This window comes from Schistocerca serialis, chromosome 2 (assembly GCF_023864345.2).
Source record: "Schistocerca serialis cubense isolate TAMUIC-IGC-003099 chromosome 2, iqSchSeri2.2, whole genome shotgun sequence".
NCBI classification, from domain to species: Eukaryota; Metazoa; Arthropoda; class Insecta; order Orthoptera; family Acrididae; genus Schistocerca; species Schistocerca serialis.
The window spans coordinates 1,020,588,347-1,020,658,495 of NC_064639.1; the positions used below are offsets into that span (position 1 = coordinate 1,020,588,347).

At 42.2% G+C, this 70,149-nt stretch overlaps 1 protein-coding gene across 1 annotated transcript; it reads right to left on the reverse strand.

Annotated features, from left to right (window-relative positions):
- Positions 1–533: 533 nt before the first annotated feature.
- LOC126456601 (glutamate receptor ionotropic, kainate 2-like) lies at positions 534–50,474 on the reverse strand. Its single transcript, XM_050092346.1, has 6 exons — positions 50,083–50,474; positions 37,450–37,699; positions 31,212–31,554; positions 14,579–14,789; positions 8,346–8,557; positions 534–760 (listed from the first exon to the last, which is right to left on the reverse strand). Exons 1-6 carry the CDS (start codon positions 50,472–50,474, stop codon positions 534–536), a joined length of 1,635 nt encoding a protein of 544 aa, XP_049948303.1.
- Between the last annotated feature and the right edge of the window lie 19,675 nt (positions 50,475–70,149).

Here is a 70,149-nt window from a genome sequence, read left to right on the forward strand (position 1 = left end):
AAATCGTTTTTCAAGAAAAGTAGTTTGTTAACAATGAGTATAGATTTAAGTGTCAGGAAGTCTTTTCTGAAAATATTTGTATAGAATATAGCCACATATAGAAGTGAAATACGGACAATAAACATTTTAGACAAGAGGTGAGTAGAAGCTTTGAAATGTGGTGCTACAGAAGAATGTTGAAGATTAGATTGGTAGATCACGTAATTAATGAGGAGGTACTGAATAGTATTGGCGAGAAGAGAAATTTGTGGCACAATCTGATTAAAAGAAGGGGTAGGTTGGTAGGACACATTCTGAGAGATCAAGGGATTGTCAATTTAGTGATGGAGGGACACATGAAGAGTAATAGTGGTATAGGGAGACCAAGAAATGAATACAGTAAGCAGATTCAGAAAGACGTAGGTTACAGTAGTTACTCGGAGACGAAGAGGTTTGCACAAGTCAAATTAGCACGGAGAGCTGTATCAAACGAGTACTCGGACTGAAAATCACAACAACAACAAAAAGATGGATTCTGATCATGCTCCGTAATATTAACAGTAAGGTGTCAGCAAACGGATCAGAACACTGACCTGTCCTTCCCATGCGTGCATGATTCCTGCTTCGAACAATCTGTCGATGAGTTCATCTAGTTGCTGTATGTACGGCCAGCCCTTTGGCACTGCGAGAACCACGTATTCCCAGTAAATATCCTCGCGCATTGGGCGTAGGTATCTGCTTGCAGCCTCCTCGTCGATGTAGTCACCAATGGTAAAATAACCTGTTACGGTACATCAACCCAAGTGTTATTAATCTTGATGTTGATCTTGCGTAGTCAGTGGCCTTAGTCTAACACAGAAATACATGGAAATACAAATCAAACATTTTACAGGCGTAATTTTGTAGAGGCTGACAGCTACGTGTAGTCCATGGTGCGAGAAACGACCAGAAAGTAAGTGTACTAGATTTCTATATACTCGCAGACAAATTGTAATTGAGAGAAAATTACAGGATATTATTGATACACTGATTTTTTTCACATAATCGCCATTCCTTTCAATGCATGTGGTGAACCATGGCACAAGCTTCTTTATGCACTACTCGAAGAACTCTCCCGCTAGCTCATTTCCCGATTTCAGAACCGCTTTTGCACCTGCTCGTCAGTTAGAAATTTTATTCCACTCGTGTTTGCCTTCATGGAGGTCAAGAGATGGTAAGCAGTAGGCGCAGTGTCAGGGGAATACGTGTGACGAGGGCTGTTTGAAACATCTCACCCAAATGAGTCCAAGAACACCTTGGTGGCTAGGACTGTGTGAGGACGGACGTTTCGTGCCAAAAACACACTCCTCTCGTCAACATTCCCCTTCTTTTAGTTTGAATGCTTCCTCTGAGATTTTCACGGTCTCACAATATCATTGTTCATTGATGGAGTCCCCATAAGGCAGAACGTCACCAATATGATTTCTTTTCGGTCCAGAAACAATGTGGCCATTATTGTCCTACTAGGAAACATAGTTTTGACTTTTTCGGCAGGTGGAGAATTGGTGTGCCGCCACTGTGACGAAAGTGATTTTCTCTCAGGTGCGTAATGAGCTACCCACGTTTCGCCTCCAGTCGCAACTGAGCTCAGAAAATACTCGACTTCCAATTCAAGTCAGCCGACAGACTTGCGGGCGCTATTGACCCGACCTTTCTTGTGTCAAAAAGCTGTGTTTTGGGACTCATCTAGCACACAGTTTTCGATATCCCATGTTTCTGTGAGTGTCTCGAATAAGAGAGTTCTGGTTAGTCCTGGGAACATCTCACAAATTTCGTCCAGTGTCAGTCGGCGGTTTCCTCCATTTTTTGCGCCAACACACCATCACAATAGAAGGTCTTCCACTCATCTGTTCATTGTGAACATTTGTTCTTCCGCCACTAAACTTCCAACAACACCTAAATACGCTTGTTCTGTTCAGATCACCTTCACTGTAGACCGTTTTGATTCGCGAAAAATATCGGAAGCTGTTATTCGTTCCGTGAATAGGATTACAGCAGGTGGCTCGCAGTTGGCGGGATTCTTACCTGCGTCTTCCACGTGACTGGACAGTACGACGTGAGTTTACATTCTACCGTGTTCCTGCGACGATCGCACCGATCAAGATCCCTCCCTCTACCGCTCAGTGTTGCCAAACCTCGAAAAACATAACAAAAAGCAACAAAGAAATAAAGAAAGATAACACAGCCTGTCATATTCACAGCACACTTACGGTCTGAAAATGCCTCGTATTAACTTTCCTTACAGTTTCTTTCTTTTTTTCTTTCTTTTGTATATCTTTTTTACCATCTTTTAGTGTTTCTTGATGGCAGGTTCAAATTGCTGTTAAGCTGTAAATTTAAACAGCAGTGATTACATTTTGCATGATATATGAAGAAAGAGTCATCTGATTGCACTACAGCCGGCCGGAGTAGCCGAGCGGTTCTAGGCGCTATAGTCTGCGTTCGCAGGTTCGAATCCTGCCTCGGGCATGGTTGTGTGTGATGTTCAGTTAGGTTTAAGTAGTTCTAAGTTCTAGGGCACTGATGACCACAGCAGTTAAGTCCCATAGTGCTCAAAGCCATTTGAACCATTTGATTGCACTACAGTACAACTTTTACATGAAAGTAGATAGAAATTTTTGGACGAATTTAAACTTACGTATCGGAAGTAAACATCATATTGACACGAATTGTGATTAGCTGATTAATTTGGTTGCCGATGAACGTCTCCGTGGAGGAGCTTAGCCGATCACCCTCTTGCTTGCTCGTTTATTACCCACGAAAAGGCGTTTTGTTTTCACCGTTTCAACAGGTGCATCTCCATTCAATGAGGTTTCGGGATTGCGCCGCATCATGCTGACTTCTGGCGACAGTATTGTGGCAAGAAGTTAACATGGTCCGACTGCAATCCCGAAACCTCAGAATATTCAGTACGCCGGGAGAACGTCAAGAACCACAGGTGGTTATCTGCCGCTACACTGCGGCGTGATTTTTCGTCGAGACTACAGCACAGTGAGCTGCCTCAACGGCGGATCGGTCGGCCATAATGTGCGTACGATTCCCGCATTCTGCTTCTACCCTGATATTACAGCATGTCGCTTTTTTTGACGTTTTGTGAAAAACTTCACGTACTTCCACTTCCAACGACATTAACCGAAGTGCGGCGTCGTATAGCTGCAGCAGTAAATCTAACTCGAGACGTTACAGCGCATTATGTAATTAGTGCTGTTTGAAATCAAAGCTTAACAGCAGTTTGAATTTGCCATCATGAAACAGTAAAATATAGTAAAATAGATACACAAATGTAAAAAAACGAAAGAAATTTTAAGAAAATTTAATAAGAGGTATGTTCAGAAAGTAAGTGTGCTGTGACCATGATGGACTACACTTTTTTGTTTTCTTTCTGCTTTTTATTGTTTTTTTTTCTTTAAGGGTTGGCAACACTGAGTTTGACAACTGTTCAGGTGCCACGTGGCCGGTAAAGGACACACAACGTTTATGGATGGTACATCAAATTCTTAATCCAAGACGTGATTGTAAAATTGCCACAGGACACTATGTAGATGCATCCTTGTAAACACGGATCGTTCTTTTGAAAATAACCAAAACTTTATAGTCCTACGTGTAAGTTAATATCTATCTCAACTTCCAACCGTGATCTTGTTGACAATATACTCTTGTGAGACCGGCTAAATGTTTTCGAAACACCCCCTAAGGCATCATTTTCTTTTGATAGGACTTTTGTGTTTCCCAACAATTCTTCAGTTTTTGCAGATATAAAAGCGGATACTACTATATGAAACTGTTGATCACGTAGCATAAATGGTTTCTATGGTAATCTGTATTTCGTAAACAAGTAAGCTCATATTACGTCCATATATTGTAATTCCACCTGTTCCGGATATATTTCCGTATCATATAACGCAGTCACTCATATAATTCATGCCAGCTAGACTGCTACACTCGTCTAAATACAGTTTAAACTGAGCTTAATTCAATGACTATGACTACGTTTTCTGGTGGATCCTAACAAACTGTTCCTCACGCGGACCATGCAGCCATACTGCAAAGCGTTTGCAGTTGGCTGAACGTGACAGTATACCAAAACGCCAAAATTACTCGGTGCACATACGAAACCCTTCAATATATCGATATCTGTGTATGGCGTCCACGCATAGATAGTTTCCCTACAGTGAGATGACTGAATGCTAACTCAGGAGAAAATCTATTTGCTTACCGATCTCTAGACTGTGCCGGAATAATCGATCCAGCAGTCGCTTATATTGTTTGTTACCTTTAGTTCAAGTATTATCTCAGACTTTACTCGCCGTAGCCGGCCGGAGTGGCCGTGCTGTTCTAGGCGCTAGAGTCTGGAGCCATGCCTCGGGCATGGATGTGTGTGATGTCCTTAGGCTAGTTAGGTTTAAGTAGTTGTAAGTTCTAGGGGACTGATGACCACAGCAGTTAAGTCACATAGTGCTCAGAGCCATTTGAACCATTCTTTTACTCGCCGTTGTCGACTAGTTTGTTTTTGCTAATGAACGTGTATGTGTGTTGCACAAAATAAAAAGTAGCTTTGTTCACATCTGTCCAATGTACTTTGTTTTATGAGGTATGCAAGCTACCTTATTTTTTGAGGAATAAAAGCCTTACCCAGATAATTAGTGACGCTCACGACGAATATACATTTTATTTTTTGCGTGATTTGATATGGCATCATTGCAATGGAAGACACTCGCAATCAGACAAGATTAAAAAAATTCGCGATGATATCCCGGTTTGGGAGGTCTCCCTTTCAGCAAGAGATAAAGTAAGCACAGTGGGAAGAACCGAACACTAAAACAGTTCACAGTACCATGTCGGTTCAGCGAGTACATGCAACTATACCAACTACACTCCGCCGTTTATTTGATCTTTCTCCTATGTCAGGAGGTGATGGAAGGCCTGATTTGAAAATATTGTCTATTCTGTTGAATTCTATTGCGACACTACCGCGCTCAGGAGGAAATACGAGTACCAAGTTACTGACAGATCGTTTCACGTGGCCAATGCTTAAAAAGATGCCAGTACCTGAGCACGTTTATTTATTCAATGCTACCAATGCAAAGTGAGATGACCCGAGCAAGCCGAAATCGGGAAACTTGAAGCGTCTACAGCGAGATTCGTCCACCTCCACATCGATCTCGTAGGACCACTTTCACCTGCCATCGGGTATACGTACCTTCTCACAACGCGCCGCAGTGGTCTGATGGGTAAAATCTACACCCAAAACGCCAAACGTGGGCGGCACCCCGCACTATCATAGAATAAGCTACTAATCTGACCACAGTGGGATCGGACGCCAAAGACAGCTCTGATGTGCCACTGCTAGAGATGAATAGAGGCCTTTCCCTTGGGCACCGCACAGCGTAAAAGTAAGACATAGAAGTATTGGTAGCAGAAATGACATATGGGGAGCCATTACACATTCCTGCAGAATATCTCAATGCACTGCTACCGTCTCCAGCGGAATGGCCATAGCTGGAGCAACAACTCCGAGACCATGTAGCCAAGATCCGACGTCTGCCTGGTTTGGTCCACACGAACACCCTGTTTTCGCCGAAAAAGCTTAGGACGATCGAACTGCCATTATCTTCCCCACAGCTCTCATCTAGCCACTGCTCAAACCACTGTATAAGGGCCTTTTTCTGTACAAACCATAAAGAGCATGCTAAATGCAAAACGACAAAGATCTCTGTCGCTCGTATCAAGACAGCGTGAGTCCTGTCTTTACACCACAAGGCAACACGCCGAGCCCGCAAGCCTCATCACACCCGGAGACAGCGGTGCGAATATCACTAGCGTTTATCATCCCATCAGCCAGCGACCAAGCCGTAGCTGTATTCAGCAGCTGCACCAACGCCGCGGCCAGCAGTCGACACAAAAAAAAAAAAACCTCCGTCCGAACAGACCATGGAGGTCGGACAGTACCGACCGTCCGCCGTGTCATCCTGAACCCACATGCATCACTGGATGCGGATATGGAGGGGCATGTGGTCCACACACCGCTCTCCCGGCCGTACGTCAACTTTCGTGACCGGTGCCGCAACTTCTCAATCAAGTAGCTTCTCAGTTTACTTCACAAGGGCAGAGTGCACCCCGCTTGCCAACAGCGCACGGCAGACCGGATGGTCACCCATCCAAGTGCTAGCCTAGCCCGACAGCGCTTAACTACTGTGATCTGACGGGAACCGGTGTTACCACTGCGGCAAAGCCGATGCGAACGGCAAGTCAAGTTTAAATTTCCCTATATTCTGGGTGCTCCGCTCAATAGGAGTGGTCGAGCTGTGTGGTAGTAATCGGGCCAGCAATCAACGGTGTTGTGTGTTATGTTTCGTGCAACAGTTACTTTCAAAGCTACTCTAGGTTATCAAGTTATCTGTTTTCTCTTATGAACGAATATGTCTGATTCTAGAAATAAAAATTAATTTTGTACACTTCAGTTCTACGTAGTTTATTTTATGTCGAGCATAAGCCTTAACCCCAACCTGTCCCAGGTTACAAATCAAGCAGTTTTTATCAACTCGTCAGGTGCCCTGATGGTAGCAGCGTGCACTTAGCAATGAGGCATCTGCTTTCTCGTCATGTTTTGTGATCTTTCGGACTCTGTTCGTAAGCCTTGTGTCTCTCCCAAAATTTTTTCCGCAACTCGTAGCCTGGAATGGTATTAACATTCCGCATTGGGAATATGCAACCAACCTAATTAGCGATGGAGGACACTCGAATTCCGTGACTTGGCAGTGTAGTACGACTTAACATCTACGCCGCTCTTATGTCCCCTATGCTACGATTTCCTTTGCAGATGACGAAACACTGTGTCATGCAATCCCCAAACGGCCAAAGGAACTTGACAGCACAAAGACCCTGCAAGATTTTCTATTCCGGTTTGTGCTTCCACAAAGTGGCTTTGCTTTCACTTGGTTCTACATTTCTAATGAAAGGAGAAGTAAATCGTGATGTCCATGAAACAACACTGGTTACTATTCTAATGCACTGGTGCTGATATTTTCCTTTTCATCTTGAAAGAGATAAACTCACACTGCTACAAATATCCAGAAATAATTTAAAGTGCCTTCCCTGGCATAAATATTCAGTCACCAGATTGGTATTTTATCGAACCACTGTCGTCAATTTTCGGAGAACATCAACGCGGCTTTACCAATGTCTTTGAAAAAAAAACAGAACTCTCATCTTCTCTGACAAACACTTTAATTCAGTACCAGAATGAAATAAATTAGAACATGTAATGGATATTTTCTACCAGCAAGTTTATCCAGAGCCTGTCCTGAAAGATCAAAATTATATCATTATTCACCATGAAAATAACATAAGTTATCCCCCCCACCATCATCACCACTCACTCTTCCACCGCCTCCGTATCCCCGACTCACTACCACAGGGACTGAAACACGAGCTGTCCACATCATCATCAACACTACAAATTCTCCTCCGTTCACCCTCATATCCCCAGGACTGTGTTCCTCTTGTCCTCTACTCTCATTTGCACAGTTCATTTGAACATTGCCCGATGAACAGTACACAAGAATGCTGACCATCATACAGCAAATATGCTGCAGTCGTCAAAACGAATGAGGGCGAAGGTGGTGATACACAGTATTTTCGACCAACAATTAAAAAATGATTGTAGAACCTACGTACGTCTCACACTAATTTAAAGTATGTTCTTCTTTTTATATCATTTATTACAACACTTTTGTAACTTGTGTCAGTTGAATAGTATATTGATTGAACAAGAGACAAATAAGCTTCTGAAGGCGTGTAGAACCCCCATTTGCATGTAATGTATTTGTTCTTAGTTTCTAAAGGCCTCTCGAAGTAATTTGTTTTTCACGAGCAGTTACAGACAAAATATGTGTGAGTTTAACCTGAGGAATAGGCCTTGAAGACGGACACTGTAAGCAAGTTCTGAGAATGCGATTTTTGTTAGTATTTAAGAGGAGGAGAAAGGCTTCCTTGGTAACATCTAAGACTGTTTTCGGCTTTGTGATAGTAAAATACTAATCCCCTTCAAATAACTCGAAGAAAGATGTCTTGAGATTGACTTAATGCTGATATGCACTTGTTAGTGCTATGGGTACCAGGGAACAAGTTAGAAAGAATCCACATCTTGATAAGACTATTCGGGTGAGGTACGATTTCGGAATTTGCCTCATATCCTGAAACATTTATAATTATCTAATTTCAGTAAAGCGACTGCTTCAATTGGAGTCATAGATAAACTTGCTATAACCAGCACATGGTTAGGACAACGTGGCAGCAATAAAATCAGTGCTAGCGCATTCTAGTACCTCCAGGAAGTCTCTCGATAATGAATGCCAAATCACGTGTGGTGGTCCTGGACTTCAGAATATCCACTGTAAGCACCCGGTATTGGTTGATGAGGTCCAAATACACCTGCTCAGTACGACCTCTCAGCGAGTTTAGAAACGCTATGTGCGTTTCAGCCCATTCCAAACCACTGTCACGCAAGTCGACGACGCTGTCGATTGGTGGCTCGTATCTGCGGAGAAAAGAAGATTCATTAGGCTGTTGGCTTGATAAATAGCAAGAACTTTTTGATTCGAAATGATTACTATTTTCAGTGAGATCGTTGTTTTTATAACCAGATGTAACACTGCCTGTCGGCGAGAAGGAGAACCAAATGGTTGTGCTGTAGCAAAAGGTGACGTAGCGTGCAAGTAAAATGCAGATATTGAGTACGTGGATAGTGTGCAAATTAAAGAAGTAGCAAATCGACATCGAAAGGGATGAGATTCAAACAGCGAGAGGAAGAACAAAAGTACACACAATATGCATCCTTCTGACGACATTCGAGGTGTGTCGATGTTTCGACTCGTACAGGACACCCTGCCATGGCTATGATGCTTGTATCGAACCAGTTGACTATAGTGAGATATATACGCTACCAAGCCATGCATTGTAACATCAAGACAATGCCACTACATGGCAGTAGCGCCGGCCAGCAGGTTCGACTAACTGGGCAGTAAATTGCAGTTCCCACAAGTGCGCACGCTTCAGTTGCAATAATTAGTTCTTCATTTGCGACGCATTTCGCTTGTATTGAAAAGAATCTTCCAACAATCGAACTATAGGTAAGTAATCATCTCATGAAATGAGGGGTGAAACACATAAGATTACACCCAGGAAAGAATGGACCAAGTGCATGTATAACTCCAAAATACGGAAAAATGCTGATGGTCGCAATTTTTAGTTTGTGGAGGTTTATAGTAATGTGGTATCACACCACAAGCCAATAATGGTAATAAAGGAGCACTCTGATATGATAAGATCAAAAGTCAGTTTTCTGAAATACAGATTCTGTCAACAGCATAAAAAAAACGTCATACGGAGACGACGCCTCTTAAACACAAAATATGGCCTGTCATATATGCTCAACGTTACGTGCCAGCACTACACCATTGACACACATGCACTTGGTCCATTCATTCATGGGTAGAATTTTACGCGTCTCACTCCTCATTTCATGAGATGATTTTTTTCCTGTAGCTAAACTCTCTGAAGCTGCCTTTCAGTACAGGTGAAAAGCGTCGCAAATGAAGAACAAATAAATCCATCTTTATGGCAACCACTACTGAAATGTATCTATAAGTACGTAAGTAGAACAGAGACGATTGGGGAATAGTTATAGCGACGGGACAAGTAGTAAATGGATAAATCGATTCGCATTAGCGATTCTGAAAAACAAGCAGAGTGCTATGGCCATGGAAGGAGAGTGTAGGAAACGGTGAAACCGGTCAGCTATTTGCGTGCTGTTGTCGTATCTGTGGAAAATGGTTCCAGAAAGACGAAGTCTCGAATAGGCCTCATCACACAACTTGCAGGTCGGAGTCTTGGCCGCGGTGTAAAGCTGAATAGGAGGCGATCTGTGACAGACCTGTTGACAGATTAAAAAAATGGCTCTGAGCATTATGGGACTTAGCATCTGAGGTCATCAGTCTCACAGAACTTTGAACTACTTAAACCTAACTAGCCTGAGGACATCACATACATCCATGCTCGAAGCAGGATTCGACCCTGCTACCGTAGCGGTCGCGCGGTTCCAGACTGAAGCACCTAGAACCACTCGGCCACAGCAGCCGGCTGACGACAGATTACATTTCCGGTGAAGGCGCAAGTGTTTCGGAGCACACCGTTAAGTGCACATTGTTGAACATAGGGCTCCGCTGCAAATGACCCCTCATGTTGATTTGACGATGTGGTCGGTTACCGTGGCTGTAGGCTCGGTGCCATCCAGACTGGACCGTGAATCAGTGGAAAACGGTCGGATTGTCAAATGAATTACATTTCTTGTTACATCAACTGCCTGTGACGGTACGCAAACATCCAAGTGAACGGCTGCTAGAGGCATGCAACTTGATGCTATTTTGTCAAAAACTGATATTTTGGGCCCATGGCTGCGTACAAAATATGGGTTGACTCTTACATAGAAGAGAACAGTAACAGGACACTTTTTACAATGCTATTTATTTAATTTAAATAGCGCCGTTACCAGTTTCGAACAGACAGCTTCATCTTCAGACGGATTGTTCACGTTTTAGATTATTTTTCGCCTTTCGTTTTCCCCAACTGATGAAATTTCCTTTGGGTGACATTATCTATTTAACTGTAATTGTGACTCACAACGACTTTAAGTGATGTACACAAATTACCACTGTTACAGGCCCGTGGGGGGCAGACTTTTCTAATGGGGACATTCACCCGATCTTTCTTGGGACCTGTGGTAGTAATCAGCTTTGGAATACGTGAAAACTATTGCGGACCGACAGTATTCCTAAATCCTTGATGGCTTTCTTGGGTGCGATGACATCTTCCAAAAGACCAGAATGATGTTACACTATGAAACTTCCTGGCAGATTAAAACTGTGTGCCGAACCGAGACTCGAACTCGGCTCCCGAGTTCGAGTCTCGGTCCGGCACACAGTTTTAATCTGCCAGGAAGTTTCATATCAGCGCACACTCCGCTGCAGAGTGAAAATCTCATTCTGGATATTACACTAGTTGGAGAGGAATGATAGTGAAGTAACGGTCTATTGACACACAGTCAACATGGGTTTAGAAAACATCGTTCCTGTGAAACACAACTAGCTCTTTATTCACATGAAGTGTTGAGTGCTACTGACAATGGATTTCAGTTTGATTCCGTATTTCTGGATTTCCGGAAGGCTTTTGACACTGTACCACCCAAGCGGCTCGTAGTGAAATTGCATGCTTACGGAATATTGTCTGTCATGTGACTGGATTTGTGATTTACTGTCAGAGAGGTAACAATTCGTAGTAGTTGACGGAAAGTCATCGAATAAAACAGATGTGATTTCTGGCGTTCCCCAAGGTAGTGTTATAGGCCCTTTGCTGTTCCTTATCTATATACACGATTTGGGAGACAATCTGAGCAGCCATCTTCGGTTACTTGCAGATGACGCTGTCGTTTATCAGATATTAAAGTCATCAGAAGTTCAAAACACACTGCAAAACGATTTAGAAAACAATATTTGAATGCTGCAAAAAGTGGCAGCTGACCCTAAATAATGAAAAGTGTTAGGTCATCCACATGAGTGCTAAAAGGAATTCGTTAAACTTAGGGTACACGATAAATCATTCTAATCTAAAAGCCTAAATTCAACTAAATACCGCCGGCCGAAGTGGCCGTGCGGTTAAAGGCGCTGCAGTCTGGAACCGCAAGACCGCTACGGTCGCAGGTTCGAATCCTGCCTCGGGCATGGATGTTTGTGATGTCCTTAGGTTAGTTAGGTTTAACTAGTTCTAAGTTCTAGGGGACTAATGACCTCAGCAGTTGAGTCCCATAGTGCTCAGAGCCATTTGAACCAACTAAATACCTAGGTATTACAATTACGAACACGTAGAAAATGTTGTGGGGAAGGGCTAATGAAAGACTGCGTTTTATTAGCAGGATACTTAGAAAATGTAACAGACCTACTAAGGAGACTGCCTACACTACGCTTGTCCGTCCTCTTTTAGAATACTGCTGAGCGGTGTGGCATCCTTACCAGATAGGACTAACGGAGAACATCAAAAAAGTTCAAAGAAAGGCAGCACGTTTTGCATTATCGCGAAATATGGGAGAGAGTGTCACAGAAATGATAAAGGCTTTGTGCTGGAAATCATTAGAAGAAAGGCGTTTTTCTTTGCGACGAAATCTTTTCACGAAATCCGAATCACCAACTTTCTCCACCGAATGTGAAAATATTTTGTTGACGCCGAACTACATAGGGAGGAACGATTACCAAGATAAAATAAGAGAAATTAGAGCTCGTACGGAAAGATATAGGTGTTCATTCTTTCCGCGCGCTATACGAGATTGGAATTATAGAGAATTGTGAAGGTGGTTCGATGAAACCTCTGCCAGACACTTGAATGTGATTTGCTGAGTATCCATATAGATGTAGATGTAACGTTGAGGTCTGTGCCACCACATTCGCCTGATCTGAACCAGATGGTACAAATTCGTGGGGCTATCTGGAGCCACGTCCGTACCCACAAAACAGCGCCATGTAATTTATGGGAATTGCGTTTCCTGTGCGTGTACATATGGAGGGATGTGCCCCAGGAGACCTACTAAAGACCATGGCATGCAGAATTGCTGTTGTATTGGGAATTAATCGTATATAAAAAAGCTATTAAGCTAGCAGTCTTAATTATTTGGCTTATCATAATAATTTATTTTTACAAACATATCAAGAGCTCAAATGGAAACCCAGTTCTAAGCAAAGAAGGGAAATCAGAAAGGTGGAAGGAGTATATAGAGGGTGTACACAAGGGCGATGACTTTAAGGACAATATTATAAAAAAGAAAGAGAATGTAGATGAAGATGAAATGGGAGATATGATACTGCTTGACGAGTTTGACAGAGCACTGAAAGACCTAAGTCGCAACAAGCCCCCGGGAGTAGACAACATTCCATTAGAACTACTGACAGCCTTGGGAGAGCCAGGCCTAGCAAAACTCTACCATGTAGTGAGCAAGGTGTATGAGACAGGCGAAATACCCTCAGACTTCTAGAAGAATATAATAATTCCAATCCCAAAGAAAGCAGATGTTGACAGATGTGAAAATTACCGAACTATCAGTTTAATAAGCCACGGCTACAAAATACTAACACGAATTATTTACAGACGAATGGAAAAACTGGTAGAAGCCGACCTCGGCGAAGATCAGTTTGGATTCCGTAGAAATGTTGGAATACGTGAGGCAATACTGACCCTACGACTTATCTTAGAAAACAGATTAAGGAAAGGCAAGCCTACGTTTCTAGCGTCTGTAGACTTAGAGAAAGCATTTGACAATATTGACTGGAATACTCCCTTTCAAATTCTGAAGGTGGCAGGGGTAAAATACAGGGAACGAAAGGCTATTTACAATTTGTACAGAAACCAGATGGTAGTTATAAGAGTCGAGCGGCATGAAAGGGAAGCAGTGGTTGGGAAGGGAGTGAGACAGGGTTGTAGCCTATCCCCGATGTTATTCAATCTGTATATTGAGCAAGCAGCAAAGGAAACGAAAGAAAAATTCGGAGTAGGTATTAAAATCCATGGAGAAGATATAAAAACTTTGAGGTTCGCCGATGATATTGTAATTATGTCAGTGACAGCAAAGGACCTGGAAGAGCTGCTGAACGGATTGGACAGTGTCTTGAAAGGAGGGTATAAGATGAACATCAACAAAAGCAAAACGAGGATATGGAATGTAGTCGAATTAAATCGGGTGATTCTGAGGGAATTAGATTAGGAAATGAGACGCTTAAAGTAGTAAAGGAGTTATGCTATTTGGGGATCAAAATAACCGACGATGGTCGAAGTAGAGAGGATATATAATGTAAAGTGGCAATGGCAAGGAAAGCATTTCTGAAGAAGAGAAATTTGTTAACATCGAGTATAGATTTAAGCGTTAGGAAGTCGTTTCTGAAAGTATTTGTGTGGAGTGTAGCCATGTATGGAAGTGAAAGGTGGACGACAAATAATTTAGACAAGAAGAGAATAGAAGCTTTCGAAATGTAGTGCTAGAGAAGAATGCTGAAGATTAGATGGGTAGATCACACAACTAATGAGGAGGTATGTAATAGAATTGGAGAGAAGAGAAATTTGTGGCACAACTTGACTAGAAGAGGGGATCGGTTGGTAGGGGTTATTCTGAAGCATCAACGGATCACCAATTTAGTATTGGAGGGCCGCGTGGAGGGTAAAAATCGCAGAGGGAGACCAAGAGATGAACACACTAAGCATATTCAGAAGGATGTAGGTTGCAATAGACACTGGGGGATGAAGAGGCTTACATGGGATAGAGTAGCATTGAGAGCTGCATCAAACCAGTCTCTGGACTGAAGACCACAAGAAAACATTGTAACCGTATATGCGTCCTTATGCAAAGCCAACAGTACACTAGGAGCTACATCTATTTTAGCCTGAAATGCAGCACTTCAGTGCATAGTGCTGGCAACGAATACTCTCTACACACTGCTAGAAATGGCATATTCCCGACCGCTACCGAGGTATGGTGAGCACGGAGGAGAGTCCGCTGCCGTAGCTGGCGGTGACGAGCAGGTAGGCGATCAGCAGCCAGGACAGCACGTGGCGCGTGGGGCCCACGACACGTGTGTGGCGCCGCTCCACGTCCGGCGTCTGCAGCACCAGCAGGCCCAAAGAACGGAAGAAGCAGTCTTCCACCGTGGCGTATCGCCCGACTGCCCGGCCATCCTCTGCAACAAGCAGATACACTAGCATAAAATGATTTTTACGAACTACTGTAGACGTCTAGATGGTGGCAGACACCACCAGCTTACATAACGCAACCGACCACTTTTGTATCTGATTCATAGATTTCTTTCTTTTAACTTCAAGTTACAATTTTATTGATAATATTTAAAGGATATTCCTAAACAGCATCAGGGAATGGAGAAATGGTGATCACTTGTAGCTTCTCCGCAGGACCAAGTATAGCTAGAGGGTACTGGGATGAGCGACAAGCAAAATGTGGCTTCAGGACGAGAATCTAGGAGAGGATACGCAGTCTTAGCCCGGGCACGCATAATGCGTGAGTGAAGCCCACAGACATAAATAGATAACGCGCTATCCTCGTTGCATTGATCTATTGACGTACCTGATGATAAGAACTTGTCCAAATATTTTGCACATTAGCCACGTCAACCCGGCCAATAACCCTAAGAAATTTTCATTCGTGATATATGAGAAATTGCCATACAGTTTTAGTTATCATCAGTAGAGAGTCAAGCTCTGAAGGTTAAATTTGGTGTTAATCTCTTGCTACATAGTTATGCGCGAACGCGATACATTTTTCTCAACGATGGGCGGCACATATATTTACTGTAGAAGTCTTCAGTTCAAGGGACGTTCCACCTCGAGAAACATCCTCGTAGCCATTCTGTAAATGCCTACCACACAAAGGTTACTTCATCCAAGAAAGAAGGAAGACCTCACTGGGTGCCACGTCGAGAGGATAGGGGGGGGGGGGGGGGGACAGAATTTGATGTCCCAAAGAAGCGGCATATGTGACAGTGCCGGAGGGCAGAAACAGCTGCGAGAATGTTGTGGAGCACGGACAACCTGCTGGATAACATACCGTAACGCTTCGTCTTGACGGTCTTCCATAACCATGAAGTGAGATACGGTAGTACCTTCCTGTGACAGTTAGTCCCTTACGATTATTCTCCTCTAAACAAACCCTAGATATGAGAGCTGTTCGTAAAGTAAGGCCCGACCGGGCGCGGAATGGAAACCGCACTGAAAATCCGCTGATCGGGCACGAAATGAAAGTCACAGTGAAAATCGGATGAATCTTTGCGCAGATGCGTTGGGAAGTGTCTCTAGTGTGCCCGTCGTTCGCATCACGTCGCTCTTTTCAGTTCTGAGCGCGTAGTGAGCACCTGAAGATGCCTAAATAAATAGTGTCTCGCGCCACGTCTGAGCGCCTGGTGAGAGAGTTCGCTTGATCTCATGCGGCACACGTAACTATCATGTGTTTCCTTCTTCATGACAATTCTCTTCGTGACTGCTCAGCCGCACTCTGCAGGGTCAGTGAAGATGCGCCTGCAGGGTTTTCGTTGGGAAGTGTTTGATCACTTACAATACAGCCCGTATTTGTCTCCCTCTGAGTTTCATCACTGCCCACATGAACCGCAGGCTATGTGGACAACATTTTGGCACAGACAATGAGCGGTAGACTATCCTAGAGAAGTGGCGGAAAGCCTAGCCGACTGCCTTCTGTGATGAGGGTGTAGTAAAGTCAGTACAACGTGACGACAGATGTCCAGTTGGAGCGCCGACTTTGAAGAGCGGTAGCTGGAAGTTGTAGCTAACTGTTGCAAATAAAACGTTTTTGATTTTCACAGTGATCACAGTGTTAGCCCTCGTACATTCAGGGTCGTATACGCAAACAACTTTCCGACTGAAGCTTCTGATGACATAGTGCTACACTACGGTCGTTAGGCTCTCAGCATTACGCGGACGCAGACCAGTCAAAGAAAAAGCACGAAGGCTATTTTCCACCATGAAAACAGCATTTTTGGAGTACCGTAACAATTCCAAATCAGATCAGCTGTCCAATGCATATTACTACCTAAATGTCCTGACACGGCGGCCGGAGTGGCCGAGCGGTTCTAGGTGCTTCAGTCTGGAACCGATCGATCGCTCCGGTCGCAGGTTCGAGTTCTGCCTCGGGCATGGATGTGTGTGATGTCCTTAGGGTAGTTAGGTTTAAGCAATTCTAAGCTACAGGAGACTGATGACCTGAGATGTTAAGTCCCATAGTGCTCAGAGCCATTTCAACCATTTTTCCTGAAACACTACAACTGTTTGCCGGACTGGGACTCCAATAGCGACCTTTACCTTTCATAGTTAATGTCCATTCCTAATGAACTGTCATTGTTATTTTAGTTATTGTTAGATTAAAATTATCTAGACAGTTGTTACCACAGTTTTTGATATCTCAATACTGTTTTGTGCCTCCAACTTAGGAATACATACATCCTCACGTACTATTTTAAAGATATTTTCGTCAATGACGTGTATAGGAGAGGTTTAATTTATTCCCTCGGTGTTCATTTGCCTCCGTCTTTACGAAGATGTAGACGAAACCACAGAAAATCAGTACACGTGGAAAAGTGGGAAGGAACAATCACTGTTGTAGCGAATCCCACCATTTATCATCATCCGCCATTACCTGAGTCTAATAACTGTTGGTTAATACTTGAAATAATTTCATTGAGCATGTACGAAGAGTGCACGCTCTGGGTATTATCAAATGTCTTGTTCGAAGCAAAGAATAAATAACAAAAAGCAACTAAGACCCTAATTCTGTATCTTATGCCATTATTATTAATTAGATAGATTTTCATGTTCCCAGAACATTATTCACAGAGGACGAAAATCAAAAGAAATTATTTAATGGCGACCTCTCACCCATATATAAGACGCGACGGGGTTAGTTATTAAAAATGTACGACTCGGTAGGAAAGGAAAAAATAATTCAGTATACTCCAAAACTGTAAATATACTGCGAAGAGAGGAGATCATGCTACAAGTGCTGAAGCTGAGGCTTTGGAAATCCCACAAAAGTTTATCTGCAGTAATAGCGGCTGTTCATAGTACTGTAATGGTTCAAATTTTACTTGCAGCTGCTGTGTATATTAGTGATGGTACAACCGACAGTTTTTAATAATCGATTGGCCAGTTGATTGTTTCTTCATTCAGTCGGTTTTTTTTTCTTTTTTTTCAGTCGAATGATACAAGCGAATGAAACTAGAGTCAGCGGCATTGTCAGCCATAGGAATATTTTCACTTACCGTGTTTGAGTGGTTTCATTCAGTGTGAGACAACCGACTGAAACAAGTCTCCATCGGTTGCGGCCGTTATATCAATGTTTCCACTCATCGGGTTTGAGTGGTTTCACTCAATTTGCACACTTTTTCAGTCTTTTCGGCTGTACGTGAAGCATGACTAGGATTTTGCAAAGTTTGTAGGTACAAATAAAGTATCTTATTTCAAAGAGATGTGATTAAAAAGTAGATTTCTAAAACTAAAGTACATTCAAAATGTATGTACTTACGTATATCGACCTGAAACTGCTGCTACTGGTATGCGACCATTATTATTAGTATTACTGATGGATTTTAAAGAAGCAGAGTAGTGGCAAACGAACAGGTACTAGTTTTTTGGTGCCTTTATCCCAAATGACATGCTTCGGGCTCTACCGATCATCAGATTTACATTTCATAGAAAAATGACTTTGGCACTTTGTTCCTTACTCATACAGCCACGAACCAAAAGGTGTTACATATAATTTAAACTTGGAGAATGGGAACGTTTCTGAAATCCACTGTCTTATATATCTATTTACTTACTGAAATACGAATATTGGCACTTAATGGCATTAAATATTAATTTTTGTTTGTTTCGAAAGTTTAATATCTGGTTCTGCACTGTAAATTAGTGTACATATATATCTACAATCACTTTTGAACATTTTCATTAGGTCGGTTTCTTGTCTGTTTTTGTCGGTACAAATTTTGTAATTTATTTTTAACTTGTTTCCCGATAAGCTAGATTCTTGAAACTTTCAACATGGCTCAGAACTGGATGATACTGTAAGACTAACTCGCTTTTGAGTCTGGTGTGTGGCAGGCAGTACTTTTGCTTTTCGATCTGTTGGTTTCTGTTTGTTCGGTACAAATTTTGCAATTGATTGTAAACTAACTTCGCGATAATCTAGAGACTTGAAACTTCCTATTTAGCTCATAAATGGATGACAATGTAATATTAACTCGTTTTCTTTGCTGGTGTGTGACGGAGAGCAGGTACTTGGTGTACCACTGCTAATTTCCCTGTCTTCTCTTTCCAGTTGCGAACGTTTCGCACTTCAGAACGATTGCTTCTAAGCTTTCTTGTCAGTTCAATTCTCTAGTTTTTACATTCGCTGTCTTCTCGCGAGATACGCCTACGAGGAAGCAATATATTGGATGACTCATTTGAAGAGAAACTAAAATAAACTTAAAGTTTACAGTCCCCAACTCGGATCTCCGGGAGTGGACTGCCAAGGCACAGGTGACCATGAGGAAAAGATTGAATAATCAGCGAAATAATAACTTTCTACGAGTCATGGCGTGGAGTTTCAGAAGCTTGAACGTGGTGGGGAAGTTAGAAAATCTGAAAAGGGAGATGCAAAGGCTCCATGCAGATATAGTTAGGGTCAGTGAAATGAAATGGAAAGAAAACAAGGATTTCTGGGCAGATAAGTACAGGGTAATATCAACAGCAGCAGAAAATCGTATAACTGGAGTAGGACTCGTGAACAGGTATATAGGGCAGAGAGTATGTAACTGCGAAGAGTTCAGTGATACGGTTGTTCATATCAGAACCGACAGATAACCAATACCAACAATGATAGTTCAGGTATACAGGCCGACGTTGCAAGCTGAAGATGAAGAGGTAGAGGAAGTATGTGAGGATATTGAACGAGTAACACAGTACGTAAAGGTTGATCAAGATCTAATAGTCACTGAGGACTAGAATGCAGTTGTAGGGGAAGGACTAGAAGAAAAATTTACAGGACAATATGGGTTTGGGGCAAGGAATGAGAGAGAAGAAAGACATATCAATTCTCTAATAAATTTCAGCTAGTAATAGCGAATACTCTGTTCAAGAATCAGAAGTGGAGGAGATATACTTAGAAAATGCCGGGTGATACGGGAAGGTTTCAGTTAGATTACTTCGTGGTCAGGCAGAGATTCCGTAATCAGATACTTGACTGTAACGCATACTCAACAGCATATATACACGCAGATCACGGGATAGTAGTGATGAAGAGTAAGCTGAAGGTTAAGACATTAGTCAGGAAGAATCAGTACTCAAAGAAGTGGGATACGGAAGTCCTAAGGAATGTCGAGATACGCTTGGAGTTCTCTAAGGCTGTAGATAAAACAATAAGGAATAGCTCAGTAGGCAATACAATTGAAGAGGAATGGACATATCTAAAAAGGACCACCAAACAAATTGGAAAAAAGAACATAGGTACAAAGAAGTTTGCTGCAAAAAAACCATCGGTAACAGAAGAGATACTTCAACTGATCGATGAGAGGAGGAAGTAAAAAAATCGCCCAGGAAACGCGCTGAGGAATTAAATAAATAGGAAGTGCCGCTGCATGAAAGTGTGAAGAAGTCGAAAGGAAAATGACTGTCGGAAGGACAGACTCAGCATAGAGGAAAGTTAAAACAACCTTCGCTAACATTAAAAGCAAGGGTTTATACATTAAGAGGGCAATGGCAATTCCACTGTGAAATGCAGAAGAGAGAGCGGATGGGTGGAAAGGATACATTGAAAACCTTTATGAGGAGAATACAAGGATGTGATACACGAAGAAACATTAATCGATTTAGAAGGGATAGGGGATCCAGTTTTAGAAGCAGATTTTAAAAGAGCTTTGGAGGACATACCATCTGTCTTTCAGAAAAAAATCGTCCACACAAGTCCGAAGACTGCGAGAGCTGAAAAGTGTGAGATTTACCGCACAATCAGCTAAACAGCTCATCTATCAAGGTTGCTGACAATAATGATATACAGAAGAATTGATGATTTACTAGATGACAATCAGTTTGGCTTTAGTAAAGGTAAAAGCACGAGAGAGACAATTATGACGCTGCGGTTGATAATGGAAGCAAGACTAAAGAAGGGGGTAAGCTATCGGTAGACACGGGTAATGTACAGTTTGTACAAGAGCCAAGAGGGAATAATAAGAGTGGATGACCAAGAACGAAGAGCTCCCATTAAAAACGGTGTAAAACAGGATTGTAGTCTTCCGCCCCTAATGTTCGATCTGTACATTGAAGAAGCAATGATCGAAATAAAGGTTTGGGAATGGAACTAAAATTCAAGGTGAAAAGATCTCAATGATACGATTCGCTGACGATGATGCTATCCTCAACAAAAGTGAAGAGCAATTACATGATCTGCTGAGTGGAATGAACAATCTAATGAGGGCAGAATATGGATTTTGAGTAATTCGAAGAACATCTACATCTACATGGATACTCTGCAAATCACATTTAAGTGCCTGGCAGAGGGTTCATCGAACCAGCTTCACAATTCTCTATTATTCCAATCTCGTATAGCGCGCAGAAAGAATGAACACCTATATCTTTCCATACGAACTCTGATTTCCCTTATTTAATCGTGGTAATCGTTCCGCCCTATGTAGGTCGGTCTCAACCAAATATTTTCGCATTCGGAGGAGAAATTTAGTGATGGGAATTTCGTGAGAAGATACCGTCGCAACGAAAAACGCTTTTTTTTAACGATTTCCAGCCCAAATCCTGTATCATTTCTGTGACACTCTCTCCCATATTTCGCGATAATACAAAACGTGCTGCCTTTCTTTGAACTTTTTCGATGTACTCCGTCAGTTCTATCTGGTAAGTATCCAACACCACGCAGCAGTATTCTAAAAGAGGACAAACAAGCGTAGTGTAGGCAGTCTCCATAGTAGATCTGTTACATTTTCTAAGTGTGCTGTCAATAAAATGCAGCCTTTGGTTAGCTTTCCCCACAATATTTCCTGTGTGTTCGTTCCAATTTCAGTTGTTCGTAATTGTAATACTTAGGTATTTAGTTGAATTTACGGATTTTAGATTAGACTGATTTATCGTGTAACCGAAGTTTAACGAGTTCCTTTTAGCACTCATGTGGATGACCTCACACTTTTCGTTATTTAGGGTCAACTGCTACTTTTCGCACCAAAAAATGTTCAAATTTGTGTGAAATCTTATGGGACTTAGCTGCTAAGGTCATCAGTCCCTAAGCTTACACACTATTTAACCTAAATTATCCTAAGGACAAACACACACCCATGCCCGAGGGAGGACTCGAACCATCGCCGGGACCAGCCGCACAGCACATGCCTGCAGCGCCCTAGACCGCTGGACTAATCCCGAGTGGCTTTTTCGCACCATTCAGATATTCTTACTAAATAGTTTTAAGTTTTGTTTTGACCTTCTGATGACTTTATTAGTCGATAAACGGCAGCGTCATCTGCAAACAACCGAAGACGCCTGCTTAGATTGTCTCCCAAATCGTTTATATAGATAAGTAACAGCAAAGGGCCTATAACACTACCTTGCGGAGCGGCTGAAGTTACTTTTGTTGTACTCGATGACTTTCGGTCAGTTACTACGAACTGTGACCTCTCTGACAGGATATCGCAAATCCAGTCACAGAACTGAGACCATATTCCATAAGCACGCAGTTTCTCTACCAGCCGCTTGTGTGGTACAGTGTGAAAAGCCTTCCGGAAATCCAGGAATACGGATTCGATCTGAAATCCCTTCTCAATAGCACTCAGCATGAAACGTCCCCTTAGAAAACTTAGTGAATTACTGTGCTGGTAAACCTCTTACATTATTTGATTTTCAAACAGCTGAGCAAAACTGAACGTACTCAGACATTTCGCTCTTTACCGATTCAGATCAACACTAAACTGACACACAATATTTATTTTTTTGCGCAACGCAATCTGACTTTCAATAATCCCTACAAAAGAATGGCCCTGACTGATACTAACCTATAAATTTCACAAATCACTTACCTCACAAAAATCTTCGTTACTCGAACTACTGCAATACAGCGAGCGCCAATACTGCCAGCTAAATAAAAGATTCTAACTACTGAAGTCACTAATTACTGATAGGCATAGTTAGCAAATGAAAGATTTTGATAGAGAACAAACAATGTATTTACCTTAATAGTGCTCAAAAGTCATAATATATATATATATATCAGTTCATGACATCCAGTGTTACAAATTTACTATCTCTTTCCAGATCATCCGCTCTCAAAACTCCGCCATCTCTCTCCCCACATCCACCACTGCTGGCGGCTCACCTCCAACTGCGCAACGCTAAGCGCTGTTAACATCCAGCTGCCCAACACTACAATGGCGAGTATTACAACGATGCCAACCAGCCACTGACTGCACACAGCACAGCCAGTGATTTCCAAACAGAGCGCTACGTGGCGTTACCAATATAAAATATCTAAACAGCCTTCTTACAAGCATTTCATGTGAATAAAGATCTAGTTGTGTTCCTCGGGAACGATGTTTTCTACACCCATGTTGACTGTGTGTCAATTTACCGTTTCCTTCGAGTTATTTCATAATGTTCGAACACATCATATGTTGTAAAATCCTGCTGTATATCGACGTTAACGATAAGCGCCTACTACGTTTCTTGAATATTGGTGTGACCTGTGCAAATTTCCAGTCGCTGGGTACGGATCTTTCGTCAAGCGAGTGGTTGTATATGATTGTTAAGTATGTAGCTAATGCATACTCCGAAAGGAACCAGATTGGTATACAGTCTGGACCAAAATACTTGCTTTTATTAAGCGATTTGAGTTGTTTCACTACTTCGAAGAAATTTACTTCTACGTCACACATGTTGGCAGCTGTTCTCGATTCGAATTCTGGAATACGAGAAGAAAGACGAAAGCAATGAGAAGAAGCAGGAATAAGAACAGCGAGAAACTTAACATCAGGACTAATGGTCATGAAGTAGAAGAAGTTAACGAATTCTTCTATATAGGCAGTAAAAGAATCAGTGGCGGACGGAGTCAGGAGGACATCAAAAGCAGACTTGCAATGGCAAAAATGCCATTCCTGGCCCAGAGAAATCTGCTAGTACCAAACACAGGCCTTAAGTTGAGGAAGAAATTTCTGCGAATATACGTTTGAAGCACAGCAGTGTACGGTAGTGAAACGTGGACATCTGGAAAACCCGAACAGAAGAGAATCGAAGCATCTGAGATGTGATGCTACAGACCAATGTTGAAAATCAGGTGGACTGAAAGGGTAAGGAATGAGGAGTTTCTGCACAGAATTGGACAGAATGATAGGGTATCTGTTAAGACGTGAGAGAAAGACTTCCATGGAACTAGAGGAAGTTGTAGAGCTTAAAAGTTGTAGAGGAAAACAGAGATTGGAATACATCCAGCAAATAATAGAGGACGTAGATTGCAAGAGCTTCTCTGAGAAGAAGAGGTTGGCACAGGAGAGGAATTCGTGGCGGGCCGCATCAAACCATTTAAGGTGACCATCGCCCCCTTCTACGTGATTGTAACGATTTTTCTATATCAGTCCCGCATGTTTTCGAAAGTAATTCGGGACAACTATTTGTTCAGGACTTAGCAATTATGAAACGATTTATCCTGAATCGTTTGTTCATTTCAACTGTGTCGCTATGCTGTTACTGAGAGGGTATTTTCCCAACTGAGTAATTCATGGAGCAGTGACAAAACAGCTTTTGTGGAAACTAGAGTGAACTACTATAAAACTTGAGTTGACTTGTTTTCATAAGACTATTGAAGAATACAGACATGCTGAAGAAAATTTACAGCCGGCCGTTGTGGCCGAACGGTTCTAGGTGTCAATTTGGAACCGCGAGACCGCTACGGTCGCGCGGTTCCAGTCCTGCCTCGGGCATGGATGTGTGTGATGTTCTTAGGTTAGTTAGGTTTAAGCAGTTCTAAGTTCTAGGGGACTGACGACTTCAGATGTTAAGTCCCATAGTGCTCAGAGCCATTTGAACCATTTGCCTACTCGCACTCCTTCATCGTAGAAGGTACTAACAAACTATAAATTAATGTCCTTTTGGTAACAGATTAAAGTGATAGTTTGCATGTCTAGTTCAGACATTTTGAGCTATATCAAAAAATTTTAATGTGTCCCGAATGTGGCCTTAGAACCTTAGGTGTATTTGAACATTATACCACAAAAATCGCATTTCTACCCATCCTCATTTCTGAAATATGTGATCAAAATTACAAAGAAAATATTGAAACCACCTTTATTATTCATACTTCTTTATTGAGACAGTGAGAATCTGCCGACAATGGGTAGTCACCTACACCGCTACTTGCCCCTATAGCCGGACAACTGAATGTCTTAAATGTCATTTGCCTTCTTCTCTTTGAAGCTATTCATTCATTTTCCTTACTGCAAAATAGTACTGCATCTGAATATGAACTTCTCTACAATGCGCTTTCTCTAATCCTTGTTACTCTCTTGTGCTATTTATATCTGCTGATTGGTAGGAGGCTCCCTCCCTCCCTTCCCGCCCCCCCCCCCCCCCTCCCCTTATTCTTTGGGTAACATTATGCCCGACCGCCAACTTATCGTCTACAAACTGTGTGCGTCTGGGAAAATAATCCTATTTCACCCATATGTCCGGGGTTTCCAAAGTTTTTTCCTGAGGTCGGCAATTTAAGTGATGGTAGGCCTACCCCAGGGATGGGTCAGGTTAATTACTTACGTGTTAGTAGCACTTGGAGCAATTTAATCCTCAACCGTATATGTATCAGTTTAAAATTATGAAAAGAAAAATTACTCCAATCAGTTCATAATTGACTGAAATTGTTTACTGCGTATGTTACCTTTGGGATACCCTAAACACACTCTTACGTAGGACCATCCCTCGACAGTATAATGTTTCACTGCTTTAGTTCCGCTAATTAAAGTATTGTAGGCCGGTTTCACTCAGAAGAAGGAGTGGATATCTCGGTCAGCTGAAACAACGAAGAGCAGTTTCAGCTAAAAGAATGAATACGTGGTTCAACAGACAAAGAAACTACTTATTCTTTTCACAGTCAATACCCAAAGCTACAGCGGTGTCGAATCCCTTTACATTCGATTGTTCCCACTGACTTTTTTCATTCGTAAAAAGTAAATGAATAATAATTCTACCGGAAGGTAAAACTACAACCGACTGAAAAGATTTTTTAATACGGTTGCTCTTCCACTATTAGTTTCATCCAAAAGAATGAATGAGTAGTCCGACCAACTAAATGATATTTTTCTTTCGGTTGCTCCCACAGACTTCTTTCACTCGAAACGGTGAATGAGTAGTCCAGCCGACTGCATCGATTCCTTTCACTCGGTTGTTTTCACAGACTAGTATCTCTCAAAAGAATGAATGACTACTTCAAGTAATACGTATAATTACAACCAAATGAGTCGATTGTTATCGATCGGTTGTTCCTATCACTAGCGTATATAAAGGCATTTGGAGTAGTTTGAGAGATTTGGCAATTGTTAGCTACGGTGAACGAGTAGTCCAGTCGACTGAATCGATTCCTTTCACTCGGTTGTTTTCACAGACTGGTATCTCTCAAAAGAATGAATGACTACTTCAAGCAATACGTATAATTACAACGAAATGAGTCGATTGTTTTCGTTCGGTTGTTCCTATCACTAGCGTATATAAAGGCATTTCGAGTAGTTTCAGAGATTTGGCAATTGTTAGCTATCAGGGAGGGCATTGCTGTTATTCCGTGTCGCTTGTATTTGCTTGTTTGTTGAAACTGAACTGAACCGGTACGGTGTCTATTGCTCTGACACATACAGTTGAATTTTTATTACAGGTATTTAAAATACGTTCGTGCATTTAATAAAAATGCATATTTAGTATACCATTAGCGTTTTGGTTTAGTCACTGTAAACACCGTCAGTGACCCATAAAGAAACATATTTGTAAATTTGGATAGTTCCAGTTAAAAAATGACTTCAGCTGAAAACATACTGAAATGTGAAATTTTGTTTATGCCATTATGTTAGAATTCCGCTCACACCTAGAAGTCTCATCTGATGTATATTCTAGTTGTATTTTCGCGTTTGGTACTGACGTTTCTGATATAACGTCACGATGGCTTGCAGCAATTATTATTTGTTGCCGTGAAGCTCAACAAACTAATGAATCAGTAGTGTTTACTTAAGTGCTCCAGGCTAAACATATCTCTGAGTGTTTTTTTTCTTTTTGTAGTCTTTCGAAACAATTTGTTGGTCCTGATTTTCAGTTTATGTAAAAAATCCTGTTCTTATCTTTTTGTCCGCAGCTCGTGGTCGTGCGGTAGCGTTCTCGCTTCCCGCGCCCGGGTTGCCGGGTTCGATTCCCGGCGGGGTCAGGGATTTTCTCTGCCTCGTGATGACTGGGTGTTGTGTGATGTCCTTAGGTTAGTTAGGTTTAAGTAGTTCTAAGTTCTAGGGGACTGATGACCATAGATGTTAAGTCCCATAGTGCTCAGAGCCATTTGAACCATTTTTTTTTTATCTTTTGTTTCTCAAATATATCCACTTATTTAAATATGCAAGTGTGATGATGATGTAGTGTTGGAGAGGAAGTGTCGAAGATTGTGCATAGATGTGGACAGTGAATGGAAGCAAGCAACTTCTTGAATACAACACGAGATGCTCAAATCAGCCAGTATCATATGAGAATGCCACCAGCATTAAGATACACAATGATCACAAAGAGGAATTTCCACATAATCGACAATAGAGAATCCAAAAGGTAAATTAGACAACAGGCACACAATTAACCACATTAATCTCTGAACTGCATGGTTCTAGATCCGTGAATATACTTCTGAGGATCTTTACGCATGTGTATGAATAGAAAGAAACAGTATTTAAGACAACTCTCATTTTTTGTTCGATCTCGGTTGCACATTTTTACTTATATTACATATTGCTGTCACTCATGGTCATACTCAGATCTAAAACAAAGTAAAATTAAATATGTACCATCTAATATTTTACGAATAAGTATGAAATAGAATAACTGTACATAAATGTAGACTTTAGCTAGACATTTGCTTCAGCAACCCGTCTTGTCTGCTTAGAACCATACACCAGAGCACTGTTCTTTGTAGCTGCTGTCAGTGTTTTGAATAGGTATATGTTGGAGTTAGGGAGAGGGGGAGGCGGGAGGAGAGGAAGGGGAAATGGAGTGAGTAAATGAGGGAGCGGGTGATGGAAATGTCATGAGCTCAACAACAGTGGCCGTGTTAAAATTATATAACGTATAATTAGTAAAAATTCTCTTTGGAAAACTAATAGTGTAGAACACTAAACAGCATCAGATAGTAAAATTATAAATTCTGGGAGTAAATAGTCTAAATGTTTTTCGTTCAAGTAGAAAAGGTGGTCTCCTAAGCAATGGGTGGGTAAATAGAGAAAGACAAAATGATCCTAAAATTACAGAAGTGGAAATATTTATTATATTCGCCGCAGGTGCAAAGCTTAGTAATCTGATACTTGGCTCTGAGAAGGCAAGACTGGATTCAGACTCAAGAACTCAGGTAATTTCTACATTTATGTAAAATTCTCTTCACTTCTACTTCTTGCTAAATATTAGATTGTTCTCATTTAGTTTTACTTTGTCTTAGATCTGAAGGTGATCGCGAGTGATCGAAACATTTAATAAGGGGAGACGGTGGCAGAAATAATGAAAAATTTACAAATTATTTTTATTTGCTTATTTGATAGTAAATATAATTGAGATTAATATCCCAAATTATTTCCTTGAAATTCGAACTACAAATGGCATAAAAAAATTAAAACCCTAAGCGCTGTAATTCGCCAAGCCCGCATTTCAATGTACCAAATTGAGGAAAAATTTTATTGCAGAATTTGGCCTGTGAACCTAGAAAATATAGCTTTACAAGGCTGTGATTTTTTGGATAAATAACAGCAGTGTTGTAAAGAAGGCTGTGGAGCCTTTTTCCGGTTCAATCATTGTGGTATGGAAGGCTGTGGGGTGTTGTAAACAAGTTTTGTGCTGTTCAGTGGAATTCGAGTGACGCTCGATTTATTGTGCCATTCTTTGTGCGAGGTTGAATCTGTCGATCCCTTTTTGCAATGCCTAGGCCTGGGGAAGTATTTAGAAAATATAGTAAGTCCCATATTTTCGATATAAAGCGAAAAACTGACATTGAGGTCAGGTCGGGCCTGCAGATGCAGGCATTAGCCTGTCTCCAAGTGCATCTAAAATAAAACCTGGGACAGAGATTGTGTCAGAAGAAACAAATCATGAAAGAAATACAGTTTTCAGAATTGTGGATCTGGAAATGGTGGCAGAAGCACTTAGAAACGTCTGCAAGTGCTCTGTTTGTGGAGGAAATGTGGATTTGGTTGATGATGGAGGGAGAGAGGGTTTGGTTTGCACAAACTGTGATGCTGACAGACCATTCAAGACATCAAAGGTCAGTAATAGAATCTATGAAGTCAATATGAGATTTGCTTATGGACTAAGATGTGTAGTGATTGGAAGAGATGGTGGAAATCTTTTATGTGGTATTATGAACATGCCCGGTCCTCCCCTAAAATTTTCTGCAATGAATACTGCTCTCCTCAATGCAGTTGCAGAAGTAAGTGAAGAGAGCATGAAAATGGCAGTACTGGGGGCAATTCAAGATAATTGTGAAACAACTGATAGCAACGAAATAGCAGTTTCCTGTGACAGTTCTTGGATGAAGAGGGGGCATACCTCACTGGATGAAGTTTTAAGAATCATTAGTGTCGAGACTGGAAAAGTATTAGACTTAGAGCTGATGTCTAAATATTGTTCTGCATGTTCCTTGCACACAAATATATTGTCGCAGGTAAAGAAACAGAATGGCAAGAAGCCCATAAAGCTCTTTGTAGTAGAAATTATGCAGGCTCCAATGATGGGAAGGAAGCTGCAGGTATGAAATTCATTTCCCATAGATCTCTGCCAAAGTATGGAGTGAGATACGTACAGTATTTAGGAGATAGAGACTCTAGTGCTTTCAAGAATGTAGTTGGAAGTCAGCCCTATGGAAAAGATTACACTATTGAGAAACGGGAGTGCTTAGGCATATTCAGAAGAGGATGCGTGGACGACACCGCAGACTTGTTGCAGACAATAAAGGCAAGCTACTAGAGGATGGAAAGCCACTGGGAGGTAAAAACAGGCTAACAAAGAAGAGAATTGACAGCCCACAAGTCTATTATGGTGCTACAATTAGAAGTAACCTCACAAGCTTGGACAGTATGGGGAAAGAAGTATGGGCCATTTGGTTTCATTAGTTTTCGACAGACGCTACACCTCAACATGGCCTCTGTTCTAATGAATGGTGCAAACTTTAGAAAAGTAAGGAAAGTGGGGAAGCTTACACCCATAAAAATAACTTTCCTTATGAGGTTTCAATGGCCATTATACCAACTTTTAGAGCACTGGCTTCACCAGCACTGCTAGAAAAATGTCTGAGTGGGAAAACACAGAACCCAAATGAAAGTTTCAGTGCTCTTGTTTCGAAAAGATGTCCAAATACTGTGTTTGGTTCCATTTTGGTGGTGAAGATTTTTGCTTTGGAAGCTGCAGCAGTGTTTAATGATGGGAATGTGGCAAGACTTCACATCCTCAGCCATTTGGGCTTTACACCTGGAGTCTTCACTGAGCAGATACTGCAGATCATCGATAAGCAAAGAATCTCGAAGGCGGAAACTTCAGTCCAGAACATACAAAAAATTGCTAGGCAAAGGAACAGAGAAGCTCAAAGAGCTATAGAGGATGATGAGGAAGAAACAGATTATGGATATGGGCAGTTTTAGCTAAGGTACGATAGATTTCTTTTTTTACATTTTATCCAAACTTTGAAATGATTTTTCTGCAACTTAAGGTTTTCTACTTACAGGAACACATATACCAGAAACTACTGGAAGGACTGCAATGAAATTTGGCACACCGATTCTTTTACTTTGAAGCAGTGTTTATGTGGAACAAAATTTTAATCGAGACATTATACGCAGTTTTGTGGTTGATAATATATTGAAAAGTTTGATTGTAAAAAAATGTTCTAGTCCAAAATATCACAGAAAATAATAGCATTAATTTACGAGAAAGTTACTGCACTTAATTATACATCTGTTATTGTAGATTATTTTACCATTAAAAAATTAGAAAAATTTGCCTCTAAATTATGAAAAAGTGTACCTTAAAATAATAATGTAATAAAAAATTCAAAATTATCTCACTGCAATCAAAAATTCTGATTTTTTAAAAAAAAATCATATTAGATCTCTATACATAAGCGTGCTAAATTTCAATGAGATTGAACTAAAAATGGAAAAGATATAGGTTTGCAAAAATATCAGTGTAAGACTGCTCCCTAATTTAATAAATATGTGCAACTGATACGGAGCAATAAGCGAGAATTATCTTAAATATTAATACAGGAGCCGAATCTCCCAAGAGGATTATATTAGCTACCGAAAAAAAAATCTAGTTTATCGGAAAATCGAAGAGGAACTGGAGCTCACCAAGCAGCCAGCTGGAGACCATCCTGGCTGAGTAGAGGGCGACGGTGGCGAGTATGACGGAGGCCCAGACGGCCGCCCAGAGGAGGGGCGAGAAGGGCAGCACGGGCACCTGCCAGCCGGGCTGCAGCAGCGGGCGCGGCGCCATGCACGTGAGGCCGGCGCGCACGTAGGGCCGCGTGTACTCCACGAAGTGGTACTCGGGGTACCAGTGGTACACCGCCGCGTACCCCGCGTCCGCCTCGTCCATCGCCACGGCTCCCAGCAGGCCGTTCCCGGAGCCGTTCGGCCAGATCGCGCCCCACTTGTCCTCCTCGCAGTCCACCACGCGCCACGTCGCATTCTTCTGCCGAGGGACCACAAGAGACAGTTGGAAGCTTATGCGGCTACAGTGATTCACAGTTCCGATAATTACAAAAAAAAAAAAAGGTTCAAGTGGCTCTGAGCACTATGGGACTCAACATCTGAGGTCATCTGTCCCCTAGAACTTAGAACTCCTTAAAGCTAACTAACCTAAGGACATCACACACATCCATGCACGAGGCAGGATTCGAACCTGCGACCGTAGCGGTCACGTGGTTCCAAACTGAAGCGCCTAGAACCGCAGGGCCACACCGGCCGGCTCCGATATTTACAGTTTTCTGGTAACTCAGTACGCATATATGTAATGTACCACAGAGTTATCTCTCATTATGAGGATGCCCATAAGCAATCAGGACTATAATCATAAAATATTTGATTTCATTTAGAAATTATTACAAAGAAACCAGTTATACACGCCAGCTCATTAAGCTTATCAATTACATCTGCATCTACATTTATACTCCGCAAGCCACCCAACGGTGTGTGGCGGAGGGCACCCTAAGTGCCACTGTCATTCTCACCCTTTCCTATTCCACTCGCGTATGGTTCCCAGGAAGGACTGCCGGAGAGCCTCCGTGCGCGCTCGAATCTCTCTAATTTTACGTTCTTGATATACTGGGGAGCTATAAGTAGGGGAAAGCAATATATTCGATACCTCATCCTGAAACGCACCTCTCGAAACCTGTACTACAAGCTACACCGCGATGCAGAGAGCCTCTCTTGCAGAGTCTGCCACTTGAGTTTGCTAAACATCTCCGTAGCGCTATCACGGTTACCAAATAACCCTGTGACGAAACGCGCCGCTCTTCTTTGGATCCTCTCTATCTCTTCTGTCAACCCGACCTGGTACCGATCCCACACTGATGAGCAATACTCAAGTATAGGTCGAACGAGTGTTTTGTAAGCCACCTCCTTTGTTGATGGACTACATTTTCTAAGGGCTCTCCCTATGAATCTCAACCTAGCACCCGGCTTACCAACAATTAATTTTATATGATCATTCCACTTCAAATCGTTCAGTACGCATACTCCCAGATATTTTACAGAAGTAACAGCTTCCAGTGTTTGTTCCGCTATCATATAATCATACAATAAAGGATCCTTCTTTCTATGTATTCGTAATACATTACGTCTATGTTAAGGGTCAGTTGCCACTCCCTGCAACAAGTGCCTATCCGCTGCAGATCTTCCTGCATTTCGCTGGAATTTTATAATGCTACCAACTTCTCTGAACACTACAGCACCATCCGCGAAAAGCCGCATGGAACTTCTGACTCTATCTACTAGGTCGTTTATATATATTGTAAAAAGCAATGGTCCCATAACACTCCCCTGTGTCATGCCAGAGGTTACTTTAACGTATCTAGACGTCTCTCCACTGAGAACAACACGCTGTGTTCTGGTTGCTAAAAACTCTTCAATCCAGCCACACAGCTGGTCTGATATTCCGTAGGCTCTTACTTTGTTTATCAGGCGACAGTGCGGAACTGTATCGATCGCCTTCCGGAGGTCAACGAAAATGGCATCTACCTGGGAGCCTGTACCTAATATTTTCTGGGTCTCATGAACAAATAAAGCGAGCTGTGTCTCACACGATCGCTGTTTCCGGAATCCATCTGGATTCCTATAGAGTCGATTCTGGGTTTCCAGAAATGACATGATACGCGAGCTAGAAACATGTTCTAAAACTCTACAAGAGATCGATGTCAGAGATATAGGCCTATAGTTTTGCGCATCTACTCGACGAACCTTCCTGAAAACTGGAACTACCTGTGCTCTTTTCCTATCATTTTGAACCTTCCGTTCCTCTAGAGACTTGCGGTACACGGCTGATAGAAAGGGGCACGTCTTTTCGTGTACTCTGTGTAGAAGCTGTGCTTAACCAGCTTTCGCTTCCACAGGATAACATAGGAATTATTATCACTCTATATAATTTCATGATCGTCTCTCTTTGTACTTCGTGATCCAATGTTCTGCTAATGGTTTATTACATGTTACACACATCATCTGAAAGATTCTTTTAAGCAAATGATGTGGAACGATTCAGTTTACAGGTAGAAATGAAGTGATCGTATGGCATTGTTGACCGGGATGTACTAGACGGGTTCGGCCGACGTTAAGTGCAAGTCTTATTTCATTCGGCACCTCATTGGACGACCTGCGGCCGGTGATGAGGGTGAAATGATGATGAGGACAACACCACGCCCAGACCCCGAGCGGAGAAAATCTCCAACCCGGCCGGGAATCGAACCCGCGCACAGTGCATGGGAGGCAAGCACGTTACCACCCAGCTAAGCCGGCGGACTCTTTACAGGTTATGTAAACATGACTAGGGTTAATATTATTGAACGTTGTTTGGGAATCTAATGAAAAGAAGAGAAAAATACGCTCGCTTAAGATATGACAAAGAATCTGAGCAATAAATACAGTAAGATTTCAGACTTATCTGTTATTCTTAACACCTTTTATTCGCAGATATTGAATAAGTGTTTTTATTCATATAAGTGAATAACGTTTCCAATAATATTTGTCATTCACAGATAACGAATAGCAATTTATGATAATATTCTTCTCGGGCGTGCAGCCGGATCATAACGTCATCTTGACACAATATTTCAGCGGCCGAGATCGTGTACCAGCACTATCACCTGAAGATGGCGGCCAGGTGCACCACTGAAATATTGTGTCAAGATGACGTTATGATCCGGCTGCACACCCGAGGAGAATATTATCAATTAATACGCTGGGAAAGCCTTCGTGATTAGAATAGTAATTTATGTCTGTTTTCCTTATTTGTCATTCGCACAAATTTCGCCTGAGTTTGCTGCCAGACAAAACTCGCATCTGCGCACTGTGGATTATCAACTTATGTGCAAATGATGGTGATGATGATTGGTTCCTGGGGCTCTCAACTTCCCCGTCATCACCTCCCGTGCAAAGTTACAATTTTTACACAGTCCAATTTTTTTACTAAGTCCAGTCTAGCAACTGTCACGGATGATGATGACATCACAAAAACCCAGTGCCCGGGCAGAGAAACTCTCCTACCAGACCGGGACCCGTCTTCTTGAAGTTCTTTTTTTCAAGTAGTCAACAAAAAATTTAATGGTGCACAAAGGACTATCACTTCATTGTTGAAGGAAAGTTGCCTCGCTGCTCTGTGTGAGAAGGAAAATGTTAAAACAAAAATGGGAAAGAAAAAATGCCTTCTGCATTGGTAAGCGTCTGGATATTATCTTAAAATTCCGATAAGAACTAAAGTCCCAGGAAGCAACTAGGTTTCATACATACAGATCACTGGCAATCTATGCTATCCGAAATATTGGATTTGATGTATTTAACCGTTAACTATGATTTTCAGCATATTTCCAAATATCCTCCTGAAGTCACAATCTTGACTCACTTTAAGGTGCTCAATTTCGATGTTATAGTAATAATCTAGGAAACTAGCATGCTTATTCTTCATAATAAACGATGCTGTGTGGTCCATGATCCACGTTGCAGCATTGTTTTTTGCTCGTGTATATCTCAGTTTTTGTGGCTGCATGATCTTTAAAAGGTCTACATCACTGGGCGTCGTACGGTTTATCACCGACAATCGTTGACGAAGAGATGTTGTAATTTCTTCTGCATGTCTAAACGTGAGCCTATGAATAAGCGTATCGACTCTTCTGTATGCGTCACAGTTTGCCGTGGATGAAGGCCTATCTTATTTAGCTTTTCATTCGTTGCTACTTTATCGTTGATTGTTAGATACCAGTCGCCTATGAGGCGTAAGGGTAACATGTCGCTGTGCACATTCCGCCATACTTTACTCCGATGTGTATGTAGATGCTTTTCTTCGAGACGATTTCTGTGGTTTGTTCTCATGAGAAGGTCATAAAGTCTTCTGTTCGTCAGGCTTCCGTTATCGGCGATGTTGTATCGAATGTAGCTCATTTCCATGTAGTACAGTCGCACATACCTGTAAGAAAGTGGAATGCAGGTGATATTAACGGGTGGGTCAAGGCTATGAGGCTTTCACCGCTGAATGAGGTTTGCGATGATACTGGTCCTCCGGGTACGAAAGTCCTTCCTGATGCGATTTAGGAGCAGGGTGACACACTTTTAGTGTGCCGTAATAGGGTTAAGGTCACCTTTGGACGAAAGAAACCAACATAACGTTCGTTGTATACTCTTGGCCAGATGGTCGGAGATTGGAAGAATTTGCGCCAAATAATTCATCTTGCTTGTAATGGCGATCTCTATGGTCTTAACTTTCAGTAGTATGTTCAAGTCACGGTCCTTGTGAAGTATCAAAGCAGAACGTAATTTATTATGCTTGTGTGACCAGTTCTTCGTCAGGAATTTGTCTGGTTTGGCCTCAAAGGTAACACCGAGAGTTGTGTGATAATCCTTGACAACTTAGTACTGTCGGGACGGCTTCGCAAGAGAGATCGAGGCGTGGTATTTGCTATGCATTATCTTTGGTTAAAGGTTCGTAGTACTTACAGAGTTTTGCTATGGATAAATACGTAAGAAACGTGGTAGGAATACTCACACATCTACAAGGCGCCTCGAATCAAGTAATTTGTTACAGACACAACCTGAATCTCTCTCCCCTATGCCGTCCAGCTTTAACACACACGCACACACACACACACACACACACACACACACACACACACACACACACACACGTGCGGTGGAAAATGTCCTATAATGTCGCACTCGTATTGTGTTAACTCGCTTATAAAGTTTTTTCGGCCGATAGCACTTTGAGTGGCCGTAACTGCTCACGACACGTAGACTGCCATACGGAAAGCATATAAATTTTTCCAACAACGTGCCCATAATAATGTGGCATTATCACAGACAGGGGAATATAACTTAAAATTTTCAACTACTGCCCATGCCACTGGGTGCTGACGTGGAAGTAAACTGCAGGCACTGCAACTCGTTACAAATTTTGCTGCACTGTCTATGCTCCATGCCATAACGTTGCGCTGCTGCTATTGGAAGCAACGTTGTTGAAATATACATTTATAGCAGGAATAAAAATTAATGACAAAAATTATAAACCATTTTAATAGCAGCAATGTCACTAACATATTTGGCAGATCCTTACTGGCTGCCTTCTGCTGCTATTTAAAATGACTTTTTGGCAATATTGTGAATGTAAGTGGCTACTACTGTTGCTGCTGATGCTTCCGGTGGATTACTGGCACTCTTGCTGCTTAGGCATTATAATATCATTAAATTCACAGGTAATTTGTAAGTACTCTCCCCTGCAGGCACCCTGCTTTCTCCAGTACCCTTCCAAAGAACCAAAATCAACCATCATCCTTCTCTATGACTGAGGGTGTGCGATCATTATGCATACTGTGTGTTTCCTGCCAAGAAATCCTGAGTCAAGTGACAAATTTTTATGAAATCACTTTTAATCGTACTTCGATTACTAAAATTCTGTTAAGGCAAGAAACATTGCACCTACCTCTTTTCCTAGGTGCATGGCTTTAAGGACGTCACTATAACTTGTAACCTGCTGTTGTAATACTTGATTTCTTGTTAAAGTAAGCAACAGGTGAAATTTGAGCCTAAATTCATGGAGACTCAGTCTGAAATCTTAGACTTGTAATACATTCATGAAAACTAGGACCTTATTTCATAGTGAAGGCAGGGGCAGCTTTTAGCCTCACATTCAAAACTATCTCACAAACGGCTCGTTTGCGGACCCGTGTCTACTGGAACGTTCTTGCTTCTGTTATGATACACTTTGAAAGGATGTCACTTTTTGCTCTTAATTATGGTAACTTCCGCTGTTAGTAAATTAATAGATAAATTGTTAACTTCCATAGCTAAGTAAGCTTAGCGCCACGTCTAGTGGCTAGCAAGTTACCTTTTTGGTGAACTCAATTAGGATGCGAGTTTCGGTGCCATCCGCGGGGAGGGAACCTGTCTTGAGTACGACGTACGGAGGGTAATTGATTGTTGCGAAAACCATCTGTCGGCCCTGCAGGTTTGCAGTCCTGTCGGCGAAGAGGTCTGCTGACGGCGGCTCAAATCCACTTCCCGGCCGCCACCGCGCCACCACCACCTCGTCTCGCCACGTCTCTTCTCCTGTGAAGTTCAGGGTCACCAGCTCGAAGCTGGCGACCGACGTCGATATGAAATGGTAAAGTATGCCTGTACTATCAGAATTATGTGAGTCGCAAGCCAACCGAAACACATATTTTATCTCTAAGTTACTGTCTAAGGGTCCGAAGTGGAAGGTGGCTCGCTGAACTTAATTGATAGGATTTTTCACTCTAAATATTAATTTCTCGGTATTTCAGCTTGTGAAGATGTAGCCGTTAGTAATAGGCAATTTTTTCTGTAACTTCTCTCGCTTTCTTAGTTTATGTACCTTTGATGCTGTAGCGAGTAGTAGTTGGCAATATTATTAAAACGTAACTAAAATTCGCTTATTTTTCTCTAATGGCTTAATAGGTACTCTTAGTACCTGCATTACCTATTGGTGTAGAATTTTAATGGCGAGTAGTGTATAATATTAACTGTTATGTAAAGAACTCCTATGTAAATCGTAGAGATGAAAGCACAGAGGGCGATAGCGAAAGCACTATTGAACAGTGTTATACGATGAGGGAATGTTAGTTAGTGTGTGTGTGTGTGTGTGTGTGTGTGTGTGTGTGTTTGCGGTAGTATGACGGGACGTGCGTTGTTTATGTGATATGCAAAAGCTTGCCGAAACAGTGACTCGTGGAACTCATCAACTTACGATTCGGATTACCGTCGCAGTGCGTAATGAAAGTTGAAGTGACCATTATGAACAGGAAGATCTTACGGTTTGAGTATTACTAAGTGGATTATTTCTCAACCGGTAATGATATGCCTACGCGAATAGGCGTTTTAGTTGGTGCTACCATATGAGCGAAACTGTTTTTACATCTAACTTCTTTGCGGGAGCCGCGGTTCCATAAAACTGTGTATTGTGTGTGTCTTATTAATGAACAATCGAGTGTTTGAAGCCGTAACTGTCGCGGTGAACATAATTACTACTGCCCGTCAGGCGAGAGAACTTTCTTTTTTTGGGTCATGAGTATTCTGATAGGTTTGACGCGGCTGCCACTTATTCCTCTTCTGTGTCAACCTCTTCATATCATAGTAGCACTTGCAACTTACGTCCTCAATTATTTGCTGGGTGTTTTCCAATCTCTGTCTTCCTTTACAGTTTTTGCCCACTACGGATACCTTGGAGGTCATTTCCTGAAGTCTTAACAAACATCCTATCATTCTGTCCCTTCTCCTTGTCAGTATTTCTTCTCCGACTCTGTGCAGAACCTCTTCACTCTATAATTCACCGTCCACACAATTTTCAACTTTCGCCTATAGCACCACACCGCAAATGCTTTGATTATCTTCTGTTACGGTTTTCCAACAGGCTATGCTTTACTACCGTACAACGCTTTGCTCCAAACGTACATATTCAGACATTTCTTCCTCAAGTTAAGGCCTATTTTTGATACCAGTAGAACTTCTCTTGGCCACGAATGCCCTCTTCGCCAGTGCTCTTCTGCTTTTGATGTCTTCCTTGCTCCGTCCATCATTGATTATTTAGCTGCCTATGTTGCAGAATTCCATAAATTCATCTACTTCGTTTCCAACAAACCTGTTGTTAAGTTTCTCGCTGTTCTCATTTCGCCGGCCGGGGTGGCCGAGCGGTTCTAGCCATTTCAATCTGGAACCGCGCGACCGCTACGGTCGCAGGTTCGAATCCTGCCTCGGGCATGGATGTATGTGATGTCCTTAGGTTAGTTAGGTTTAAGTAGTTCTAGGTCTAGGGGACTGATGGCCCCAGATGATAAGTCCCATAGTGCTCAGAGACATTTGAACCATTTGTTCTCATTTCATCTACTTCTCATTACTTTCGTCTTTCGTCGAGTTTCTCTCAGTCAATGTGTACTCATTACACTCTTCACTCCATTCAGCAGGTCTCGTAGATGTTGATCACTTTCACTGAGAATAGCAATGTTATCAGCGAATCTTACCATTAATACTCCTTCACCTTGAATTGTAATTCCACTTTTGAACCTTTCTTTTATTTCCATCATTGCTTCTTTAATGTATGCATCGAAGAGCAGGAGGGAAAGACTACTCCCTGTCTTACACCCTTTTTAATCAGACCTTTTCGTTCGTGGTCGTCCACTCTTATTATTCGCTATTGGCTCTTGTACATATTGTATATTACCCTTCACTCCCTATAGCTTTCCCCCAAGTTTACTCCTGATTTCGAACGTCATGCACCATTTGATATTATCAAACGCTTTTTCCAGGTCGGCGAATCCTATGAACGTGTCTTGATTTTTCTTTAGTTTTGCTTCCATTTTCAACCACAGCGTCAGAAATTCCTCTCTGCTGCCTTTACCTTTTCTAAGCCAAACTGATCATCATTTATCACATTTTCTTTTCCATTCTTGTTATTCTTGTAAGCAACCTGGATGCATGAGCTGTTAAGCTGATTGTGCGGTAGCTCTCGCACCTGTCAGCGGTTTTACTGACTGTGAATTTGCGACTGGGGTAGTTATATGCAAACGTGGTGAACAGTTACATCGCGGTCGGAAATTGTCACGAAGAGTGGGTGTATAACCTACTGAAACGAGAGCTAGACGTGTACGTGCTAGACCTGTAGATTATCACCAACAATTACGTCTATTCAGGCAGTCGCCTGTTAAACGCCAGTGCGGTTGACTTTGCAGCGTAACCGAGAATAGGCTTCACAAGCATAATTCGTCGTGTAAATGCGACAAACGGAGTTGCCGTAGTAGCTTTGTCTGCAACATTGCGAGCTGCCGCCGTCGTCTCAAAACGCCGTTACGCCTCTGCAAAAAACAAATGTTTTAGCTGCATTTCCGTGCGCTCTCTCCAGTTAGAGGTTAACAGAATTCAGCAGTTCAGGTTGTAAACTGTTTGTTTCATCATGGAACGACTTTTTTCTTTTTATTATCTTAATTTTTATTCCAAAAATGACGTTGCGTGAAGTGAACTATTGACTTTCAATGTATCTTTGTTGACCTACCATTAGTTATGACTATATTTCTTTTGAGATTTTGAACATGGCTGCTCCTGAGCAAGTGTGCATACAAGAGCTTCAGTGCTTTAGAAATAACAGCCAACCAGTCCCAAAGTACAGGTTTAATTAATCTTGACTATGGTTTCGACGGTTTCAAGACCGTATTATTATCTGTAGTCTTTGTGGGAGTCGTTTACGCTAGCATACGTCATCCACTCAACCATAAGTTAAATAAGTTATGTAAAATTAGTAGCCGTCCATTGGCATAAACAAAGCGCGTACTTATTTCACTAGTCACAGAGAGACACAATAAACTTATCATTAATTATGGTGGGTGATTATGTGATTATGTAATAAACATTCAGGGATGGTGGAGAAGGGTAAATGTACTGATTTGACATAACAGGCCCTCGCCCTGAAACGCCCCAGTCGAAAGTTATTAGCGAAAATCGCTATTAACCTGTGTCGGTTACATATTCTGGTACGATTGTTGCTAAGTTTGTAGTGTACGCAACTTTCAGACATGGTCGCATTGACGAAAACAAGAAAAAAACAGCTGATGAACTTGGGTTTGAAAATGCGGGCCTTAACAGCCATGAGAACTTCTTCATCTTCGAAAATGTGAAACACGTCTCTTCCTCCGAAAGCTACTTGGTTTTCATATTGTTGGAGGAGGTTGTGTGGACCAAAACAAGAAGAAAAATCCAGTCTATATAGGCTCTAAAACGAATTCCATAAGAGCTACGAGCAGTAGAATTGATGTGTTTCACAATACCGAAGATGAATATTTTCTGGTAGCTCTTAAGGTATGTAGATTAAGAGCCTATGTTTACCAGACATCTTTTCCTTGTTTTACTCCATTCCACAATCTCTGAAAGTTACTTATCCTGCAATGTTAGACGGCCGAGGTGGCCGAGCGGCTCTAGGCGCTACTGTCTGGAACCGCCCGACCACTACGGTCGCAGGTTCGAATCCTGCCTCGGGCATGGATGTATGATGTCCTTAGGTTAGTTAGGTTTAAGTAGTTCTAAGTTCTAAGGGACTGATGACCACAGCAGTTATGTCCCAAAGTGCTCAGCGCCATTTGAACCAATTTACCTTTCTCAATCACCCCTGAAAATTCGTGACGTCATCACGCAATCATCCTGTATGTGTACTACAAGACGGTACCAATTATTTACGTTTGCCAAAGGCGTAATACTCTAATTACAATAGCAAAATTAAACATCTGCTGCCCTTTATTCTAATAAAACGTTCTCTCAAAAAGTTACTGTTTACGTTCTTTTCAACAGGGAATGGATCACAACGACTTCTAATCTTGCAATTACGTAACAGATGTTTGTGTTAGTGAGATCGCGATCAATTCACCAAGGTGAATTGAGTAGTTCGGCCAGTTATGTGGAACGTGAACAAAGTGGGCACTATCAGTATAGTTCGCCATGATCAAATCGTAAATGACAAACTTCAGGAAAGTGCCATCTCCATTATCTTGAAACCATGGGTTTTCATTTGCCACCGTTAAGGTTTTCTCTTTCCTACCGCTGTTGGGGGAAAAACAATGCCGCGGTGTGAAATGGAGTTGGCAACAACATGATAATGTGGGTCACAGCCACTATTACAGGTTGTGTATTATGACCTTTAAATTTTAAATCAGCATACCAGCCCACTACTCAGGTATCTGTTTGAACAAAGGTGAAATGTACAATATTTGACGATAAACAATTGTTCCCAAGGACATTTGTCATGAGGGTCTTAAATTTCCTTAGGCGTTCGGCTCATTTCTCTCTGCGTCTGAGAATGTCGGATGTCTCTGCGTTCTATAACCTTTAGTAGCATCGTACCGCCCTTTCGATGTGATTTTTCTCGTGTTACAAAATAATATCAAATGCAGCTACAGATGTGAACATAGAAAATATTCACCGTGAACCGGACGCTATCTGTAACACTTCAACATAATTGTACAGATCTCATTCAAACATAATGAGCGTGGAAGGTACTTATTACAAAGCTGAATCTACCTGTTGTAAAGCCGTTACATCAGTTTGTTCTTTCGACGTCACCTCATTGTAGACGCCTTTCTGTACCAGTAAAAGGAGACAATATATGTACGTATTGGCAGGTTCGGTGATTAATAAACAATTTATTCATAGTTTTGTTTTTACTTCTTAAGGAATTCTGTTTCATTCACTACACCCGCTCCCTTTGATGAACAGAATTTGAGTTCTTCCCTTCTTCCCCTCTCCTCCCCCTCACGCTTATCAGAGCAAATCCCTTCAGCCCATATAATATTGCATTGAAAATGGATAGGCACTAGCCTAAATATGGATTTGCAAAAAAGAAAAACAAAGATGACTGATTTACTGCACTCTATAATAGCAATGGCAAAACAGGCGTTTTATAAGTAAAGGAGAATCTTTTGCAGCGGTCTGGACAGAGAACTCAGAAAGAGACTCATAAAATGTCTTGTATCGAGTGTTCTTCTATATGGCGCTGAAACATGGACTATGAGGAAAAAAGACAGAGAAAGGCTGGAGGCTTTTGAGATCTGGACATGGCGGAAGATGGAATGAATAAAATGGATGGACAGAGTAAAAAATGAAGAAGTACTGAGAAGAGTGGGAGAGAGAAGGCAGTTACTAGATGTAATAAAGAGAAGAAAAAGAAATTGGATTGGGCATATATTAAGAGAGAATGACGGACTGATAAAAATAGTTTTAGAAGGTTATGTAGAAGGGAAAAGGAAGCGAGGAAGAAAGAGATTCCAGATACTGGATGGCATGATGGACGGTACAACATACAACAGCCTTAAGAAGGAAGCAATGGATCGCAGAAAATGGAGAGGCAAAGGACCCACTAATATAGCAGATAACTGATGATGATGATAATTTATAAATCAGATCACAGTCGCTGAGTGCACCCACGTTCCTAATGGAAGGTAACCTGACATATGTAATACTTATCTTTCCTTAAAGTGTGTATACATTTTTCTGGCAGACTCTCTATATTAGGGCTCTGAACAGCGTCAGATGCTTAGTGATCACTGTGAAGAACATGGAGGACCCGCGTATTCGTGTGAAAAATTCTGAACGTCGCAGAATTTGAAATTGGCTTCATTTTGTAGTTTCATTTGGCCTCCTGGTCGAATAGAGTAATAGATTAGTGGCGCATTTGCATGTGGCAATGGCCTCTTATTGGGCTTCGTGGGGACTCGAGCACGGGCATAGGACATCGTCACGATTCTGGTCTACCACATCTGACCAGCAGAGCGGAGGAATGCCATATCGTGCATCAAGCACGTCGCAAAATCTTCACATGTGTGCTTGCCGTCCGAGAACTAGAAACGGACGCCTTGCAACAATCTTTGTCATCCTGCACTACTGATCGGGGAATAGCACCATCCGGACTAAGAAATTACTGACACATGTTAGGCTGCTGTGGACACAAAAACGCTAATAGCTGTCCTCTTAGTGGTGCCATAAAAAGATAGCATGAACAGCTGATAGATGGGGTCGCATTGTGTTCAGTGGTGAATCGCAGTTTTGCGCTAGTCCAGATGACATCGGTAAGTGTGTTGGTGGGCTATGCAGAGGTCCTTTCGCTCTAACGTTTTCGAGAGGCACAGCGGTGTTATTCCTAGCGTTATGCAGTGGGAAGCCACCAGGTATATTTTCAAATCACGATTGATAGAGTTTGATGAAACTCTGACGCAAGGAAATGTAGAGTCATCTTGAGGCCCCAAGCGTTACCTCACATGCGACACTTTAATGGTACTCTTTTGCGAGAGAATAATGTTCGCCTGGACATGAAACGTCTCTATATGAACTGTCTGCATGATGTTGAGGTACTGCTCTGGCAAGCAATATACCTGCGCAGATAGACCATGTGTTGGACCAGCTCGGATGTCTGCTACTTTCCAGTGCCAGAATCCCGGATCCCAACGACCAGTTACAACAGCAGCCAGCAAGTTTGCTTCAGGAGAACATACAATGGCTTTATGACAGACATCCAAACAGAATAAGTGCATACGTCCAATCCATTTGGGTTACATACCCATACTGATAAGGGGGATCATACTACCAAGTTCCTGTAAATTTTCTTTGGTTTTGTAAGTACTCCAGTGACATCACATACCCTCTCAACCCCATAAATTTAATTTCGTTCCGTTCTCCCCTTTTGCATGATTCATCTTTTTTGCCAGGCACTGCAGCTGGACACTGTCGCTAATATACATTTTGTTCGTAAGTACAGATTTGGTATTGAGTTTTAAGTAAACGAAGAAAGAAACAATAATGGCATCAGATAATTATCCGGGTCCTAAATACACATCTAATTCCCAATCTCCTGGCATATCGATCTTCCCCTTTGACTGTAAAACTCTTAATATTTTGTCTCGGCCCACTGAAGACTGCAATTTAGGATTTGTATGTTTTATTCCCTGTATTTTCAGCTTAATATTCGTCGTTTCTAGGTTCCTGCTTGAATCAATATCTTATAAATAGGAGTTAATAGCGGACAACGACATCATATATTGCCTTCTTTTCAGTTATCTTTGCAGTTACTAGGATATTTTCGTAATTTCTTACGTGTTTGAGTGCTTACTATGAGCAAACTTTCATTTTAAAAACAGTGTAGTGTACAGTACTGCCGTTGCTATCGACCGTTGTCTCGACCCTCGTATCGTACAGGCTTTAGTTTGTTTTTGCTTGGATCAGCTGAGTTCAAAAAAATGGTTCAAATGGCTCTGAGGACTATGGGATTTAACTGCTGAGGTCATCAGTCTCCTAGAACTTAGAACTACTTAAACGTAACTAACCTAAGGACATCACACACAACCATGCCAGAGGCAGGCTTCGAACCTGCGACCGTAGCGGTCGCGCGGGTCCTGACTGTAGCGCCATGAACCGCTTGGCCACCCCGGCCGGCAGATCAGCTCAGTGTCGGTTGGACTGTCAGTAACAGAGCACCGTGAGTTCCTGCTGCTGACAAGGTGAGTACACCGTTTATCAGATATCTTTGCGAGTTTCAAACAGGAGCGAGTTCAGAAATGGTTAGGCACTGTGATTGCTGTGTACAGATGGGAGCTGTGTTGGTGACCCTTCGTGCACCGCTCCAGGCAGTGTTGGCTTCCTTCACACAGGTTGAGGCTGCTGACAAGGGAATCACTGTGTGGGGTCGGACGTGGGGATGCGATGGACGTCGAGCACGCCAAATGTGCTCCGATCGATCCACTGCTGTGGCCGCCCCAGGAACTGCCTGCAGTGAGGTTGACGCCTCACCTGCGGTCGAGTGGGAGATCATTCCAAAGTCTGGCAAGCAGCGAAAGACTTTCTGTGGATCCGATTGTGGGACCTCCCTGAATCTTTTGGCTGACGATGTCTCTGAGCCTGATGCTGTCGTCCACCCTGAACCAGAGGAAGCTTCTTGGTCCATAAGGTCTGGGCATTCACAGAGGGTGGGTTTGCTGGTAGTTCAGAGCTCCAGCGCTAGGCTGCATGGGGCCCTTAGGAACATGGCTGCCAAGGAGGGGAAGGAAGACAGTGTGGACTCCGTGTGCATACCGGGAGGGAGTCATTCCAGATGTGGAAAGGGTGCTTCCGGATGGCATGAAGAGTACTGGGTGCAGCCAAGAGATGGTGATGGCCTATGTCGGTACCAATGATGTGTGTCGCTTTGGATCGGATGAAATTCTCTCTGGTTTCGGGCAGCTAGCGGTAAAGACTGCCAATCTCGCTTCCGAGATTAAGGTGGAGCTCACCATCTGTAGCATCGTCGAAAGAACCGTCTGTGGTCCTTTGGTGCAGAGCCGAGTGGAAGGTCTGATTCAGAGGCTCAGGCGGTTCTGTGACCATGTGTGCTGCAGATTTCTTGACTTGCGCCATAGGGTGATGGGTTTCTGAGTTCCGCTTAATAGGTCAGGAGGCCACTACACACAGGAAGCGGCTACACGGGTGGCGGGGGCTCTGTAGAGGGGACTGGGTGGTTTTTTAGGTTAGACGGTCTCAGGAAACCACAGGAATGGCGTCCGTCTAAAAGGGGCAGGTAGAACACAGTAAGGTAGGTGTGGAAACAATCACTATTGTGGTTGTAAGTATTCGTAGATGTGTTGGAACGGAACCGGAACTCCAAGCACTAATGGAAATCACCGAAGCTCAAATAGTTATAGGTACAGAAAGCTGGCTAAAGTAGGAAATAAGTTCAGCTGATATATTTTCAAACGATCTAACGGTGTTAAGAAAGGATACATTAAATACATTTGGTGGTGGAGCATTTATTGCTGTCAGAAGTAGTTTGCCTTATTGTGAAATGGGTGGAGGTTATACTTGACAATCTGACTAAACTATTAATTTGATCGTTTTACCGACCACCCGACTAAGAAGAGATAGTTGCTGAACAGTTCAAAGAAAACTTGAGTCTTATTTCAAATAGGTACCCCACTCATACATTTATAGTCGGCGGCGACTTCAATCTACCCTCGATATGCTGGAAAATTATACGTTTAAAGCCGGCGGCAAGCATATAACGTCATCCGAAATTGTACTGAAGGCCTTGTCATAAAATTATTTTGAGGAATTACTTCAGGTGGCTATTCGAAGCGTAAATGGTTGCGAAAGCATACTTGACCTCTTAGCAACAAATAATCCTGGACAAATAGGGAGTACCATGACGAATACAGGGAATAGCGACCACGAGGAAGTTGCGGCTATACTGAATACCATAACACCCACAACCATCAAAAAGAAACCCAAAGTAGATCTATTTAAAAAAAAGCTGAAAAAATGCTCTTAACGCCTTTTTAAGAGACAGTCCCCACTCCTTGCGATCCGATCACGTAAGCGTAGGAAAGATGTGGAATGATTTCGAAGTTATACTATCGACGGCAATTGAGAGATATATAATACATAAATTAATAAGTTATGGTACTGATCCCCCATGGTACACAAAACGGGTGAGATCACTGTTGCAGAAGCAACGAAAGAAGTATAAAAAATTTAAAAAAATAAACGCAAAATCCCGAAGATTGGCAAAGTTTTGCTGAAGTTCGAAGTATAGTGCGTGCTTCAATGCGAGATGCTTTTAATAATTTCGACAACGAAACTCTATCTCGTAATCTGGCAGAAAACCCAAAGAGATTCTGGTCACATATAAAGCAGACCAGTGGCAAGACGCAATCAATACCTTCACTGCGCGATAACAACGGTGAAGTCACTGATGACAGTGCCACTAAAGCAGAGTTATTAAACATGGTTTTCCGAAACTCATTCACCCAAAGAAGACGAAGTAAATATTCCCGAATTCCAATCAAGAACAACTGCGAAGATGAGAAATATAGAAGCAGATATTCTCGGTGTCGCAAAGCAGCTTAAACCACTTAATAAAGGCCAGGCTTCCGGTCCAGATGGTATACCAGTCAGGTTCCCTCCAGAGTACGCAGATGCAATAACTCCATATTTAGCAATTATATAAAACAGCTCGCTCACAGAAGGTTCCGTACCTAACGACAGGAAAGTTGCTCGAGTCACACCAATATCCCCAAAGGGAAATAAGAATAGCCCGCTGAATTACAGGCCCATATCACCAACGTCGATTTGCGGTAGTGGTTTGGAAGATATACTGTATGCGAACATTATGAAGTACCTCGACGGAAACGATTTACTGACACATAGTCAGCACCGATTCAGAAAATACCGTTCTTGCGGAAGTGAACTATCTCTTGATGCTCATGAAGTAATGAGTTGCTATCGACAGGAGTTGTTAAATTGACTCCACAATTTTTGATTTTCAGAAGGCTTTCGACACCGTTCCTCATAAGCGTCTTCTAACCAAACTGTGTGCCTATGGAATATCGCCTCAGTTGTGCGACTGGATTCGTGATTTCCTGTCAGGAGGGTCACAGTTCGTAGTAATAAACGGAAAGTCATGGAATGAAACAGAAGTAATATTCGGCGTTCCCCAAGGAAGTGTCGTAGGCCCTCTATTGTTCCTGATCTATATTAACGACATAGGAGACAATCTGAGTAGCCGTCTTAGATTATTTGCAGATGAATTACCATCTTGTTAAGTCATCAGATGACCAAATCTAATTGCAAAATGACTTAGATAATTATCAATTGACCCTGAATAAAGTAAAGTGTGAAGTTATTTACATGAGTACTAAAAGAAATCCGCAAAATTTCTATTACGCGATAAGTCACACTAATCTGAAGGCTGTAAATTCAACTAAATACTTAGGGATTACAATTACAAATAACCTTAATTGGAATGATCACATAGATAATGTTGTGGGTAGAGCAAACCAAAGACTGCGATTCAAAGGCAGAACCCTTAGAAGGTGCAATAGTTCTACTAAAGAGAAAGCTTGCAATGCAATTCTCTATCAAATTGTGGAGTATTCCTGTGTGGTGTGGGATCCGTATTAGATGGGACTGACGGATGATATTGAAGAAGTTCCAAGAAGGGCGGATCGTTTTATATTATCGCAAAATAGGGGAGATAGGGCCACAGACATTATACGTGAATTGGAATGGCTGTCATTAAAATAAAGGCAGTTTTCGTTGCGACGGGATTGCGAAAACATTCTGTTGGCCCCCACCTACATAGGGATAAATGATCATCACGATAAAATAAGAGAAATCAGCATTCGCACAAAGAAAATTAAGTGCTCGTTTTTCCCGCACGCCGTCTAGCGGTTCTGGCGCTGCAGTCCGGAACCGCGGGACTGCTACGGTCGCAGGTTCGAATCCTCCCTCGGGCATGGGTGTGTGTGATGTCCTTAGGTTAGTTAGGTTTAATTAGTTCTAAGTTCTAGGCGACTGATGACCTCAGAAGTTAAGTCGCATAGTGCTCAGAGCCATTTGAACCATTTTCCCGCACGCCGTTCGTGAGTGGAACGATAGAGAGACAGCTTGAATGTGGTTCATTGAACCCTCTGCCAGGCACTTAATTGTGAATAGCAGAGTAATAACGTAAATGGAGAAGTTCCTTTTGGTCTTATCTTTCTGTAATGCGATTTTTGGAAAATTGTGTCTCCAAGAAGTAGTTGAAATTTATTCTCTGTTCAACTGTTTCTTTGCGTGGGCTATGTATGTCTGTTACTAATAAGTGAAACCTCTTTTACAAATTTGAGCAATATTATGCTTTTACCCGCACTTCTCAGCAGCTGAGCTACGAAAAGACTAAATGAGTATTCTAGGTCGATTCCTTAAAAGACGCCATAAAATGCACATATTGTCATAACAGTTTCGTGTAAGTGTTTACGCACACATATGACTACACGGTAAGGAAATGCGAAATGAAAGAGTAGCCCGAACTTATGGGGCAACTGTTTTGAGCTTAAGACGGAAGTAAATGGCACACAGTTAATCACAGAATGCAAATCAACATACTTGTCGTATTTGGGACAACATGAGCATATTGAAAGTTAGAGGCTGAAATGACTATACTATTGCAAACGTTGTGTCTTACCTGTCAGCTTCGTCCACAAGCCTTGCAACAAGGATGTCGGGGATATTCCCAATACCGTGGAGATAGAAAATTTCAGATACGTTAGTGGAGGAAGTTCGCCTGTTCGGCAGCACCAGTAAGCGGCGTTTTCCCCTCCGGATGGCCAGTTTGGACGCCTTGAGAAAGGAGTCCACAGCCGTGACGGCATCGCCGCAGCGAATCACGACCCCCTGGCAGTCCGCGTCCAGGGCGGACACCAGGAGCCGCTCAACTGAACCGTTGGTGGTGGCCAGTGAAATGCGCACAGTCGTGGCCCCAGAAGGAATGGCATCAAGAGCGGAATCTGGATGATCTGATAACAGTAATATACAATTATAGTTGCCAAAGTGTTGCCTGAAAACTTCGGACGCCATTTCACGTATCACGTCGTCAAAAGAGCTGCGAAGATCTTGCAGCAGTGCAATACGTCCTTCGCAATAAGCGGATTCAAATACTGCAATCAGCAACAGAATATACATTTCTTGTGGAAAATAAAGTCCCTCAGAATTTGCCCCTCAGAAATACTAATGATTTTTCGTCCCAATTTGAACCTTAGAACTGAATTGCAAGTACTACACAGCCTTCCCTAGCTGATACTTTCTCACACTTACCAGAACCTACCCCACTTAGTTGTTGCGTGTATGAGGTTGGCAATACTCTTCAGAAGAGAATTCATCGATGCACAACACTCTTTGTGCGGTGGAACCGCAGTGAAAAATTCAGTCGATAACTTACTTTGATACTCCCACCCACCATACAGTTTCCGTGTTACTCAAACAGAAATTCTGCCTCCCAGTTTTTGAAAGGTCTTTTGCACTCCTCATAAAAGGATCAAAAGTCTGCTACTGAAATATAAGTGGAGAAGTCGGTATGAAAATTGTCCAAAGTCAATTTAAAGCATTACCCACCGATACTTACCCGTACGTCCCATGGAACTGCTATATATTTCAAAACATTCCTGAATATTTGATCAAAGAAAGCTCGGTCGTTTAGGGGAAGTAATAACTTCAAACAGTCGTTACTGAGCTTCTTATCCAAGACCCAAATGATACAACTCCATCTCTCGTCGACCACATTTTCGATAGCTTTTCGTGGAGATCGTTCTTATGCACCCTCCTGGACGTGTTTATTATCGTCTTTTACACTGTTCTGATCAGCGGTTGGCAAGGCATTGGTAATCTCTCAATTCAGTGCGTGTTCACACACACCTCGTTTGTTTTAAGAGAAAAGAAAATCGTTATTATGTCAAAAAAAGTTAATTTTCAACCATTCGTTTAGTTGCTAACCTTCATTTTTCTTTAAAAATATCCGTCTTTGACCATTGAGTGGCGGAAATGAAACTAGCGGCAAGCTCAACATAAAAATTAGGGACCAATAAGTAGGAGAAGAGAAAGGATTCTGCTACACTGGTAGCAAAACAACACAAGACGTTCGAAGCAAGGAGGACATTAGAAGCAGATTAACACAAACAAAGAGGGCGTTCCCGTCAAGGATTAGTCTACTAGCATCAAACATCGACACTAGTATGAGGAAGAAATTTATGAGAAAGTACGTTGGGGCACATCAGTGCGCAGTTGTTAATAGTGGATGTCGGAAAATTCGGAAATAATAGAATCAGAGAGTTTGAGATGCGGTGCTATTTAAATATTTTAAAAATTATGTGGAATGATGATAAGGGATAAAGAGGTTTTCCGCAGAATTGGCGAAGAAAGCAAACTACGGAAAACACTGGCAAGAAAAGGGGTGAGGATAAAAGTACAGGTGTTGATATTCTCATTTATTTCTTTCGCTATACTTCTAGATAACGCTGCCCTATGAATTACTAAAATTGCATGTAGTCGTGGATTGTGTAAAGACTAGACAAGAAATCGTGGACTATTGGCACGTAGACTTCATTGTGATGCAGGGAGGGAATAGTGTCAGATCTAACACATATTATTCTCTTCCAGAAGACATAATAATTAGTTAACAGTCAGCGATGTATTGCCCAACAATACGAGGACAGACACGTCAATTCTCTCGGTACGCGTATAGCCAAAATTGCCACCATCGTAGACTCTGCACAAAATTTGTAGGGCTTTTATTTACTGAAACAGATCTTCCCACTGAATATGGTGACTCATGCTTCTTGGTGTAAAGTATGACGGTAAAAAAATAATTGCATATTGTCTATTTAAATCGTAGCAGCTACAACTTTGCGTGGGACCAGTTCATGGGATCAGTTTTATATGTAGTGTATCATTTGACTGAAACTTATTCAGTTGGAACCATGTCTACGACATTGCTGCAGACATAACGGTGTAATGCTCTTACTGTCTCACTCAAGATTCTTTGTTTTAAGGAACTGAAAGATTGTACCACCATAACACGTTAAAAGTTCCGTCCACTTTCTAGAGTCATTAAACTGGAGTAGAATTCATACAGTGACATCCTGTCAGGGCGTCTGTACCTCTGCTGTAGCACAGGAAACTCTTTTTTTGTGATAATTCAATATTCCTGCCCACAGAAGACAGTAAACAACAGGCTTGTACTGCTGAATTGTTCGTTACACCATAACAGTAGGCGCCTTGCTGACGTGAAAGAACATTACAGTGAGTGATTTGTGTTTATTATCTGGTCTTGTATTGGTTAAGTTAATGTCAATTTATGTTATAAATGCAATGAGCAAATAACCCTAACGGACACGATGATTGCACCCTGACGGGACTCAGATGTGCTGCTCGTGTTATGTAGATAATCTAAAAAAATATATGTATTACTATGCATTTCTCTGTTTTTAGTTGCTTGTATGATATTCTCCTGAAATACTCAATCCTTAGGTATATTTTTTCATAGTTTGGGTAAGAACGGGTCAAATACCTAACTGCAGAGAGTTTCAGTCAGCATGTCACTGAAGTCTCGGACTGGCTCGGTTTACAGTTCTAATAAGGAGAGTGTTTGTGATCGAGGGTCGCATATCCAAAACGTCTTCTAATGCCAAAAGCGTCATCGATACCTTTGCTTCCTCGCTGGAATTCTGCATTTCAATGGAGAAATCAAATTTATGCTGGTACATGAGATACTTTTTATACTAAACGTCTCCCGGACCATTTATGATACTCTGTGTTTTTGGAGCACCACTCGGCACACGAAGGGCGTGACAATTTATTTTCTTTGTCTGATTTCAGTATCTTTGCCTTCGCCGTCTTTGCTGGAAGCTCAAGGCTTTGATGAAAAAAATTACAAGAAATTTGCAATTCAACGTACTGGTCATCGCAGGCCAGTAGTTTTTCCCATCTTTCGAACAACATATGTATCCCGGGAGGTCTTTTGAGGAGATCCACGAATCCATCCAATTTTGCACTTGTTCATATGACGGACGTTCTGGTCTGCCAACCTGTATACCATTAATCTAAAAATGTGTTAATCAGAGGGAGTAACATCTGAAAGATACGGTGGATGGGGCAGGACTTCCCATTTCAATGGTTCCATGTATGTTTTGAGGGGTGTCGAGCAAAGACACGCTGCAAAGTCGGCTTTGCGTATCTACCTGTGTACTGTGGCCGTTTGTCTTTCAGTGCTCGGCTCAAACGCATCAACTGCTTTCGATAACTATCTCCTATGGATGCTTCCGTCGGTTTCAGTAGCGTCGAAAAACTTCTCTGTTCTACCACCATGCTGGAATTCGACGTCAAAATCACCGTTCTTGAAGCATTTGAATCATTTCTGCACGTTCTTCCACTAACAGGTGCCACTCCATAGGGCTTACCCAGTATTTTATAAGCCTCAACAGCATATTTCTTCATGTAGAAGCTACATATTAACGGGGGCACACATTTTCAACTGTCCCCGTGGATGTATATCAACGCCTGTCGACAGATTAGGACCTTGATTAAATTATCATTCCATTCTAATAAATGTTAGCTGACTGTATGTTACAATGAGCGAATAGTTTTCAGCCACTTTACAGCTGTGGTGCTTTGTTGCAGCTATTTAATTATCTCGTTTACGTTACAAAACCTTTCTTGCTTGGTGGCTCAGTAGTACACTGTAGTGTTACGCACTCAAAGGTCTAGAGTTCGATCCACGCTGAGTTTTAGTATATTTATCTGTCACATCTTACTTCTTTCACCTTTGGCATTGCTTGTTAATGTGCAAAATGGCAGTGTTGCGCCGTGCTTCGGAGTCCACTTTAAACTGAAAGTTCCCCTAGAACAGGATGGCTGTTAGCTCGAAGATCGGAGGACAATGCCTAGTAAAGCGTAATCTTCAGGTTGACGACAGATTTTCTTGTTACCTATGTAAAGTCTCCCTCACCAAAAGGTAAGTAATAGATGCTGGAGTTGTGGTACTGTTGCCGGCTGGAGTGGCCGAGCGGTTCTAGGCGCTACAGTCTGGTACCGCGCGACCGCCACGGTCGCAGGTCCGAATCCTGCCGCGGGCATGGATGTGCGTGATGTCCTTAGGTTAGTTGGGTTTAAGTAGTTCTAAGTCTAGGGGACTGATGACCTCAGAAGTTAAGTCCCATAGTGCTCAGAGCCATTTGAATCAGTATTGTGGTACTGTTATCCAGTACACGGACCGCCACATCAACTGCAAACGATATTAAATGCGCACTGTTTAGACATATGTAGGCACCCAACGTTAGAGACATTGTCTGACATATTGACTGTATGGAGTAACCTCACAGCCGATGCTGTTAACATTGCAGGAGAATTTGAGGATCAAATATGAGTATGCAGACACGCAAATTTATATTACGACATACGTAGTTGTGGTTTGACAATTAGTTATTTGTTTTATAATATGAACATGGGATGCTATTGTTTCCATCCTGCTTCAGAATTATGAGAACAAACATCTCTAATTACTCTACATTTTAACATTAAATGCTGTAGGACATACATATAGAAAGCCGGTCTTCTATTCATTTCCTCACTAAATTTTTCCATTACCCGTAAGTTTATTAGAATTTCATTTCTTTCAAATTAGATTCGCTCCCAGACAACTTTCTACATGTATACCTGGACTGTTATTGTTTTAATCGGTCTGCGGTCGATCCTCACGACAATAATCCTATGACTGAACTATTTGTTGTAAATTCTTGATTTGCGAGGCCATAGTGTCCGTAGTTGCTTTATAATTCTTGAGTGTATTTTTGTTCTATCGTAGCAACTACAAAAATGCGTCGTTATTTCACCACACGTGGTTCGTTTCACTGGGGGTAAAGCATCATCAGTGGTCGGTAATTAAGTTATTTACATTTTGATTTGCCTTTAGATCGAAAAACAGCTCGTAAGAGTCGGTTGGTTTGTTCTTACGGTACATTTTCGGCTGATTTCTCACTTACATCGGAAAATGCCGTCTGCTAGCACATCGTTGTTTTTCTGTTAGCCACTGGTATTTTTGGTATAATTTTTAGATGTTCTGCAACACCATGCGTTTCTTATGTTTTTCACGATACACTTTTATGCACACCACTGGATTCTGTTTGTTTTTCTACTTCAAGTATGTGTTGTTGTTCGTGATTTGTAGTGTGGCCAACATAACCATTCCACTACTTTGATTAGACCTACAACATTTTTAAAATTAGATTATTATATGTGTGTAATTCTATTTAATTATGTTTCTGTGTATTTATGTGCTGTGGAAGAGTAGCGATGTAGGGATTTTTTTTGGCGATGTAGGGATTTTTTTTGGTGGGGAGTGGGGGAGGAGGCAACCATGATGAGTGGACATAAGTATGTAGCAGTGTGGTGGAGTATGAGTTAGAGGAGAAGGTGAGGAGCGAGAAGTGAAGTGAAACTGTGAATATGTGGGTGGGAACAGGAGGGGGGGGGGGCTGTAGGAGAGTGGGAGGGAGTGAAGGATGGAAAATGCTCTTTTCTTTTTCCTGTAATTTAATAAGTTATTCTATATAGGGTGGTTTCAAATATTTATCTGGTCATTGAGCAACTGTTTATTTTGTGTTAATGCTTTTTTGTATTTTGAAAGTTTCTTGGGAAGGGAGGAGGTGTCTGTCTTTACTGATTTTTATGATATTCATATCGTTTTCAATATTGCTTGGTCTGTGGTATTCTTCTTTTAGGTGATCTGCAAATGTTGAATGATTTGTACCATATTTAAATACTCTGATTTGTTCTTTATACCCTATATCGAATGTCCTGCCTATCATCTTCACAATCACTGCAACTGAGCTAATGGATACCACATTTTTGGTATCTATCTGGTATTGATTTTAGTTTTGGGATGTGCTTTTGTGTGGAAATGTTTGCTCGGTAAGCAATGTTTTTGCCCTGTTTTTATGAATATGGTACATATTTTATGAGTTAATTTGTTGTGGTAGGTCATTGTATGCCATTTTTTGTTGTAATGAAAGTTGTACGAGTTAGCATGGTTTGGTTAGTTTTTTGCATTATTTGACTCTTTATTTTTCTGTTTAGTTTGTCAACCATTGTATCTTTGTGTCCACTTTTCAATGCTATTTGTTTTATAATGGCTAATTCTTTCTGGTAATTAGAAAAATGTATTGGAAAAATTAATTAGAAAAATTTTCAACCTGTTTAACATGTATCTGATTGCTGCTTGCTTGTGCTTCTGTGGGTGGTTTGATATTGCATTTAAGATAATGTCACTTGTTGTGGGCTTTCTGTATATGTCAAATGTGTGTTTATTATTACCTTTTCTTATGGTTATGTCTAAAAAGTTGGGTGTGTTTTCTTGTTCTTCTTCTATTGTGAACGTTATGTTTTGTGTACAGTATTTTTGTCTTTGTGTAGTTGCTGTATTCTGTTTTTAGGTTCATCTATCATGCATATTATGTCATCCATGTATCTGTACAAGTAGATGATGTTGTAGCTTTTCTTTGTTGTTATGTCTTCACATATTAATTTTTCCATGTGATTCATGAAAATGTTGGCTAATGTTCCTGTTTACGGTAACTCACTCTTTGCACTTCCTTCCTATTCATAAAGAATATTACTCCTGTTACGCTACCCTCCACTGCTGTTAATATTATCATATGCGTATTCGTGTGCCAGAATTGTTTTTCATTTCACTTCACTGAATCCTACCACATCCAGACTGAGCTCTTGCATTTTCCTATACAGATATTCTAGCCTACCTGTCACTGCCAGACATATGAAATTCCATGATCAGACTCGTAGACTTTTACCGTTGCAATCGCCTAACAGAGATTCGAATTCAGGAATATTCCGAAATGTTTTGATAATAGAGAGCCATTCATGACACTTTTTCTGTTACAACGCACATTTCTGTGTATATACGTTTCATTAACCCAGTATTTTCTACGGGAGGGGGAAGGGAGGAGGGGAGAAAGGTGGTCAACAACTCACTTACAGGTAACAGAGGGAAGGTTATGAGCCGTGATCGTCTGCATGGAACTTGTCACGTCCTTCAATTATTCAAATACAGCTTGGTTATTATTCATTTCCATTCCAGTAGATAACAGAAACTTTAATCTTGAACGCTACATGTGGTAGGTTGACTCCGGACTGTGGGTTCAGCTTTCCGTCCGACTATCCAGACGGGATTTTCCTAGTTTATATAATTACCTCGTTGTCGACTGGATGTTAACGCACTTCCTTCCTTCCTTTACTTTTCCTCAGGCGTAAGGTTATTGCCGTTCAATGACTTGTTAGGAAAAGGTTTAAGCAAATCGGTGCTCTGGTGTCAGCTGAAAGCGATACTCCGGTAACTTTGGCACCATTATTGTGTTTCCAAGGGTGAAATATATTAAAGGTTTCTAGATACTACGCCTGCAGTTTCTGATCGAACTGCAAATATGATGCCCTGCTGAAAAGTGATGCCTTCGAATTTTTTAATGGGAAAACAAAGTTTTTTAAATAAAACAAATTTTATAACATTCTACATCTTTATAATTCATGTTTACGTATTTATTTCTCAACTTAGTCGCTCTAGCAACGAACACATTTCTCCCAACGAGAGACCACTTTCTTGATTCTGCCACTGTAGAACGTCTGACTTGTTTGACGGAACCTCAACCTCACGTCCTTAAGTAAGGCTTCATCACTATCAAAGTGAAGTCCTCGAAGGGGTTCTTCAAGTTTTGGAAACAAATGAAAACTGGATGGCGAAAAGCGGCGGAGGACGATCGACGACGGTGAATCCCAGACATGGGATTGTTGCAGATGTCGCAGCGCTCGTGTGTTGTCTGCCATTGTCAGTGTTGGGTGAGAAGGTGTTCCATGTGTGGTCGAACACTTGTAATTCGTGGTTTCACTTGTCAGAGTGGTTCTCACGCTCCAGCGTAGATACGTTACACACAGCCATGTTACACGTTACCATTCGGAGCCCTCTACCGGAAGATGGTTGTAACTTGCGTTAGCGAAGCAGAAAAGTCGACCGAGTAATATGCATGACATGTAATACCTCAACGAATATTAAGAACAGATTAAAAAATTCGGAGGCTTTACTTTTCAGTACGCCCCTGTAAATCCGGCAAGAAGCTGACTTCTTCTCTCTTTTAAATCATTTCCACAAGCACACAAGAAGAACACCTGAGAATCCACGTCTTCTTCTTGCTAATCATAGTTCCAACCGTAACACAGAAGGGCTCAGTTCCGCTAAACCTAACGTAATCGTTACGTTGTCTGCGATAATGACTGAAGCAGAAGAAGTGATTAAAATTTGTGCTGCGGCCAACACTCGAACCAGAGTCTCAAGGAAAGATATAAAACCTATAAGATTACCTATGGTACAGGACTTTTCCATTACGTCCAACAATGGGGTGCTATTCCACTGCCGGAGAACCCGGGCGGTAGTGACAGTGGAAGGGAAAATAAGCAGAACATATGAGTTGAAGTTTGTGTTGTAGAGGGCACTCAGTTTGGGTAGTTCATTCAGCATTGTCAACCATAGTGCTGTGATGGTGTAATGGTTAGCATTTTTGCCTACCAAGCAGGAAGACACCGGTTCGAGTCCAGGCTACAACACAAGTTTCAGTCCATTTCTTCTGCTTCAATCATTACCGCAGATAACGAAGAGATTTTAACGACTCAGGGAAAATCATAATTATAAAATCTGTAACGTTACGTTGTCGTTTCACTCACTTTCATCCAGTAACTTGACGACGCTGTCTGTGGCGTGTTCGAGAGATTCTTCGACTTAGCTTGTGACAACGGCATGGTCAACAACGCTAGGTGAATGATGACAATTTACGATATGCCAAAACTCGTTTCTCGTGCCTATTTCTTGCAAAGACTGCTTCCAGTTCTTCTTCGGGATTTCGGTGCACGGACATGTATCCTTTATATTGTGACATTTTATATCTACTAGTTTCGGACCAAGCAGTGTATCCAACAGAGTATAGCCTACGAATCGGCTTATACGAAAGCCTGCAAAACAGCTTTCAGAGCAGGCAAGTTAACAGCTTCCAGAGATATCTCAAGATAACTCAAATGAACATGAAGCCGTGATCCTCAGTGCGTACAAATAACCTCCTGTAATGAGGCATTTATCAAAGTCTGTCGATAGAAAAAATGTAGACAGAAATATATCCCGGTTTGGGTATATCTTAAATTTAATAGGTTTATTCAGTTAAAAAAAATATACGTCAAAAATCAGTGAAACATCTATTTGTAAAAGAAAATGAGAATAACTAGAACCCAAAAAATAAGAAGACTTTAAGAAGAGGGAGGAACACGAATCTCAAATGGAGAAGAACGGGATGACGATGACTGTTATCATTTGGTTTGATTTGAACTACTTTCTTACAGAAAAACCAAGAAAAATGGATCCACTGTATATAACCCAAGATGTGAACTCATGAATAATGCCTTTATTCCAACGGAACATTATTTCCTGAAAATTCAAACGCTTCTGTGGACTGAACGTATTGTGAAAATACAGCCAAGGATATGCGAGGTACAGTAAGGACGGAGGGGAGCACTACACACACCGCCTCTTCAAGAATTAAAATCAAAAATTGCGACACCGTGCCTCGGTCTTCCTACTGAAATGCGTAGACGGAGCGTTTCATTGTGTGAAACACAACAGACTGATATTTTCACAAAGCGAATGATGTTTTCCTATCTATATAAATGTGGTAGGATTTTGTGATACACTCCTGGAAATGGAAAAAAGAACACATTGACACCGGTGTGTCAGACCCACCATACTAGCTCCGGACACTGCGAGAGGGCTGTACAAGCAATGATCACACGCACGGCACAGCGGACACACCAGGAACCGCGGTGTTGGCCGTCGAATGGCGCTAGCTGCGCAGCATTTGTGCACCGCCGCCGTCGGTGTCAGCCAGTTTGCCGTGGCACACGGAGCTCCATCGCAGTCTTTAACACTGGTAGCATGCCGCGACAGCGTGGACGTGAACCGTATGTGCAGTTGACGGACTTTGAGCGAGGGCGTATAGTGGGCATGCGGGAGGCCGGGTGGACGTACCGCCGAATTGCTCAACACGTGGGGCGTGAGGTCTCCACAGTACATCGATGTTGTCGCCAGTGGTCGGCGGAAGGTGCACGTGCCCGTCGACCTGGGACCGGACCGCAGCGACGCACGGATGCACGCCAAGACCGTAGGATCCTACGCAGTGCCGTAGGGGACCGCACCGCCACTTCCCAGCAAATTAGGGACACTGTTGCTCCTGGGGTATCGGCGAGGACCATTTGCAACCGTCTCCATGAAGCTGGGCTACGGTCCCGCACACCGTTAGGCCGTCTTCCGCTCACGCCCCAACATCGTGCAGCCCGCCTCCAGTGGTGTCGCGACAGGCGTGAATGGAGGGACGAATGGAGACGTGTCGTCTTCAGCGATGAGAGTCGCTTCTGCCTTGGTGCCAATGATGGTCGTATGCGTGTTTGGCGCCGTGCAGGTGAGCGCCACAATCAGGACTGCACACGACCGAGGCACACAGGGCCAACACCCGGCATCATGGTGTGGGGAGCGATCTCCTACACTGGTCGTGCACCACTGGTGATTGTCGAGGGGACACTGAATAGTGCACGGTACATCCAAACCGTCATCGAACCCATCGTTCTACCATTCCTAGACCGGCAAGGGAACTTCCAACAGGACAATGCACGTCCGCATGTATCCCGTGCCACCCAACGTGCTCTAGAAGGTTTAAGTCATCTACCCTGGCCAGCTAGATCTCCGAATCTGTCCCCCATTGAGCATGTTTGGGACTGGATGAAGCGTCGTCTCACGCGGTCTGCACGTCCAGCACGAACGCTGGTCCAACTGAGGCGTCAGGTGGAAATGGCATGGCAAGCCGTTCCACAGGACTACATCCAGCATCTCTACGATCGTCTCCATGGGAGAATAGCAGCCTGCATTGCTGCGAAAGGTGAATATACACTGTACTAGTGCCGACATTGTGGATGCTCTGTTGCCTGTGTCTATGTGCCTGTGGTTCTGTCAGTGTTATCATGTGATGTATCCGACCCCAGGAATGTGTCAATAAAGTTTCCCCTTCCTGGGACAATGAATTCACGGTGTTCTTATTTCAATTTCCAGGAGTGTAGTTAAGCTACATTATTCCTTTTTTTGTTTTCAAAGTTTATTATTTCAACAGTAACGTACACCTGATCATGCCCAGCAGTTGGGTAAAATAGTACCACTGTGGTATAAAAACGAAATGTTACCTGAGGTTACGAAGTGTAGTTTGGGGATGCACCTTCGTTAAGAGTTGCTTACAGGGTGCGATAGGTGCGCAAAACAGCTGTAGCATAAACCATTGTCCTATGGATTGTGTGTTTTTAATTTGTATTAAACTTACATGTGTGCTTCAGCCTATTTAGCTGGGTGGTAATGTGCTCGCCTCCCTTGCAAGCGGGTTCGGGTTCGGTTCCCGGCCGGGATGGAGATTTTCCCCGCTCTGGGACTGGGTGTTGTGCTGTCTTCATCATCATTTCATCCCCATCACCGGCGCGCAAGTCGTCCAATGTGGCGTCATATTAAATAAGACTTGGACTTGGCGGCCGAACCTCCCCGAATAAGTGCCTCCCGGTCAGCGATACCATACGCTCATTTCCATTTTTTCCACGTGTACTTTAGACTCTTATCACTGTTCTATTGTGAAGGTTGCAGTATAGTAAATTTGTCACGGTTGTAACTACTGCTAAGTCTATGGTGTTCGTCTTTTAGTGTTTTATTTTTCACATAGAACTTCTGTTTGTACCTCGAACTCCCTTTATTGTTCTCTTGTGAAAACTGCAAATATGTTAACGTGGCACTATGGCAGTACTAATGTTGCCTGTAATTTCTTTGCTACCCAAAGCAAGGGTGATTTCCTTTATTGAACTTTCCATTTTTATTCTTGTGTGTATTGCATACAACCCCCTATCCATGTAGCTCACATCTGTTTTCTTGAGTATTTCGAGAACTTCACATTTGCTTTTAATGCTTGAATTATAAAGCGCAACGTCAGAGGAGGCTTTCTCCTATCTTTACCTTTCCTAAAGGCAAATAATCGTCATCTGACAGGTCCGTAATTTTTCATTCCGTTCTTTAGTATATTCTTCCAGTCAGTAACTTGGCTGCGTGAATCACAAAGCTCGCTGTGCGATATTTTTTGAACATTTCTATCACTACTGTCTTCGTTATTGTGTGGATGATGCTTTTCCAGATGTCTGATGGTATAGCTCCAGAAGCATTGTCTCTACAAAGTAACTTGACTAGTTGTTTTGAGTGCCACTTCCAACATTTCCAGAAATTCCGAAACGATAAATATTTGACTCCATCAAGAAAACAGCATTGGAATTTATAAAACGTATATTTATATACTTCTGTGGAGTAAGGCTGTAGCAATAAACTTGTTATATTAGGTTGAATGAGTAGCTAAGTTTTGACTTCGTGTCAAGTAGTAGATATAATCTTGCAAGTACTCTTGCAAAGCTAAAACACCAGTGAAAATCAGCTTATCATGTCTTACACAATGTAGGTGTCATATCAAGAGAGCTGCTACCTGACCAGGTATCCAGATTCCTGCCCCATTCTTGTTCAGTCGATTTACGATCCCTATGCGGGAGCTTCGATGCCTTCTTACTACTTTTTTGAAAAGCTCTTATCAGAGTGTCTCAGTAATTTTTATGACGTGTAATTTTGTTAAAGATCGGGCAGATTTAAGGCACCCGCAACACAAGCGATCGCTTGGAAGGCATACTGACAGGGGCACCAGAGGCCCATAACTGAAAGACGTGTGTGCAGGTCGCAGCATAATTAATAGAGAAGATTGGCACGGGTGAAAGTACACGATAAGAGAGTAGGCAACATTCCAGTAGACATGAGGCAGCGACCGATAATTATGAATGTGTGGCTACAAGCCACAACTGACTTCGGTATCAAGTACTGCTCTAATCGACCAACCCATCTTGGACATATTGATGAGTTGAGTACCATCTTATACCAGTAGCAAAATATGCCTGTGCCCCATCATGGATGTACCACATCCCCATCGGTTCGCGATTTAAGGTGGACCGCGGGGGAAATTTGCGCTCAATTCGATGAGGAATTAATAGAAAAGTTAACATTCCAAATATTTATTTATTAACTAAGATATTATGTAGTACTGGAGACAGAGGTGGCCCTTAGTCATACATTAACATCTGTCTCGCAATCGGCTTGTTTACGAATCCATGTTTACCGGAGCGGTATTGCTTCTGTCATCGTATACTTTAGTCAGTGTTAGTTTTCGCTATGTGTTGTGGTCCACCTTCTATATATAATAACACAATTTTGTTACAAGTTTTGCAAATAAATAAATATTGTGTATTGTGTCGCTCATAGCATGGCGCAAATATTTTTATGTGATGCCATTTCCGTGACGGGCGCGTCGTCGAGTCAGTTTGATTCTGTCACCAGTGATCGAACCCAGATCCACCGCTTGGAAAGCGTGAACGCTCTCATTCATCTACAAAGAGGACATGAAGAAAATGCTTCTGGTTGCCTGTTACTAACCTCAGGGCATTTTGACTCAAACTGTTTCTCGCAGCTAAATAAGGAGAATTTCGCCAATGTTCAGTGACGAGAAATAAACTCTTGACCGACGAAAAATAAAATGTTATCACAGAAAGAATGACACTTCCTCAATAACTGTAACGGCTCCCTTCACTCCCTTCACACTGAATATCAAATAATAATATCCAAACAAGGAGTAGTCATCTCAAACTGTAGACTTCTAGAGAAATCTTGCTCCATACCACTACATTGGTCTGTATCTGCTTCAATAGAGTGATAACGGATGCCAAAGTACGTGCTGACAAACTCGGATCTGGTTCGGAATTTATAAAGATAAGAAATTTTCTCAAGGAAATGGAGACGAAATTTACATGTGAATCCTATTGATGGAAGATTGCAAAAAGCGATTTCTGTGTACATTTGTTCTATCTTCTTGTTGATACAGCCATCTGCTAACAGTGAGATAGATTTGAGCTTGTGAACATAGCAGAAGCTTCAGCTTTCTGTAGGCTACAGTATTCATGATCTGCTAACATGAGATGACCGCAAAATAAATGCCACATGCATGGCTTTGCGGTTTGCCGATGATATTGTAATTCAGTCAGAGACAGCAAAGGACCTACAGTAGCAGTTGAAGAGAATGGACAGTGTCTTGAAAGGAGGACATAAGATGAACATCAACAAAATCGAAAAGAGGATAATGGAATGTAGACGAATTAAATCAGGTAATGCTGAGAGAATTAGATTAGAAAATAAGACAAAGTAGTAGATGAGTTTTGATATTTAGGGAGCAAAATAACTGTGATGGTCGAAGTAGAGAGGATATAAAATGTAGACGGACAGTGGCAAGGAAAGCGTTTCTGAAGAAGAGAGATTTGTTAACATGGAGTATAGATTTAAGTGTCAGGAAGTTTTTTCTCAAAAAACTTGTGCTCTGTGTAGCCATGTATGAAAGTGATACATGGACGGTGAATAGTTTAGACAAGAATAGGAGCTCTCGAAATGTGGTGCTATAGAAGAATGCTGAAGATTAGGTGAGGAAATCACGTAAATAAGGAGAAGGTACTCAACAGGATTGGGGAAGAAGAGGAATTTGTGGCACAACGTGACTAACAGAAGGGATTGGTTGGTAGGACACTTTCTGAGGCATCAAGGGATCACCAAGTTGGTATTGGAGGGAAGTGTGGAGGGTAAAATTCGTAGAGGGAGACCAATGGATGAATACACTAAGCAGATGCAAAAGGATGTAGGCTGCAGCAGTTACTCGGAGATTAAGTAGCTTACACAGGATAGAGTAGCATGGAGAGGTGCAACAAACCAGTCTCTGGATGGAAGACCACAACAATTTCAACAGCAGTTTAGTTGCCTACATAAAATATGCGGATGATACTTAGAAATTTTCAACCAATTACGTGTAAATGTTCTAAAATTTAACTGCTTATTTGTGAATTTTCTCTGCTTGTAACCTATAACTAAACGTCAATGAAACAGTGTATTATGTTTAAAATATCAATACAAAATCATATTTTCTGCCTATCCGTTCCGCTCTTCCAATAGAAAGTGAAGCGATTTGTAAATTAGAGAACTGGAATTACAGAACTGGAAAGTTCCATTATTACAGTTAAAAAAGCAAAAACTTTTATATTTTTATAATTCCAACTAAATTTAATAGAGGGGAAAAATACAATAGGAGTAGCTCTTTCTTCTATCAGTAAAGCTTTTAGAAATTTCCGAAACTACCTTAAGTGTAGATAAATTTATTCTTCTTTTAATACTTAGAGTGAGAATTAGATTCAGAAATTTATTTATGTCATAGAGGATAGTCTACGTAGACTTATTTTACACGAAACAACAATTAGACTTAGATTTACTTTTGAAAGTATTACAGAGAACATAAAGACAGATAAATAATTACTGGATGAGAGAGAGGAGGGGGAACGGCAAATTATGTGTTAGCTTATGTGGAAAAATATTTTGGAACCAGCTATACTTATAAAATATGATGTCTTATTAAACACCAACACATGTTTGGAGTAGTACCAGAGATAGATAAAAGACAAAATATCTTCTGGCTATTTATAATAATTCTTCCTATATAACTACTCTTAGCGCGAGTAGATATCTTTTCTTGTGTGATCGTAATATTAGTACACGTTCTACAGTGCAAAATATATTGTAAGATCAATTTGCGATATCTGGGAAGGACAGTGCAAATGCGTAAAACGAACTGGCCAATGTAAAATACCGTCGCATTGATCCCTTCAAACACTGCGCAGCTGTTAAAACCACAGTAGTTAACCCAATATTTTAAAAAGCAAGTGATGGAATTAAGAAAAAGAAGACATTAAATGGTTCAAATGGCTCTGAGCACTATGGGACTTAACATCTGAGGTCATCAGTCCCCTAGAACTTAGAACTACTTAAACCTAGCTAACCTATGGACAGCACAGACATCCATGCCCGAGGCAGGATTCGAACCTGCGACCGTAGCTGTCGCACGGTTCCAGACTGAAGCGCCTAGAACCGCTCGGCCACTCCGGCCGGCCAATACATTAAAGATATTGCAGTATTATCGAATTATCACGTGTACCTTATTCATCAAAACAGTTAACACTCGTTTACTATACAGACTACTGTGTTGAGGAAGGCAGCCACAAGGCTTAAGCCATGAACAGAACTGAATGCACGAAAATTACAAACATTTTTAATTCGAAAATTCGGGACATTTTTCCTTCCTTCTGACCCAGCTTATTTACACTTTGTTTGGAATCTTCTTTTCAAAACAACAGCAATAAGACATGCAGAGAGGTCAGTTCCTTTCAAGTCTGCTGTGAAATATTGACGAGCCTTTGACCGCGACCTGGCTCGAGCGGGCTTTAGTATTTGCGCGGTTATCGTACAGACAAACACGCTTTGTTTATCGTGGCAAATTCACAGAATACGCACTGCGTTCTCTGGATAAGCACAGCAGAACGCAGATGAAACAGAACCTTAGTCAAACAAAGCCGTCTCAGTTCTCACGTTTATTTCACGGAAATAGGACATTTCAAAGATTGCGTACGTAACGAAGCAAGTTATTTATTCTTAACGGGTGTATGAACAACAAACACATGTAAGCAATAAACTGGGTCAATCAACAAAATCGTTCTCACTTTTGCAGAGTGAATTAGGAGAAATGATTTTCAAGAACGCTAGTGATGTCAGTTTTCAATTAAAAATATCTTAGAACATGTGTCCTAATGAGGAGCAATATTTTGTGTGTGCGTGCGTGTGTGTTTGTGTGTGTGTGTGTGTGTGTGTGTGTGTGTGTGTGTGTGTTGTGTGTGTGTTTTTATTCGTCACACGTAAGTCACTTTACATCCAAATTCTCAAAAAATTTCTGACGGTCGTAGTTAGTGCGATAATATCTTCCAGCGTGTGCATTAAAACAATGACAGATAGATTTATTTAATTGGTGACGTGGGCACTGTATAGAGTACTTTGATCTCTAGCAAGCCTTCAGTTTGGTTGATGATCAATAAATTATTCTTTGGATTAGTGTTATTGACTTCGAAGGCACATTTGTCCTTTCGCGCTCACTGTACTTTGTCGTCAGACCTTTACAGAGCGTGTAGGCCTCCCACATTCATGTCCAACATTTTGTAGTTTCAGCGTCCCTCAGCATACTTTCGATAGATGTTCATCACAGTATAACAGTGATAGTGACAGCAAAAATACACAGGCCACCCAAACCGACTTGAAAAGTAACTAACGAATAAGGTTCGTTGCAGGAAAGGCATTTTGACGACTACAGTTTGCTGGGGTAATTCTATGAAATTGTAGCTCATCTATAAAGGAGGTCACGTATAGGACAATTGTGCGACCCACACTTGAGCCAGCTCGAGTGTTTGGATTCTCACCAGATTGGATTAAAGGAAAACGTCTAAACAGTTCGGAGACGTAATGCTAGATTTGTTATCGGTAGGTTCCATCAACACTCGAGTATTATGGTAATGCTCCATGAACTCAACTGAAATTGCCTAGAAGGAAGACGATGTTCTTTTCGTGAAACACTTTTGGAAAAGTCTGAACAATCGATATTTTCCCGCAGACAGTCGAATGATCATGCTGCCACCAATATACACTCCTGGAAATGGAAAAAAGAACACATTGACACCGGTGTGTCAGACCCACCATACTTGCTCCGGACACTGCGAGAGGGCTGTACAAGCAATGATCACACGCACGGCACAGCGGACACACCAGGAACCGCGGTGTTGGCCGTCGAATGGCGCTAGCTGCGCAGCATTTGTGCACCGCCGCCGTCAGTGTCAGCCAGTTTGCCGTGGCATACGGAGCTCCATCGCAGTCTTTAACACTGGTAGCATGCCGCGACAGCGTGGACGTGAACCGTATGTGCAGTTGACGGACTTTGAGCGAGGGCGTATAGTGGGCATGCGGGAGGCCGGGTGGACGTACCGCCGAATTGCTCAACACGTGGGGCGTGAGGTCTCCACAGTACATCGATGTTGTCGCCAGTGGTCGGCGGAAGGAGCACGTGCCCGTCGACCTGGGACCGGACCTCAGCGACGCACGGATGCACGCCAAGACCGTAGGATCCTACGCAGTGCCGTAGGGGACCGCACCGCCACTTCCCAGCAAATTAGGGACACTGTTGCTCCTGGGGTATCGGCGAGGACCATTCGCAACCGTCTCCATGAAGCTGGGCTACGGCCCCGCACACCGTTAGGCCGTCTTCCGCTCACGCCCCAACATCGTGCAGCCCGCCTCCAGTGGTGTCGCGACAGGCGTGAATGGAGGGACGAATGGAAACGTGTCGTCTTCAGCGATGAGAGTCGCTTCTGCCTTGGTGCCAATGATGGTCGTATGCGTGTTTGGCGCCGTGCAGGTGAGCGCCACAATCAGGACTGCATACGACCGAGGCACACAAGGCCAACACCCGGCATCATGGTGTGGGAAGCGATCTCCTACACTGGCCGTACACCACTGGTGATCGTCGAGGGGACACTGAATAGTGCACGGTACATCCAAACCGTCATCGAACCCATCGTTCTACCATTCCTAGACCGGCAAGGGAACTTGCTGTTCCAACAGGACAATGCACGTCCGCATGTATCCCGTGCCACCCAACGTGCTCTAGAAGGTGTAAGTCAACTACCCTGGCCAGCAAGATCTCCGGATCTGTCCCCCATTGAGCATGTTTGGGACTGGATGAAGCGTCGTCTCACGCGGTCTGCACGTCCAGCACGAACGCTGGTCCAACTGAGGCGCCAGGTGGAAATGGCATGGCAAGCCGTTCTACAGGACTACATCCAGCATCTCTACGATCGTCTCCATGGGAGAATAGCAGCCTGCATTGCTGCGAAAGGTGGATATACACTGTACTAGTGTCGACATTGTGCATGCTCTGTTGCCTGTGTCTATGTGCCTGTGGTTCTGTCAGTGTGATCATGTGATGTATCTGACCCCAGGAATGTGTCAATAAAATTTCCCCTTCCTGGGACAATGAATTCACGGTGTTCTTATTTCAATTTCCAGGAGTGTATATCTTGTGTAAGGACCCTTGAAGACAAATAATAAAGATCCGGGCTCGTACAAAAGGATGTGGACCGTCGTTTTTGTCCCACTCCATTTACAGGAAAGGCCATGACTAGCAGCGATACAAGGTATCCTCCGGCAAGCACCATATGAAGATTTGTGAATTATGTAGGTGCAGAGGTGTAGGTGCAGATTTAGCACGAGACTGGACGACCAGCTTTGCCGTTCCTGAGAAGCTTGTCTGTAGTCGCCGTGTTCTAACAGTATCCTCTTTGTCTGACTTGCTTGTTTCAGTGCATTTCACCATTTTCACCACACATCGTCGGCCAAATGGTTTCTTCATGCTGCTCTGTTCCGCTTGTACACTACCCTTGCCGCCTCACGTGCCATCAATACCTTTAGGCTGCATTCAGCCTCTCGATATGCCAGACGTTTCACCTCGGAGTAGCACTTGCATCCTAAGTCATCATTTATTTTCTGTAAGTATTTCAGTCTATATGTCCCACTTCTGCTTTGTACTCTACAATCCTCTCTAGTACCATGGACGTTATTCCTGTTGTGTCTAGACAAGACAGC

Coding starts and splice junctions, on each gene's coding strand:
- LOC126456601 (XM_050092346.1), bottom strand. CDS start 50,474: ATGGCGTCCGAAGTTTTCAGGCAACACTTTGGCAACTATAATTGTATA. Junction 37,700..50,082: donor CTTGTGGACGAAGCTGACAG/GTAAGACACAAC, acceptor GTCGGTCGCCAG/CTTCGAGCTGGTGACCCTGA. Junction 8,558..14,578: donor TCCGTGCTCACCATACCTCG/GTAGCGGTCGGG, acceptor TTTTCTCCGCAG/ATACGAGCCACCAATCGACA.